We start from the raw sequence: 72,089 nt of genomic DNA, 5'->3' as shown, positions 1-72,089 counted from the left end.
TTTCTGTATCTGTGCTTCTATGAGGAGGGCCATTAATTACACAGGTATGGACTGGAAAGGAATATCCTTTGTGGTCTTTTTTCAACAGCAAAGAACTCCAGTGCCTTCACACACTTCATTCTCCATGGTGGACTGAGACACATATCCTTCACACAAATTATGAGAGGCAGCATGACCCAGTGGTTTTGGCATAGGCCTGGCAGTCAGAAGGATCTCAGTTCTTATCCCAGCTCTGCCATTTGTCTGCCGAGTGACCTCGGGCAAATCACTTAACTTCCCTGTGCCTCAGTTACCTCATCTGTAAAATGGGGATTAAACCTGTGAGCCCCATGTAAGACATGGACTGTGTCCAACCTGACTAGCTTGTATCTACCCCATTCTTAGGACAGTGCCTGACACATAGTCAGCACTTAACTAATTCAATAAAAAAATTTAAAAAACAAATTATTGAGGTCTTCACAACTGACCTAGTAATTTAGAAGTCAAATCTATTGACTTGAAAATGGGAGTGGAGGTAGAGTAAGATTTTGGAAGGAGGTTGGGAGGTCACAAATGCTATCCAGATATATCTAACTGTCCTTCCAATTTCAAAATGACACCACTGAAGGTGAATTCCTACCCACGCATGCCAATCTGGGTAAAAAGTTCCAAGGGTATCCAGCATTCCACCCCACTCATTAGGCTTGTAAAAATTGTCTTTTTCAACATTGCTATTTTTAAATCTATCTCTTGGTCTTTTGTTGTTCCCAATTCATCTGTTCAAGAAGAAAAACCCTCTCCAGATACACCAGGCTGACCTGTCTGGCAGATCAAACAGACAGATCAGCTAGTGTAATTGTTCCCTAAGAGCTTATATCAAGTGGCATGAGACTGTGTTTCACTATGTCTTGAAAATGCTTGCTCTGCCCACTTTGATTGGGTTTGTTCCACTTCAGCTCATTATTCAGCGGCCGGTTGGTTAGTAGTAGCAAGTAGTAGTAGTAGCAGCAGCAGCAGGAGTAGTAGCAACAGAAGTAGCAGTAAAAGTAGGATTATTATGATTGTTATATTTGTTAAGCGCTTACTATGTGCCAACCACTGTCCCAAGTGCAGGGGTAGATACAAGGTAATGGTAATCAGGTTGTGCCACCTGGGCCTCACAGTCTTAATCGCCATTTTACCGATGAGGTCACTGAGGCATAGAGAAGTTAAGTGACTTGCCAAAGGTCACACAGCAGACAAACAGCAGAGGTGGGATTAGAACCCATGTCTTCAGACTTGCAAGCCTGTGCTCTTTCCACTAATCCACAAATAGTAGGAGTATTTAATGAGCACACATTTGGTATAGTCTATTGCACTAGGCACTTGGCAAGTGTAGAATAAAGGAGTAACGCACTCCCTGCCCACAAGGAATATTCTTTTATCATCCATTATCCTCACAGGTCCCACCAAGTAAAGCTGTATTATGATATGCATTTTCTCAGACCTGGCTGGCTTACTGCATCCTAAGACCTCACTGGCTATCGTGTTTTCCCAGACTGAGCCCTCCCTTTCCCTCTGCTCCCTTCCCCTCCCCATTCCCCCTACTCCCTCCCTCTGCTCCCTTCCCCTCCCCATTCCCCCTACTCCCTCCCTCTGCTCTACCCCCTTCCCCTCCCCACAGCATTTGTGCATATTTGTATATATTATTTATTACTCTATTTTATTAATGATGTGTATATAATTATGATTCTATTTGTCCATTTTGTTGGTACTGATGCCTGACTACTTGTTTTGTTTTGCTGTCTGTCTCCCCCTTTTAGATTGTGAACCCGCTGTTGGGCAGGGATTGTCTCTATCTGTTGCCGAATTGTATGCTCCAAGTGCTCAGTACAGTGCTCTGCACAAAGTAAGTGCTCAATAAATATGATTGAATGAGTGAATGAATGAATGAATGAGAAGGGTGAGAAGCCATGATAATTCTGTAGTCAGCTGACTAGCTTTTCTATTTTGAAGATAATGATACATTGCTGCCTTTGAAATCCTGTGTAATTCCCTCAACAAGCCTGGTGAATATGTCAATCAGTTGCATTTAACAGTGCTATTGTGTGCAAGGCAGTGTTGTAAGCACTTAGGAGAGTACAATATAACAGGATTGGAAGATCCTTTGCCTGACCAAACTAGCTCACAATCTAGAATAGAAGATAGACATTAATATAAATACATAATTAAATTATGGATATGTATGTAAGTGCTATGGAGATGAGGGAGGGGTGTAAAAAGCCTGTGAATCCTAGTGTAAGGGCAAGTGAAACATTTACTCAAGCTACAAGATGAACAAAAGGAAGATCAAAAGATGAATTTACCTTGTTGACTAAATCTAGATAACTAAACACAGAGAGAGGAGAGTTATTTTTTCCATGTCAAATCTGCTGCCTTACACATGGTCACGGTTAGCAGTCTCCCCTCTAAATTATAAAAATAAGATCTATTTGAAATATTCTCGGACAAGTAATGAAGCTATTAGCTGGCTGCTTAAATAAATGGAAAAAAATGAAATGTCTTTTTCATGGAAGAGCCATCTATCTTAAAGCAGAACATATTCGATTGTAGAAAAAAGCCATAAATTTATAAATTGCTATTATACAAATTATTTGAAATCCTCCTAGGGATCTAAGAGATAAAAGTTATGTATTTCTTTCCCATAACGTAATTTGTCATCTTTCTGGATTGCCTTAAGAAAACAAACATATTTATATTTTTTTCTGAAAACACTAATATAAAGATATAAATATAAATTGACATTAAAAAACCTTCATATTCTACTTTTGATAGAAGCACTGGGCTGAGAAGGCCATCAAAACAACTATATTCCTTTTAGCAGACTTGTATTTGGAGATATGGAACTGATGGTTATTTTTCCTGCTACTGCAGGATTGCTAGTAATTAATTGTGGCATTTGTTTAGCACTTACTGTGTGACAAGCCTTGCACACAAGCACTGTGGAGGAAACAAGGGAATCAGTTGGAACACAGTTCCTGACCCAGACAGAGCTCATTTTCTAATGGGGAGGGAGAACAAGTAGAAAGATCCTTAGCTACTCCTACATTTTAGTGGATTACCACCTCTCACATCCCCGAATTACTTCCTTTTGTCTAGCTCAGGCCTCACGTGTGGTAGTATAAGCCTGTTTTCCTTCCCTAAGTGGAAGAATAATACAGATATTTAGCTTCCTCAAAAAAAGTTCTCTAGCATGCTACTCTTCTGCCCTAAACTGGTAAACTCTTTGTAGGGCAGTCCTGCCCCTCATCATAGCACCTAGGATTGGGTTGTGTCCCCAGAGGGTTCCTAGATATTGGTTGGTGAGTGAACCTTAGGTCAGGTAGACCATAAAGTTGATAACTGGCACATCGGGAAATATCGGGATGCAATAAACAGCCGATTGTTTGGGAAAATCAATACATTATTTATGATTGAGGCCATCCTTTCTCAAACTTGAAGAAACATAATAAACTCAACAAATCTTAAACTGTGAGTTATAAAATTTCACTGGAAAGAGCTCTATCCATGTATATAGAGAATTGCTACACTGTGTTGTATCATGTCATCATGATTTGTTTTCTACAGGGACAGCCTTAGATTGACAATCTGATACTGATGAACTCTGTCATGGATCAGGTCCATTTCTCTGGGGAGAATGAGTGGGAGTGGACTGTTTGCCTAGATTGTAGCTCTTGGTTTCCATCTGTTGTTGAGAATGTGAAACTACAAAGTGATTCATCTGAATGAGTCTCCTCTGACAGTCCCCAGTAGGAAGCTGTCTATTACAGTCTTCTTCTAGACTGTTATCTCATCCTCTAGACTGTAAGCTCAATTGGGCAGGGAATGTGTCTGTTTATTGTTATATTATACTCTTTATTGTTATATTATACTCTCCCAAACACTGAGTCCTCTTTCAAGGAGGGAGAGTCAAACAGAGGCATACCCATTCCATTCCTAGCTTGGCTAGTGTCTAGCAAGTGGAAGGCAATCTGCTACAAGTCAAAACTCACCCATGCTGGGCAGCAGAGGCATGGGGGAGAGTCGACGGAGAGACTCAAGTTTACTACACGGAAGGAGGCAATGGTAAACCACTTCCACATTTTTACCAAGAAAACTCTATGGATACACGACCAGAATGATTGCAGATGGAAAGCAGGGTGTTCTGGGAACGATGTGTCCATGGTGTCGCTATGGGTTGGAAACAACTCGATGGTGTAAGACAAGACAAGCACTTAGTGCAGTGCTCTGCACACACTAAGAGCTCAATAAATAAGATTGAAATGAAGTGAATTGAACTTCCTCCCACTGGCCTGGAGACCACCCTCCTGGTGTTTCTCTGCCTTCCTTTGAACACTTGAAATGACTGAGGGCTTCATGTTGCTTCCACTGAATTCATGGTAACGTAAGGTTATCAGGTGGCAATATGGCAGTGCCATGGCCTGTGACCTTGGTGACACCTTCTGAAGGTGAGATCGAGGGGACCAGAATATTGCTTCTTCTATCCACTTGTTAAACAGTACCATGAACCCGTCTTAATGATAATAACAATAATTAATAATAACAATTAGGGTATTTGTTAAGTACTTACTATGTGCCAGGCATTGTACTATGCGCTGGGTGAATACAAGCAAATCAGGTTGGACACAGTCTGTGTCCCATGTGGGGCTCACAGTCTCTATCCCCATTTTAAAGTTGAGGTAACTGAGGCACAGAGAAGGGAAGTGACTTGCCGAAGGTCACACAGATGACAAGTGGCAGAGCTGGGATGAGAACCCATGACCTTCTGACTCCCAGGCCCAAGTTCTGTCCACTATGCCATGCTGCTTCCCCTCTTCAACTTTCACCACTCCAAGATTTGGAAATTGAAGTGAACAAGATCAACAATGAATAATTCCTGTCAAGGAATGGCACTGGAATAGATGGTTGAGTGAAATGATAAAACATGGGAAATTTCAAAAAAAATGAAAAGGCCAAAGGATTTCAAGGAAATGGCATTAGCAGGCAGTTTTATGTCTTAGAACTCACACACCTCTCTAAAACATCATTGCTACAGCCAAACTTGAGGCTTTTACACTGAAATAGTAAAAATCACAAAAGCAAAATGAAGGGGTAGAAAATGATTGTAAAATCCTATCAGGTCCCAGGTCTCAGTTCATTAGTAATAGTTTCCACAACAGCTTCTTATTTCGGCTGAGATATATTATGGCTGCTTTATAGAACTTTTAAGAGATTGAGCTTTTTAATGAAATGAGAGAATTTGGATTCATTAGGCAAAAGCAGAAATTACCTGTTTATTCACTTCAAAATCATGCTTTTCTTGGCTTTACAATTTCATTTAATGAAGTGCAATCCCACTGACTCGTCAATGAAATAGGGACATTTGGGCCATAGGAGATTTGTCCTGCTGCTATATCCAACATGTCAAAAGCTTATGATGACATACGGGAGCAAGCACTTTCTGCAATGCAATGGACACTTTATATCCTAAGAAAAATAGATTAGTGATTTCAGTTCAGTTTCAAGTAATAAATTTTTTCAGCACTATTTTAGTTAATTCTGGTCTGGGGATTTGGACCAATACAAGAAGTCCAAGATGGATGATTCCCCTAAATATCCATCCTTTTGGGCTGTATCAGCAGTCATTTTTCAATTAAATAAGTTAGTGAGTCCAAAACTCCTTTTGGGTTAGGTGAGGAAGAGGGCAATTTAAAACCAAAGACTCTAAATCTAACCTTGATGGCTTTAAACTGTAATGGGCTTCATAAAGAATGATTCAATCCCCCCACCCTGCCACATCCAGGAATGCATAAATAAAAATAAAATTAATAATAATAATAGTATCTAAGTACTTACTATGTGCCAAGTACTGTTACAAATGCTGGGGTAAATACAAGTTAATCAGGACAGACACAGTTCTGGTTCCACATGGGTCTCACAGTCTAATTTGGAAGGAGAACAGGTAATGAATCCCCATTTTGCAGATGAGGAAACTGAAGCACAGAGAAGTTAAGTGTCTTTCCCAAGGTCACACTCATACATACATCATACATCACCCCTGCCCATATAAATTATAATAATGATAGGATTTATAAGCACCCACGCGGGGCTAAGTATTGGGACAGGTATAAGATCATTAGTAGTATTAGTAATATTACTGTTGTTGTTACTGTACTTACTGTATGCCAAGCACCATACTAGGTATTGGAGTAGATATAAGGTAATCAAATTAGACACAGTCCCCGTCTCACATGGGGCTCAGAGTATGAGTAGGAGGGAGTAGGATTTAATCCCCAATTACAAATGAGGAAATGGAGGCACTGAGAAGTTAAGTGACTTGTCCAAGATCACACAGCAGATAATTGGCAAACCTGAGATTTGAACTCTTTTCACTAGGCCATATTACTTAATAATAATTGTAGTATTTGTTAAGTGCTTACTATGTGGCGGGCACTGTACTAAATACTGGGTTAGATACAAGATAATCGGATTGGAGTTCCAAACCCACATGGGGCTCACAATCTTAATCCCCATTTTACAGATGAGATTAACTGAGACACAGAGAAGTGAAGTGACTTGCCCAAGGTCAAACAGCAGACAAGTGGCAGAGCTGGGATTATAACCCAGGTCCTTCTGATTCCTAAACCCATGCTCTATCCACTAGGCCACACCCATTTTACAGTTTGCCCAGCAGGTGGTGCTGCATATAAAAGATTGGGTTCTTTCAGAGAAAATTCTTCCAGGACTCAATGGTCTTCCAGGCCCAAGCAGGGCTCTACTCTAGCCATGGGTGAGGTGATATCCGTGGGATAGCAGGCACCCCTGCGAATTGCTGCCGGTCAGATGTACTATTAATGATAATAATAATAACTGTGGTATTCGTTAAGTGCTTATTATGTACCAGGCACTGTACTGAGCCCTGGGGTAGTTACAAGATAATCAGGTTGGACAAAGTCCCTGTCCCACATAGGTCTCACAGTCTTAATCCCCATTTTATAGTTGAGGTAACTGAGGCATAGAGTAGTTAAGTTACTTGCCCAAGGTCACACAGCAGACAAATGGTGGAGCTGGGGTTAGAATTCTTCTGAATTCCAGGCCCAGGCTCCATCCTCTAGACCACCCTGTGGAAGCCTGCTGAGATTGTCCAAAATAATGACGATGTTGGTATTTGTTAAGCGCTTACTATGTGCTAAGCACTGTTCTAAGCACTGGGGTAGATACAAGGTCATCAGGTTGTCCCACATGGGGCTCACGGTCTTAATCCCCATTTTACAGATGAAGTAACTGAGGCCCAGAGAAGTGAAGTGACTTGCCCACAGTCACACAGCTGACAAGTGGCAGAACTGGGATTAGAACCCATGACCTCTGACTCCCAAGCCTGGGCTCTTTCCACTGAGAGGGACGCCCCCACCCCGGCAACCCACTCCACCCTTGCCTCAGCACCACTATGTTCTCCTCACAGATCTCTCTGTACATAGGCTCTGAGTCTGGTCCATGCAACTCAGCAGAAGGATTGGCAGTGGAGACAGGGTAGGAGCTGAAAAGAAGAGTGGGCCCTGATACTGTGAGGTGCCATATGGGGGCAGTGCCTCCCCAATCATTCAATCTCTAGGAAGCCCATGACCCTCTGCCACCCCAGGACAGCCTTGAAACTGACCCCACCCCTCCACCCCCAATGTCTATGGATCCCAAAAGAAATAACACATTTGGATCATCTCTCTGCAGGTGCAGAGAGCAACGAGCCAATGGCCCATTTCCCGGCTCTTCTCTGTGAGTGCTGTTATTAGCCAGGCAGCTGGCAAATGTGGAAATCAGACTGCAGCCCTAATCATCAGTGAGTTTCCTCTAAAGGAGATGCAGTGCTTCTCGGTGCTAGCCAATGCACTAAAAACAGTGAGAATTTATTTGATTCATCTAAACTCTGATTATTCCACAGTTCACAATGTTTTGCTTGGACTTTCTTCCCAGCCATTATTTCATTAGTAGCACCATGCCAGTGTTTATTTTAACCCCAAATAAATGTCTTAGCTGAACCAGAAGTTTCCCCATGGATTAGAAAAATCATCTGTGACTCAGGTTATTCATGGAGATGGATTGTCTGTGAATAGTAGAGCCTTAAAATAGAGTTCAGGATATCAGAGGGGCAGAAATCCTAAACAGGCTCCTCACCCAGTTGGTTGTAGAGGTTTGACATCAAGTTTGAATTTGTATTCCGTATTTCATCCTAGGAAATGAATTTGGAGATTTATTTTGCCCCTACGGTGAAGGCAACAATTTACAGTACATACTTTCAGGATTCTTGTGAAACAGCAGGGTTCAAGGTTTAAGGCACCACTAGGAGGATGAAGAGGAAAAGGAAACCCATCGAAGTCCCAAGTGAAGGAGACTTCATGCTCCCCCTGACAAGATTCTGGAAGTGAAATTTCAGTCCCAATTTTTCACCGAGAAATGAAATAAAGGACCATTTGTCCTAGAAATGAGAGCCGATTAATAAAATAATGCAGTTTAGATTTGCATTTAAAGTGCCTGTGATGCCAGCCTTCATCTTATATTCTTCAATTCCTTTTGGAAATAATGTTCTAAACAATGCAATTCTGGAGCCTCTCCCACACTTTCTCACTGAGCATTCTTAGGCACACAGTAACAGCTCACCTCCTCAAAGAGGCCTTCCCAGACTGAGCTCCCCCCTTTTTCCCTCTTCTCCCTCTACCCCCCCTTCACCTCTCCACAGCTAAACCCTCTTCTCCCCCCTTTCCCTCTCCTCCTCCCCCCTCCCGTCCCACCCCCTCAGCACTGTACTCGTCCACTCAACTGTATATATCTTCATCACCCTATTTATTTTGTTTAATGAGATGTACATCACCCTGATTCTATTTATTTGCCATTGTTTTTATGAGATGTTCTTCCCCTTGACTTTATTTATTGCCATTGTTCTTGTCTGCATGTCTCCCCCAATTAGACTGTAAGCCCGTCAAAGGGCAGGGACTGTCTCTGTTGCCAATTTGTACATTCCAAGTGCTTAGTACAGTGCTCTGCACATAGTAAGCGCTCAATAAATACTATTGATCAATTGACAAAACATGCTGTAGAAGCGGTTTTGCCTTAGCCTTCATTTGTTTTTCTTTTAAGAGTATTGGCTTCTTAATTGAGGGAACACACAACTATACTCACATGCATTCTTAACCTGCCTTGTTTAGTCTGTCTCTTCAATGTGCAAGGCTCTCTGTGTCTCTCTCAGAGTCTCTGTCATTCTGTGTCAAATATTCTGTGTGTTCAACTCTCTCTCTTACTCTTTCTATGTCTCTGCCAGTCTGTTTCTGTCTCTATCTCTCTGTATCTGTTTCAGGCTGTCTTTTACTCTCTCACTTCTCTATTTCTTTATTTCTGTCTCTTTCTGTGCCACTCTCTGTCTCTTTTTCCCTCTCTAGCTTTTCCTACATCTTCTTTGTCCTGTCTTCTTAATTAAAATGGTTGATGGAAAAGGATTGAGGAGTCAGTGCTTTGTCTGCACTTCATGAACTTTGTTCTTGCCTAGCTGTCTATGCCCGGCCAGAATACTGGAGAAATTTCTTCACTCTCTCACTCACTTTACCTCTCTCTTTCTGTCTCTGTCTCTCTGTCTCCTTCTCTCTCCCTCTCCCACCTTCCAGCTAGCTTTTCTCCCAAAGGAGGCTTCCCCAGGCTCGAGGTGCAGAACAAATCTGCAGGAAGGCAGGAGTTAATTTTCTCCACTTCAGGTCCAAGTACTAGATGCTAAATTTGATCTGCTTCTAATGGGAAAAGGATGGAAAGAAATCAAAAGAAACAGCAAATAAACAAGCTAATAAAAACAAATTTCTGTGACAGGCATGCCCATTTCCATTGTGCAAACTACCTTCTCATTACTCCTGGCAAAATAATAGTGTTAGGTGTGAATGTTAATAAATTCTTAATTATTGACTAAAGCTGAACAAGGACAAGCAAATCTTCCTAGACACAATGAGCTTGAACTCCTCAAAGTGTTGATTCTTAAAATATATTAGTGAATAATGTTTTCCTTACTCTTTTGGATGTCTGAGTCTTAAAACAGCTAAAAGCAATCAATGGGCTTAATTAATAATATGCATTCAAAAAGTAAAATCAATCACATACAAGTTACTAAATGCAACCTAGTTGATAATAAAGGCCAACTGAGTAATTTACAAATGAAAACGAAAAGCTATCCAGTAATTACAGACAAGCTTTAGTCCTGGCATGCAAATGTAACATTAATTGCATTTCTAATCCAGGCTCTTACACTTGTTTGCTGTGTAACCTTGGGCAAATCACTTATTTTTCTGTGAAGCAGCATTGCCAAGATGATAGAGCATGGGCCTAGGGGTCAGAAGGGCTTGGATTCTAATCCCGGCTCTGCATCTTGTCTGCTGTGTGACCTTGGACAAATCACTTCACTTCTCTGTGCCTCAGTTACTTCTTCAGTAAAATGGAAATTAAGACTGTGAGCCCCATATGGTATAGGAAGTGTGTCCAACCCAATTACTTTGTTCTACCCCAGTGCTTAGTACAGTGTCTGGCACAGAGTGTCTAACAAATATCACAATTATTAATATCATTATTATTATTATTGTTGCTTCATCTGTAAAATGGGGATTGTGAACCCCATGTGGGACATCGACTGTGTCCAACCTGATTAGCCTGTATCTACCCCATTGCTTATCACAGTACCTGGTACATAGTAAGTACTCAACAAATACCACAAAAAAAAATTGTGTCTTGAACATAAAATTCATACAGACATGCACACATGAAGACTTTAACATTCTTGCCAAACACACAGATCTCTGAAAACTTATTTCTGATCATGGCCAGAGAAATGCTGTCAAATAGTAAAGACCACTGTCCACTCCCTGCTCTCAAGAGTGGGGCCACTCCCTGCTCTCAAGAGTGGTTTACTATACTCTTTTAGTCCATGCATGAGTCTGATTAGCTGTTTTCTCTAACCCTTGCAGAAGTAAATAGAACTGATGCACAAAGTGCCGCTCTGCTGATAATAATCTCACTTACTTAGCCAGAAAGTATCTCAGCTGTCCTAGACAACTAGAATGTCACCCATTAGAATTTTCTTTTTTTTTGTGTTTTTTAATCATTTTTGTTAAGCATTGGTTATATACAAGGAACACAGTAGATGAAAGCTATTCAGGTTGGACACAGTTCAGGTCCCACATGGGGCCCACATTCTTAATCCCCATTTTACAGATGAGGTAACTGAGACACAGAGAAGTTAAGTTTCTGGTCCAAGGTCCCACAGCAGACAGTGCCAGAATGAGGATTAGAACCCAAGTCCTTCTGACTTCCAGAACCATGTGCTATCCTTTAGGCCACACTGCTTCTCATGTTCAAACGTTAATAGGTCAAATAATGATAATTGTAAATGAAGTATTTGTTAAGCACTTACTCTGTCCCAAGCACTATGCTAAGCTCTGCAGAAGATACAAGATAATCAGGTGGGATTTTGTCCCTGTTTTGCACAGGTTTCATTCCAATCTTTCCCAGCAGGTCCATTCCAAATTTAACCCTGAGTTTCTGTAGGGCTCTCTAAGAGTCCAGTGGAGTGACTTCCCAAAGCAGGAGGGACATTTGACCTTGGCAAGGCAATAACATCACATACACTGGCAGAATCTAAATGGAACCTGGCCAGAGCACAAACTCTGGGAAATTTAAATTTCAGGGAATTTGAAATATGCTATTATCAGTATGAATTACTGACGCCTTCTTACTACAGAGATTCCCCTTTATTTGGTTGTCTTTATGAATATTCAGTAAAGTTAAGGGCCTATCCCAGCATTCTAGGGAGTCCTCTGGTAGCAATGACAATGGCAACACTATAGAGTGGAATTTTCTCAGAGCCTCAGTTTACTCCCCAGTATAAATTGGATTTCCCAGAAGGAACCGTAACAATCTCAGACTGCTAAGGGAAGATACCATTAAGTTCATGCTGCTGAGCCCCATGTGGGACAACCTGATTACCTTGTATCTACCCCAGTACTTAGAACAGTGCTTGGCACATAGTAAGTGCTTAACAAATACCATAATTATTATTATTATTATTCATACACTGCTTCAATGCTCTAAATGGCCCATACATTGGGGTAGATACAAATTGATCAGGTTCAATACAGTCCCTGTCCCAGATGGGGCTCACAGTCTAAATAGGAGAAAGAACAGGTATCAAATCCCTATTTTGCAGATGAAAATACTTGAATGCAAAAATATATTTATTGTCCCATTCTTCCCCTCCCTCCAGCTTTGTGTGATGGGGTGGCCAAATGGTTGTGGAGATGGACTGCTCTGGGTCCGAATCTCAACCCTGTCAAATTCTTGTCAAAGGTTAGGTAGGGTGGTCTAGTGGAAAGAGCATGGAACTGAGAGTCAGGAGACCCAAGTTATAGACCTAGAAGTGTCACAGAACCCCTATGTGACCTTGGTGCTTAGTACAGTACTTTGCAAAAAGTGCTCAATAAATATGATTGAAAGATTGAATAAATGAACAAATAACTAGTTTCCCCATCTGTAAGGTAGGGATAAACTAGACTGTGAGCCTGATGTGGGAAAGGGTCTGAGTCCAGTCTAATTATTTTCTTTCTACTTTGGCAAAAGCATTTTATTATTTTCATTTGCAAATCTATGAATAGGAAACAGAAGGCCACCCAAAGGAATGGATACACTGGTTTCACAGTTTGCCTCTGAGAATTCATTCTAGTCTGTTTTATCTAGGAAAACATCCCAACTTTGCAGCTCATTACTCCTACCTCCCTGGAAACAGAAGCGAATAGACTCCATCCTAAATTTTTACCATTTAATTTTTTTTTTAGGAAATAGGAGAGGAAAATCCTATTTGTTCCTTATTTCTGGTAAAGAGAAGCTAAGTTTTGACAAATGTAAAGAGTAAAGTCAATCTCTAAGTATGAATGAAACATCATCCCTTAATCAGAACATAATTGCTAGTTGTAATGAAATTGGACATTGTACTCATCAGTCTAAACTTACACATCATGTTTACATACAAGACAAAGTAAGTCATTTCACATTTAAATGAGAAAAGATAAGCAGCATGGCTTAGTGGAAAGAGCATGGGCTTGGGAGTCAGAGGTTATGGGTTCTAATTCCGGCTCTCTCACTTGTCTGGTGTGTGACCTTGGGCAAGTCATTTCACTTCTATGTGCATCAGTTAGCTCATCTGTAAAATGGGGATTAAGACTGTGAGCCCCACATGGAATGACCTGATTAGCTCGTATCTACCCCAGTGCTTAGAACAGTTAATACTCAGCTCAGTTAATAGCACATACTCAGTGCTTAACAAATGCCATTATTATTAGTAGTATTTAGCTACATCACTGAGGATATGAGCAAAAGTGGGGATTTACCTAGACTGGGAACCCCAAATAGGGGCAGAGAATGTGTACCTAACCTGATTATCTTGTCTCTACCCCAGTGCTTAACTCGTTGCTTGTCACCTAGTAAGCAGTTAACATGACTATTATTAGAACATATCTGCATTGACATACAGTTACGCTTTTCTCCGTCTGTGCTTTCAAGCACTGCTAGAGAAAACATTTTGGCCCTGAAACACCCTGGAAGGCAGGCTGGCAAATGAGCTAACCACACAGGGCTCATTAGCAGCCTTGTGCTGTGGCCTGTGAAACTGATCTGAATGTGGAGCTTCCAGGCAGGCGGATCTGGTTCAGGGCATTTGGCACCAGAGAAGATACGAGCCCCAGGATCCAGGACAAGAACCCAGAACTAGAACCTATTCCCACTCCCACATGGCTGGTTGAGGTGGCAGCCGCTTGAATGGCCGAGTCTGAGCTGGGTTTCCTAAATAATCATTACTCAGCTGAATAATAAATAATAATAATTGAGGTATTTGTTAAACAATTACTGTGTGCCAGGCACTGTATTAAGCTGTGGGCTCAATAGTAGCTAATCAGGTTGGACACAGTTCCTGTCCCACATGGGGCTCACAGTTTCAATCCCCTTTTTACACTTGAGGTGCCTGAGGCACAGAGACGTGAAATGACTTGCCCAAGGTCACATAGCAGACAAGTGGAAGAGTCAGAATTAGAACTCATGACCTTCTGACTCCCAGTCCTGTGCTTTATCCACTACGGGTTGTTAGTTGAGCATTTTGGAGAGCTGTACTCTTGCAAGCACTAGACTCTTCATTAATTTAGGAAGAGAGAAAGAGGGAGAAAGCAGAAGAAAGAAAGAAAATGATGAAGAGGGGCTGTCTTTCATGTGTGAAGATGATGCTACTCTTGTGAGATTTCATCCATGTGTGACAATATGGCACAAGAGCCTGTTACACAAGGAAGCAGCATGGGCTAATGGAGAGAGTACCAGCCCGGGAGTCAGAGGACCTGGGTTTTAAACCTGACCTTGCCACTTGCTTGCTGTGTGACCTTAAGTCACTTAAATTCTCTATCCTTCAGTTTCCTCATTTGTAAAATAAGGATTAAATACCTGCTTTCCCTCCTACTTAGACTGTGAGGCCAATTAAGGAAAGGGACTGTGTCCAACCTGATTAACTGTAATCTGCCCCATAGTAAGTGCATTACAAATATCATAAAAATTAACCACTACCATCTTTATTAAGCACAATTACAAACTCTTCCATGCTGGGCAGACATAAATGTTAGGCATAAGTCACGACCCTCTGAATTGATTGGATGAAACAGGGAAACAGGTTTGCTTAGAGAAAAGAGCACAGGTCTGGGAGTCAGAGGACCTGGGTTCTAATCCCAGCTCCACCACTTTGATGTGTAACCATGGCCAAGTCACTTAACCTCTCTGTGCCTCAGTTACCTCATCTGTAAAATGGAGATTAAGACTGTGAGCCCCATCTGGGACACTGACTGTGTCCAACCTGATTATCTTTTCTCTACCCCAACTGCTTAGTACAGTGCTTAGAAGAAAATAATGCTTAACCCATTCAATAAAAGGAAAGGAGCTGGGAGAAAAGCTTTTGGATGGGATGTCAATCCCTCACTTGGTCACATCAGGGAAAGAACAACCCATTATGGGAGAAGGATTTGGCACAGTGGGAAGGGCTACGTAAGTGGAAGCAAACCCCAGAAATGTGCGCCAAATGTTTTTCACATCTGAAGGGAATAGACATGGGAAGGAAGTATTCTCCAGCAAGACTGAGGATCAGCAGGGTGACCTACAAGGGAAGGATCTGTGGATATATGTCCACAGAAGAACTGCCAGAGAAAATACTGCCATATTTTCAAGGGAGTAGTTACCCCTGAGTGCAAAGTAGGAATGAGTTGCTGATCAGGGTGAGGTGACTGTTCCTAGTCCTAGTTCAAAATTCTGTTGTAAAACTACTGTCACTGTTGAAACCTTTAACAAAGTAAATCCCGGGGTCCCATTTGTAACCCGCGTGGGCCAGAGCAAGCTTTATATGTGATCTACCAACTGGAAGACTCATTAACCCCATAGGAGTGGGGAATTAAGCATTCTTCCAAACCTCTACAGCCAAGCCCTCAGGAGGCAGGATGGGTTAGTCGAACCCCAAATGCTTCATGTCCCTCATGGGGGTTCAAAATCTCAGAGTCACATGATGGTGCCAGCAAACTACTGGGTCAGTTTTGGGGCACAGTAGCATAGAACCCCTAGAGAATCTCTGATGTGATCACTGGAATAAATGTTTGGCTTCATATGTGATTATTATCATTTCAAACTGTAAATGAAACACTGGTTAAATAGGCAGTGGAGCAGTATTTAAAATGGACTTCACATGTGGTAGAGGACGAAATACTTATCAGAAGGTGAAAACTAAATATAGTGTCATTGTTTGACTTCTCAGTCAAAGGTCAAAATGGTTTGATTATTGTGTGGCTGATCATAATGAAGACAGAGAGCTACTACGCAACAGTATGGCAGGAAACTGTAGGTGGGTCAGTTCTATCATTTTTAATTTGGGCTGAAGGTTTTTGCCTTGTCAATGCTAGTCTGCCAGCATACCAAAAGTTGCACTGACTTTCATGATTAGTCTGTCTGGTTTTTTACCTAGCCACACATCATTAGACCCATGTGCTGCTGAAGAAGCAGAAATAAGCTTTATTTTTATCTTAATCTTCTTTATTTTTGACCTTGGAGAAGGATTTACCTCTGGCGTACTGATATGTTAACCTTGGTTAATAGAGCTTTCCACCAACTAACCTGAAACTCTTCTCTTCCATGTATATTTTCAGGATTCTTAGACTATGAGCCCCATGTGGAACAGGGACTGTGTCTGTCCTGATTATATCTATTAATCAATCACTCAAAGGTATTTACTGAGTACTTACTTTATGCAGAGCACTGTACTAAGTTTTGGGGAGACTACAACACAGTTGGTAGACATGTGCTTTGCCCACAATGAACTTATAGTCTAGAGGTATCTACCCCAGAAACATAGCACAGTGTTGAACCACAGTAAGCACTTAATGAATGTCACAATTATTAAACAGACACTGACAAATACTGGTGAGTAAAGACTGTCCCTTGGACTTGAGAGAGAACTGAAATCTGTACCCTTTGAGAATCTGGTATTTACCCCATCCTTGGCCCCACAGCACCAAGGTACATATTTGTCAATTATTTATTCATATTAATGTTTGCCTTCCCCTCTAGACTGTAAGTTCATTGTGGGAAGAGAACTTATCTACCAACTCTGTTTTATCATACTTTCTAAAGCACTTAGGACAGTGCTCTGCAAACCGTAAGTACAATTAATTGATTGTTCTATTGAAGGGGAAGACATGTTCAGCAGTATGGAGATATTACCAAATAAGCATCCAGACTCAAGCTGGCCTTTAATATCAGACCTGAAGTTTCAATATGGGCAATTCTTGGATGAGAGAGTTAAGGATGGTACATCCTTCAGTGTTAGGATGGATGAAGCAGTGTAGCTTAGTTGGAAAGAGTATGGGCTTGGGAGTCAGAGATCATGGGTTGTAATCCCAGCTCTGCCACTTGTCAACTGTGTGACTTTGGGCAAGTCTCTTCACTTCTCTGTGCCTCAGTTACCTCATCTATAAATGGGGATTAAGACTGTGAGCCCCACATGGGATAACCTGATAACCTTGTAACCACCCCCCACGCTTAGAACTGTGCTTGGCATATAGTAAGTCCTTAACAAATACCATTATTATTATTATTATCATTATTATTGTTATGTCCAAATTGGCAACCATCACATAATTCCTTAGATTCCTGTTGTCCCTCTTTTTTAATGGTATTTTTTAAGCATTTACTATGCACCAGGTACTATACTAAGCACTAGGGCAGGTTCAAGCTACTAAGGTTGGACACAGTGCATGTCCCACATGGGGCTCACCATCTTAATCCTCATTTTGCAGATGAGGTAACTGTGGTATAGAGAAGTAAAATGACTTGCCTAAGGTCACACAGCAGACAAGTGGCAGTAATGGGATTAGAACACAGGTCCTTCTGACTTACAGGTTTATGCTTTATCTACTAGGCCATGCTGTTTCTCAGAATCAGAACACTGGGCTGGATGGACCTCCTGGTGACCCAACATTCCTATTGTTTATGATCCCATGGTCTTATTTTAGGTTGATCATGTTTAAATTGACTAGGATTGGATCAATTTGGCACCCTTATCACTAGAGATAGGAAAAGTGAAGTGTCCATCCAAGTCAATCACAACACTTGAGCAGGTCCTGCTACTGATACTGGGTTTTAGTTTTGGACAGATTTTGTCATCAATATCTACACATTACATCCAGTATGTAAAGGCAGGGTATTTTCAGTAACGAGGAGCTGAAATACGTTTAGCTTACAAGCATCCACCTGAGTCAAAGAAAATTACTTTTGATAGGTTGATCCTGCAGTAAATGGATGGCCATAAAATTTACCAAAAGAGAATTATAAAAGTTGATCACTAAAGATGGGGTGGCTAGGAAAAGGCATTGAGGAGCCCATCGAGAGCCAATAGGAAGACACCTTTAAGCCATAAACAATCTCATTACTGGGCAAACCAATGCCCCATTAGGTCAGTATCCCATCCGAGAAGATCACTGAAGGTATTGTGTGGTGGTTTCCCTCTTGGACATCCATCCCCTTGTTAGGGATGGACCATCTAACATCTGTAAGTTCTTTTTTCTCCATCCCCAACTTTCCCTCTAGTCACCTATTATAAACCACTCATTCATTAATTTATCTAAACTCTTGTTCTTACTGAGTGTGAGCTTGTACAAACAGGGATTCACAACTTTTCAGAACACACAGGCACCACATGCACACATGCACGCAAGAACATATGCCTTCCAATCCATCAATCTCCTTTTCAGAGACATACCTTACTTCTGTGACCCACTCTCGAACCTGAGACATTCTTGAGGCCACTTCTTTGGGAATACATTTCCTAGCCTGGGTCATGCTTCCTCACAACTTCCCCATCTTGATATACATTTCCCCTCCTCAATCCAGCTTCCATTACCCATTGTCCACCATGCACCCCACATTTCCAGAATAGAATCCTCTGAGATACCTGTTTTGATCTCCTCTTTCCCGACAAAATAATAAATTTATTGGAAGTAACCTTACTAGGATCAGACATCACCCACTTCTCTGGGGCTTCTGCCACATGAAATGTCAAAGACCAAAATAAATCTTTCTTGGGACCTCTCTCTCTATGATCCTCTCAAATCCCCAACAAGAATCATTCATGAACAGTAACAGCCTTACCTCTTTTTCGCAAGATCCCCATTTCTCTTTGTCTTGTGGCAATTGCCTCCTATGACCCCAACTTTGAAAATCATCAGGTTATAATGTCAGCTCCCATTTGCAGAACAAAACGTGTTTCTGCTGAACAAACCAAAATGGGAATGATGAACAGAACAAGGTATTATCAGAAAGTACTTTTTGCACCAACAATTCAAGGCACTTGGCCTGTAGGTTAATATACCTGGATAAAATTCTATTAAAAGAACTATAAAAATCCACTCTTTAAAGATGACACTTTTTATAACTTCATTTATTACACTTATATACTAGTGAGTTTTAAAACATTTATACAAAATACCTAATATCCCACTGTTTCTTACTATTACAGCATGCCTTTAAGAATTTTAATACTTTAAAAATGCCAGGCACAAAAATTACGCTAATATTCTCTATTCTCAGGTTTTTTGTATTGTTTATGAATAGAATAAGCACCTGTGTATCATTTACTTATCTATTCAATTGCTTTAGATTTTTTCTTTTATATCTAAACTCTCATTCTCTTTGGCATTTAAAACTAATTTGTCTCCTTCAACAGACTGTGAGCTCTGTCCTTCTCTACTGCCCAAGTGTCTCGCCCAGTGTTCTGCAGGCAGTAGGTGCTCAATAAATGCTGTTGTTATTGTGCTTGATAGCTTAGAAATGTACATTCAACTCACATGTCCTAAAAATGCAGCACAGTTGGTGAACGTGTGATTTCTGTTTTCAAAGAATCTATCATGCCTCGTACTTTCCTTTGTTCATTCATTCATTCATTCAATCCAATTTATTGATAGCTTACTGTATGCAGATCACTGTACTAAGCACTTAGTGTAGCTAGAAAGATGAAACCAAGCAATGGCATCATTATACCAGTCTTCAACTGCTTTTCTGAAGAGGTTTGGCTCCAAGCCTCCTGGACCAACTGTGAACAAGGAATTGGTCTTAAACTGGAGGAAAGGGGAGTGGGCTGTTGCATGTCTTCCAGGAGACATTTCCTAATTCATTTTTCTTCTCCTCACAGTATGTAGTCCCAACTATCACCTCAGCCCTCACAGGCAGTCACAGAACTTGTGTAAATATTTATTTTCATACTTTCCTATTTAAGCACTTATTTATTCACCTATCTGTTTTTCCATTCTCCTCTTTCTCCAACCTATAAAGTATTTTACATTATTCTGTCTTGTTAAATTTTATGCTGTGTGACTTCTCACTGTTGGCTTTAAACTACTCAGTTACCTTGCTCCCTTGTCTCTCACCTTGCTACTCTCTTAACTATAACCCAGACTGCACACTGCACTCCACTAATGCTAACCTTCTCACTGTACCTCTATCTAATATATCTCACCACCAACCTCTTACCCACATCCTGCCTCTGGCCTAGAACACCTTCTCTCCTCATAACCAGGAGACAATTACTCTTCCCCACTTTAAAGCCTTATTGAAAGCACTTTGCCTCCAAGAGACCTTACCTGAGTACTCCATTTTGTCCTTTTCTTCAACTCCCTTCTATTCCACCCTGACTTGCTCCTTTTATTCATGCCCCCTCACAGCCCCACAGCACTTATATACATATCTGTAATTTATTTATTTATGTCTGTCTCTCCCTCTAGATTGTAAGTTTGTTGTAGGCAGGGAATGTGTCTGTTTTATTGCTACAGTATACTCTCCCAAGCTCTTAATACAGTGCTCTGCACACAGTAAGCACTCAATAAATTTGTTGATTGACAAGGATTGTTACTTTCATCAGAATCATCCTCTCCCAAGTGCTTAGAATAATAAACAGCATATGGAATGAGGTCAATTAGATTAAAACTTCTCCAAGCTGAGAACCAGCCTTGCTTTGCACTAGTATTGTGCCCATGGAGTCCCTGGGCCATGTCATTTGGAAAGGGCATGGGCTCATGTTGCTCCCAGCTTTTTATCAGGGTAATAGACATATTGCTTAGAGATGAGGTGGGGCAGGTGTTGTCCATGCCCTAGAATTATCTCAGGGTAGTGATCTAGCAAGAGGAAAGAAAGCAGGTGGAGCATGGGTTGAGAACTCAGCCTCAGTCATCTCATGACCTCAGAGGAGAGAAATGAGCCCCAGTAACTATTGGCAGAGAAGATGCTGGAATGATCTAAGCCCTAAAACCATTACTCTTCAATATAAGATAGACCCTAGGGTTTGTTAAAGTTGTGGCATTTTAAGGTGATATAACTTTTTTCATCTACCTTGCCACTGACCTCTATCCCACATCCTGCCTCTGGCCTGTAATGCCCTCCCTCTTCATATCCAACAGACAGTAACTCTCCCCACTTCAAAGTCTTATAAAAGCATGTCTCCTCCAAGAGATCTTTCCTGACTGATCCATTATTTTCTCTTCTCCCACTCCCTACTGTGTTGCTCTTGCACTTGGATCTGTACCCTTTATTCACTCCTCCCTCAGCCCCACAGCACTTATGTACATATCCATAATTTATTTATTTATATTAATGTCTATTACCCGTCTAGAGTGTAAGCTGACTGTGGACAGGGAATGTGTTACCAACTCTGTTTTGTTGTACTCTCCAAAGGGTTAGTATAGTACTCACCATACAGTAAGTGCTCAATTAATAAGATTGATTGATTGATTGATTGATTGATTGATTGACTTCCAGTAATAGCTCATGGGATTGTTTACCAGGCAATAATCAAGAACAGACATAATATTCTTTGAGGACATAACTATTCCATTTATTTGTTTATTCATTATTTTTTCATGTTTCCAACTCATTATAATAGTGAGAGGCAACATGGCCCAGTGGAAAGAACATGGGACTGAGAGTCAGAAGATTTGGGTTACAACCCAGGCTCTGCCACTGAACTGCTGTGTGACCTTGGGAAAGTCTTTATATCTCTCCAAGCACTGGTTTCCTTTCTCTACAAACTGGAAATCTCTTCCAATCTCTTAGAGTGTGAACCTGTGTGTGTTAGAGATTCTTCTGATTATCTACCACTATCCCAGCACTTATTACATACCAAAAGCTTTATCAAGGTCCTAACTAATAAACTAAGTGTGTCTAAACTTTCCTTCTACTTTTCCCATCCATAACATTTGATGACAAGATCCATGGAAACTCATCAACTGTAATAATAATAAATAAATAATAATGGCATTTGCTAAGCACTTACTGTGTGCCAAGCACTGTTCTAAGTGCTGGGGGGGCAGGGTAGAAGGTAATCAGGTTGTCCACATGGGGTTCACAGTTTTAATCCCCATTTTACAGATGAGGTAACTGAGGCACAGAGAAGTTAAGTGACTTGCACAAAGTCACACAGCTGACAAGCGGCGGAGCCGGGATTAGAACCCATGACCTCTGACTCCTAAGCCCAGCTCTTTCCACTGAGCCACGCTGCCTCTCTGTAATACCTTAACCTTTGGATATTGCTTTTATTTTTCCAAAGCACTTTCATATTAATAATCTCATTTTAACATTCCTGTGTGGTTGGGATAGATGGATATTATTATCTTCATTTTATAGATGAGAAAACTGAGGGCCAAACCATTTAAATAATTTACCTTACACAGATGGCCAAAGGCAGACTTCAGACCTCCTGACTTCCAAAAGAAAGAAAGGAAGAAAAAACAGAGAAAAGAAGAAGAATGGAAAGAAGGAAGGAAGGGTGATGAATAAATAAATTTAGATCTTCATAACTATCAAATGTTTGTTTATCCAGTCCAAAGGTCTTAAAGATCCAGTCAAAGATCTTAAAACATCTTTGACCAGTGATTTTTATCACAGAAATTAATTGTTGAGAGCCCTGAAGATTAATATTTCTAATAATTTTCCAGATAAATGAAAAAGATAGGAAACCTGTCCATCTGAAAACCATTTAAAAATGTTTTGTCATATAATTTAACCTGTGATCAGGGAGATACGAAGATTTTTGCAAGTTCATGAGGACCAGCGTAGTCCAATTAGGATGGAATAAGGTTTTATACCAAGATGTGAGATCTATGGTAATTTTGATCAACTATGACAATCCATGAGAAATCATCCATCTCTTTCGAGATATTCTCCTGAGGACCTGAAATGATGTGGTACAGTCCCTTTGTATGGTCTTTCTAGAGCATTTCACTCTCCATAAAGCTCAGAGATCTTTGCTGACTCTATTTTCTGATAAATCTCCAATCCTAATGATGCAGAAAACAATAACCAATAGCTTGGTGACTGCAATTAAATTTGTATTATGACTTCTGTAATAATTGCATTGAGAACTTTCAGGTGTCTTCTACTAGGGTTGCAAGCTTTCAAAGAGTCCTACCACACTTTAAAATTTGATTGGAAACTATTTGAAACAGATTTATTTTAAAATTGGTTTTTGGCTTTTAATTTATGATTGACTCCCCAAAAATTATTTGGTTTGTCCCAAAGGCCAGTCTGCACTATTACAACTTAAAAATGGTATTAATTTTTAAGATAAGATTTTACAGGCTATTAGTCCATAATGTGGATGAGGAGCTTTGGGGACTTAAGAAGATTAAAATGGTTGAGTTATTAATGTTTAAAAATTGGTTGGAATGTATGTGCAGTCATTTTTTCATAACATTTTTAATAGACACATAACATCATGACAGGTTCATTTTAGTCATTTCATCTGAGTCATCTCCCTGTTAGTCATATCTCATCTAGTGATAATTATGAATTTTGGAAATTGCTTAAATATATTTTCATGATTAACTAACTATAGCACTTCACTTCCAATCTGCTTATATCAAAAATTTACCCCAGAGGAATAGGTGTTTGTATGAATGTTTTTCCCACCCAAGTCCTGGCTTTGGTGGTTTATTCTTTAAGTAAATCAAATCAAGAAGATTAAAATAAAAGCACAGATAGGCCCTTCCCTCTTGACTCCTGCATGTCAAAATAAAGGTTCTGTTTAGTGTGTTTGATGTTCTCGAAACCATAGCGATCTTTGGACTTTAATATAGATGGGATATCACATTCGCCCCATATTGCCAGCTATCACAGTCTTGTGACTTCTAGTTTGGGAGATAAAATTGAACTCTAGTGAACTTTAGTCCTCTATTCAACTAGGAGACCAAACCTGACCTTGGGTTTGGAGTTTGTTTCAGGATTGAAATATCTTTCCAAAAGTATATAAAACATTTTGGCTATCAAATAGTTCATGCTGGCTAGCATCTGGAACATAATGTTCTTAACAGCAACACCCTGAGCAGCAGTATTCATTAGTGGCAGAAGTGAGGGAATGTCTTGCTAGTACACATTCCTAAAGTGGTGAAATAATGGAGATGGCGGGAAGTAGAAAAGTGAAGGATGGAGTGATAGGTACTCTTTTTTAACCATCATTTAGAACCTACCTAACATTTCCCATAATAATAATAATAATAATGGTACTAGTTAAGCTCTTACTATGAGCCAAGCACTGTTCTAAGCACTGGGGCAGATACAAGGTTATCAGGTTGTCCCGGGGGGCTCACATTCTTAGTCTCCATTTTACAGATGAGGTAACTGAGGCACAGAGAAGTTTAGTGACTTTCCCAAAGTCACATAGTAGATAAGCGGCAGAGCCGGCATTCGAACCCACGACTTCTGACTCCCAAACCCGTGTTCTTTCCACTAAGCCGTGCTGCTTCCCATCTGTCAAGGATAAGCTTCAAAGTCAGACAAAGGATAGGGGATGGTTCTCTAATGGATAGTGCCCAAGAAGGGTAATCAGAAGACCCGTCATCTAATTTCATCTCTGCCATTTGCCTGCTGTGTGACCTTGGGCAAGTCACTTAACATTTCTGTGTTCTAGTTTCCTTTTCTGAAAAATGGAGATTAAAACACCTGCCTTTCCTCTCCAGTAGAGGAAGCCCCACATGAGCCCCAGGTGGACTAGTAACTCTGATCTGATTCCCTTGGTTCTACCCCAGTGCTCAGTATAGTTCTTGGCAACGAATAAGCGCTTAACTATTATTATCATGAGGGGAAGGAGTGGGATTTGCTGATATGAGAAAAAAGTCTAATTTCCCATGAAGCTATATTTCTATTTTAGGGAAGAACTGAATATTCCCAAAACCACATTAACTATGTAAACATTTTAATGCACTGCAGGAGCATTGAAATGAAATGAACAGTAATTAATATGGTACTATGGTTCCCAGGTTTCTCCTATAATCTCTGTTGTAGAATGTTGAGAACAATATGCCTTCTAAGTTTTGATTGCTGCATATGGTGGTGAAGAATCGATAAGATGGTAGTTCAGAACTCAGTGGTTGACTATGGCCAGACTGTCCATTTCAAAAGGCACATTAACTTAAGTATTTAATAATAAAATAACTGTGGTATTTGTTAAGCATTTAACTATATGCTAAGCATTGTTCTGAGCACTGGGGTAGCTCCAGGATAATCAGATTAGACACACTTCCTGGTACACATAGGTTTCATAGTCTAATGGGGAGGGACAACAGGTATTTATTCACAGTTTTGCAGATGAGGAAATAGGTTCCTCAGCAGGTAACTGGCAGAGGTAGGATTAGAACCTAAATTTTATGATTTATCCCATGCTCTTTCAACTAGGTGACACTGTTTACACTAGTAATTGTGGTATTAGTTAAGTGCTATCTAGGTGCCAAACACTGTGCTAAGCACTGGGTTAAATATAATCAGATCAGACACAGTCCCTGTCCCACATGGCACTCACAGTCTGAAGGTGGGGAGGGAGAGCTGAGTATTCAATCCCCATTTATAGATGAAGAAACTAATACACAGAGATGACACAGCAGGGAAGTGGCAGAACCAGGATTAGAACCTTGGTCTCCTGACTCCCAGTCCCAAGCTTACACCCCATTAACCTTCTAAGCCATTAAGCAGCTCCCCTCAACTTTAGACTTTGTCCTGTGTTTTCCACAACATTTGACTCTATGGTAGGCTGCCCTCATGCCAATCTTTGTTGCAGATTCTTGCCATATCTGGTGATCTCATCTTCTCCCTTAGGTCCAATTATTCCTTGCATGAATGATGCTTCACTATACATTTCCACCCACATTCTCTCCCCCGCAGTCCCATCTCAAATCTACTACTATCTATGAGACATTTTCAATTGGATGGCTCACTTTCTTCCAAAGTAGAAAATGATTAAGGTGAAATTTCTCATCTTTCCCCAGATGACCTTCCAAACTTCAGGAAGCATACTTCAGATTAATTTTTGTCTCTCTGCACTCATCTTCTCTCCCTACAACCACCATATCATCAAATTTTTATGCTCCTTTCTTTGGATGTATATGAAGTAATTATGTAAACAACAGTCACCTATCAACCAACATCTATAATAATTAGAAAAATAAGAAGAAGAATTATATTTGTTAACCCTTACTTTTTGCCAAGTAGAAAGGAGAACAGGTATTTTCTCCTGTTCCGAGAAAATATCTGAGCCAGGGTTAGAACCCCGATATCCTAACTCCTAGACTTGTGCTCTTTCCAGCAATCCATGCATCAAGTCTCATTCTGCAGGTCCTTAAGCTCAGGTCTATTTTCTGTGTGGGCAAAAAGGTGTTGAAAACTCAAATGTAGAAGGAATTTATATTCCACAGATCTTTGCCCCAGACCAGGAGCACTTACCTTACAAGTCCTCTAAATTTGGTAGAAAATAGATTGTTTTATGTTAGCCCCAGCTGAAGTATTACTTTTCCTAGGTAAAGAAACACAAGGTGATATTGGAGAGGACCAAATGTTTTGAAACATATTTAAAATCTCATATAGGCACCACCCACAATGACTTTAAAAATCTTCTGGGGTTGTACATAGCAGGTAAACACATGGGGACTCAATATATTGATTTGTCTCATTTACACACCAAGGAGTGGCATTAATAATTGAATTGATCTACAGTTGAAAGCAATGGAAATTGCCCTGTGCCCCGTTCAGCTTGATTATTTGTATGCTAGGGATACTTAGGAAGAAGAGTTCTTAGCAGATTGAAATCTGGGGTTCTTGAAATTTTATTATGCTGTCCATCTAAGGTTTTCAGGAAAATCTAAGAACTGAGATTTTATTATTACTTTATATTGAGAGAGATAGAAGAGGCATAGAGTCAGGTTGTGACAAGGCGGATGTTCTAGATATATTCTGAAAATTGTAGTGATAGAAACTCAATAACTTCTTTTAACAAAGCTAGTTTTGAATGGCCTAAGACCTCTGGGAAGTGCAGGGAAATAGAAGTTTACTGGAATATATGATCAGTCAGAGAGATTTGCCTGCAAAGAAGATATGAGCTCAGACTAGTTCCTTGGGACATAAATACCACTGCTATATGTATTCACAGAACTTGTCAGTGTCAATGGAAAGCTGCCTTATGGAAGTGCTGCCAGGGAAGGAAAGCATCTAAAATGTTAAAGGGTTATAAATGCTTCTACAGCCCCAGATGTCCAAGATGTCCCTGTCAAGATTCCCTAGGGAAAGGAGAAAGAGCAGGACATAGGAAATAAGGCAGAAAAGGAATGTAGAGTGAATCACTTATTTAGAAAGAAGAAGAATGAGGAAAGCTAGATCATTCTAAGACAAGGAAATTCCTGATTAAGAATAACTGTGGTACTTCTTATGTGCTTACTACCTGCAAAGCACTGTACTACTCACTGGGGTAAATACAAGATAATCAGGTCTGACACACTCTCTGTCTCTCAAGGGAATCTCAGTCTAAGGGGGATAGAGAACAGGTATTGAACCCCCATTTTACAAAGGGGAAGCTGAAGAACAAAGAAGTTAAGTGAGTTGCCCAAGGCCATAAAACAGGCAAGTGGTAGAGCTGGGATTAGAACTCAAGTCCTCTGGTTATATTAACAGGATTATATTAACAACACGATAGAAAAGGGGGCAAGGAAGTACAGGAGAAGTCAAGGGCAGAATGTGGGTGAGCAGAGAGGGAGGCTAAGGTCTCAGCCTTAGAAGGGAAACTATTCAAATCTATTAGGTGTGTTGGGGCCCACTTGGGTGGGAGCAAAATAAAGAATACATACCTCCAAGTGAGGCTGAGCAGAGAAGACTGATTCAAGGAATGGTTTTCTTAAGCAGAGACTTCAGAGAGATCAGGAAGCCAAGAGGTAGATTTAAAAACAGCAATGCAAGTTTAGAGGGCAGCGTGGTGCAGTGGAAAAGAGCACAGGCTTTGGAGTCAGGGCTCATGAGTTCGAATCCCAGCTCTGCCACTTGTCAGCTGTGTGACTGTGGGCAAGTCACTTAACTTCTCTGTGCCTCAGTTCCCTCATCTGTAAAATGAGGATTAAGACTGTGAGCCCCACTTGGAACAACCTGATTCCCCTGTGTTTGCCCCAGCGCTTAGAACAGTGCTCTGCACATAGTAAGCGCTTAACAAATACCAACATTATTATTATTATTAAGTTTTCAGCGATAAAGGCACCAGGGTGACAAAAGACAATCCTTACATCCTTCTAGATTGTAAACTCATTTTGCCCAGGGATCACGTCTGCCAACTCTGTTGCATTGCACTCACCCAAGCACTTAGCACAGTATTCTGCACATAGTAAGTGCTCAATACATACCATTGTATTTGGTTTGGTATTTAGATAGGACTTATCAGTCACACCCAGTGACACACTTAGGATTTTGCTACCGATAGCATATTTCTTTAAAATATGAAGAAGTAATCTTATGCATAGTATGTATTTATTTGTACAATAAACATATAAACACATTTGCACAGATATATTTCTTTTCGAAGAAAATCCATATGAAGAAGAGAAAGTGAATAATAATCTACCTTGAAAAAGTATCTGACAAATCTGGTTCAATTCTCTAAAAATATTCATCATCGCTATTTATTACAATTTATTCAATTTGCACATTTTCATTAGCTTTTAGAGAGACAGAAATCACAATTAAGACCTGACTCAGGTAGTTATTGCAAGTAGTTTTACGTTCTTAGTCTGGGCCCAGAGGAACAATTGTCCACAAAACAAAACCATTTTGTCAGCCAGCATGTTTAGCAGAGACATAAGACGAGAATACAAATGAAGTTGCAAATCAGAGTTAAGGTTTGTTGGGAAAACCTGAATCCCGATTTCTGCACAATCCTGTCTCCAGACAGCATTTTCTGTTTTCTTTATCAAGTAGCTTTTCTCCCTCTTTGCTGTTTAAAGTAATAAGCATTAAATTCTCATTGCTCTTATTGGGTTTTCTGATGAATGGGTAAAGTTAGGTTGACTAACATAATGTCAACATATAGTCTTTTATGACTGAAATGAACAGAAATGAAAACTGGAAATGATTCGTATCATCTTCCTCATCCCCTCCCTGTGCCCAGATGTTGCCTATATTTTTAAGAGTTCCACCCACTCCTGTTAGGCCTTTATCACATTCTTTGAGAGGCCATTTTGCAGTCTATTAGTCACAGTCCATTTCATTCCACTGCTCAAAGTTAGAAATACCCAGTCCTTTGAACCTCCCAACCACTTGTTTCCTCCTTGATTTAGATTTCCCATCAGGACATTAGGGCTGTGGGTACTCTTCTAGAGTACAGGGCCAAATGCTCCAACTCAGGAATTTTTAATTTTCCAATCTGACAGATTTTGTTCATTTCAAAGCACACTTCAGAGCAATACCCTGGTGGGTGTAGCTTACATCTACCTCAGGCAGAACCCCTACCTCTTCTGACTTAGTAAGTGCTCAATAAATATTATTGTTCGACTGATTGGCTCTGAACATATTCCCCTCCCACAACCTTGCCTGTGTGCAGGGCACTGTACCAAGCGCTATGGAGAGTACAACACAACACTGCACCAGACATATTCCCTGACTACAATGAGTTTATAGTCTAGAGGAAAGCATTGTTTCATGTCTTGTCAGCCTTTTGCCCAATTCCTACTGCTCTTTTCCTCTGATGCAGGCTATGACAACTGAGATTTTGCAATCTAGGCTGCCACTTGGCTCCCCCTATCTGTCATGACTTTTTAAGAAGCGGCGAGAAGCAGCGTGGCGCAGTGGAAAGAGCACGGGCTTTGGAGTCAGGGCTCATGAGTTCGAATCCCAGCTCTGCCAGTTGTCGGCTGTGTGACTGTGGGCAAGTCACTTAACTTCTCTGTGCCTCAGTTCCCTCATCTGTAAAATGGGGATTAAGACTGTGAGCCCCACGTGGGACAACCTGATTCCCCTGTGTTTACCCCAGCGCTTAGAACAGTGCTCTGCACATAGTAAGTGCTTAACAAATACCAATATTATTATTATTATTATTATTAAGTCATGTCCTGCAGGCTGGAGTGCTTTTGTTTGTTTGTTTGTCTTAATGGTATTTGTTAAGCACTTACTATGGGCCAGACACTGTACTAAGCATAGAGTAGATACAAGCTGCTCAGGTTGGACACACTCCATGTCCTGTGTGAGATTCACAGGCTTAATCCCCATTTTAGAGTTAGGAAACTGAGGCACAGAGAGGTTAAGTAACTTCACCAAGGTCACACAACAGATAAGTGGCAGAGCTGGGATTAGAAACCAGGTCCTCTGACTTCCAGACCTATGCTCTTTCCCCTAGGCCACCCTGTTCCCTTTGTCCCAACCACAATGGAAAATACCCTCAGTGCCTCCACATCTGTTTCAAAATAATATTTTCTGTTCTTCAAGAGTTCTTCCTTGGCTGAATTTAAGAGGAATAGAAAGAAATCTGTGTGATCAAGAGAAAATTTTTCACCATGTGACAAGATCAACATTTGAGTAGATGAGTAGGTAATTCTATTTCTGAAGGTCTATAAAATTGAGATTAAGACCAATAGCAAGGTCATAAACTGGGTCACCTCAATTGTCCATCCAGTCTAAAATTCCATCTCTGGCAGTGACGGTAGGATATCTGAAGGAACTGAGTGGTCATGACGTTTCTTAACATCCATGCTCATGGTTTTGACTGCATTGTCTAACATCTCTTCTATATCACCCCACCATCTGAACATTGACAGACAGTGAGTCCCATCTTCCTGCCATCTGAGGGGTGCCCACATACCCTGAGGAGCAGAGCAGAACAGAGGTTCAGAGACATAAAGGTTGATGGGGAAGGAGTGGATGGCCCTGTCTGAGCAGTGAGGAGCCTGAAAATCTGCTCCTTCGGTCACAATGTTCTGTTCCTCTACTTACATTTATTGTTGTTTTTGCCGTTGTATGTTCTTCTTCTTTCAGTATTTCTATTTTTCCTTATGTGGCCATAACCAAACTTTCCCCAACTTCATTCTTAAATTTTGTGATCATCTGCGGCTCACCTAGAGCAAATACTTCATGATAACCAGGACACAGGGAACAAAACTGAAAACAGAGTCTGGCTGGTGTGGGACAAATGCATCAGCACTATAAGAATTTATCTTTACTTGAAAACAATTCAGGAAGGTGCCTCCTTCTTGCATCAGAATTTTTAGCCATATTAACCCCTATAAATAATCAATCATTTTATTGAGTGCTTACTATGTGCAGGGCACTGTACTAAGTGGCTGGGAGAGTGTATAAGAGACCCACCCCTACCCACAACGAGTTATAGTTCCACCTTCTCAGTAGCATTTCCTTCTGAAATAAAAGACGGGTAGACACACACAAGTCTCTCTCTCTCACACACATAGATATAGATATATATGTATGTATTTAGACTTGAATTTACAGTTCTGCAGAAAGAGGCATTTCTACCTTCTTCTTTCACATTCAACTGATGTTAAAATAGATGGGCAAAATATTTCCAGTTGAAAGCCCAAGGCCCCAGGAGCTGAGTCTGTGACCCACATCATTAACAGAATGATTTTGGTAACTTCTTGGCTTAGGGATGGGATGCTTTAGTCATTCATAGTTATCTCCTCACTAATTGGAAAATTAAGCAGCTTCTTCAGGCTCTTGCTGTGAACCAGAGTTCACTGGAATTGTTTACATGAAAGAAAACAATAAAAGACGGGTCAGTAGGAGTTTGAGAGTTGCCAGCCTCTTGTTTCATTGAAATGGTTCTCTGATTTGCCTGCAGATAAAAATAGTTTCACAGTGATGAATATTTTCTTAATTTCCTTTCATCATCAATAGATCTAGACTGGGAGTTTCAAAATGTTATTTAAGCTACAGAACTTCCTAAGTGACTTTAACATTCTGTTTCTCAATAAGGGCATTGGTATGTTCCTGGACTTTTTTTCGCATTACAATTTTACTCTACAATTTGAAAAAATTGAGGTCATGATGCTGAATTGCAAAGAATGCATTTAATTTTTCTTTTAGTGATATCAATCAATCAATCGTATTTATTGAGCTCTTACTGTGTGGATCACTCTACTAAACAGCATGGCTCAGTGAAAAGAGTGAGGGCTTAGGAGTCAGAGGTCATGGGTTCTAATCCCAATTCTGCCACTTGTCAGCTTTGTGACTGTGGGCAAGTCACTTAACTTCTCGGTGCCTCCGTTACCTCATCTGTAAAATGGAGATTAAGATTGTGAGCCTCATGTGGGACACCCTGATTACCCTGTATCTCCTCCAGCACTTAGAAGAGTCCTCTGCACATAGTAAGCACTTAACAAATACCAACATTATTATTATTATCATTATTATTATTATTATTATTAAATACTGGGAAGACTACAATAAAAGAGTTGGTAGACACATTCCCTCCGAACAATGAGTTTACAGTCTTGGAAAGGATATGATTATGCTTTTAAGGGTATGTTTTATGGCCAGTGGATATTCCGAGCTTTATTGGGCCATATTTTTAGGTAGCTGAAGTGTGAATTTAAGGACCAACCCCTTCAGACTCTGTTTGTAATTTTATAGATGGAATATAATGATCCCAGCATGGCTCAGTGGAAAGAGCCCGGGCTTGGGAGTCAGAGGTCATGGATTCGAACCCCAGATCTGCCACTTGTCAGCTGTGTGACTGTGGGCAAGTCACTGCACTTCTCTGGGCCTCAGTTACCTCATCTGTAAAATGGGGATTAACTGTGAGCCTCACGTGGGACAACCTGATTACCCTGTATCTACCCCAGCACTTAGAACAGTGCTCTGCACATAGTAAGTGCTTAACAAATACCAACATTATTATTATTATTATTGTTATCCCAGTTTGGAATTTGCAGGCACCTGTTTATACTCCAAGACCTCAAGGCTAAAACACTTCTAAAGCATCTATACTATTCCATCCAGAACTACGTATGAACTTGCTGGTAATGAACTTGAGGAACTGGCCTTTAAAACTCTATAACCATTTGCATCAAAATGCCATTGAAATTCAGTCAGTCAGTCAGTCGTATTTATTGAGTGCTTTCTGTGTGGGGAGCAGTGTACTGAACTCTCAAGAGAGTACAATAAAATAACAAACTGACACATCCCCTACCCACAATGAGCTTACAGACCAGAGGGGGAAGCAGACATTAACATAAATAAATAATTACAGATTTGTGGGGTTGTGCAGTGGGTTGAATAAAGGGAGCAAGTCAGGGTAATGTAAAAAGGAGTGGGAGTTGATAAAATGTTAAAGACAATTCATTCCCTGAATACATCAGGAGGCTGTACAAATTGGGAATTCAGCCCTGGGATTGCTCAGCTCTCCAAAATGCTGGGTTTACAGTCCTGACAAATCCCATAACAAAGGAAACTTTTCTTATAGAACTCACACCTGACTGGTGCCTTGCACATGTACACAAGCCTTTCTTCCATTATCACAATTACAATCTATCCAAACAGGTATGCATTGTCAACAGAACATTCCTTAATTCCCTATACGATAACTGTAAACTCTTTGAGGGCAAGCATTGTGTCTATTCACTCTCTTGAACTCTTCCAAGAGTTTAGTACAGTTCTCTGCACAAAGTAAGCACTTAATAAGGTCCACTGATTGATATATGAAAGGTCCTCTCCAAATTGTGTAGTAAAAATGCAGATTATGGAAAAAGTGAATGTTCTCTATTAGTCAGTAAAGACTGCCTCTGAACTGAGTTCTGAACCCATCAGCAACGATGAGTCCTTGAGATACTCCTTTAGACCTCAAGGCTGAGTTCCATTTGATCCTTGTCAAGTGATCTGGATAAATCAGAAAGCATGGCCTCTGGTGGAAATCAAACCACAATATATTTCTTACAGTTGTGGTAGTGGTGAGCAGATTTCACTGGCTCCAAAACAAACTAGAAAAGACTGGAGACGACCCCGAAAGAGTGAAACTAATTTTGAATGCTGCATTTGGTCAAATTGAATTTGTGCACATTTAGTTCTGCCACTCTTGTGAACCTAAGAATTTTACATGTGGCTCTCTCTCCTCTTTATTGTGACTTTTGTTCTATAAAAGTGCTTGACTTTGGCCTCTTTCAGGCCATCAATGGGCTCGCTTTCATTTCCTGCTTGAACACATCTAAAACTGGATTTTCTTCCTCTTCTGAACTTCCATCATCTTAATCCCTCTGTAATGGTCCCTGCTCTCTCTCAACAAATGTCAACTTCTGTTCCCCTTCAAAGTTAGGCAGTCCTCAGTTCGTCCCTGCCCAGCTGCTTTTCTAGAACAAACCTTCCCTTCCAGACATTCCCCCAGATCAACCCCTAACTACAATCTCTTCATCCATCAACCACTTACAAATTTGACCAATTCCCACAATGACACTGGGCTTCAAACAGCCTCACCATCTGGCAGTGTCAAGCTGCCTCCTCCCTCCTTCCAGATGAGAAAAACCTTTGAAATTGATCTTACTCCAGAAAGGTTTTCAGCACTGAGGCCTCAGTCTGCACGCTGTAAGTTTGGACTTATTGTTTCCTGGGCTTCCATGCTTCCCCATAGAACTTATGTACATATCCATAATTTATTTATTTATATCAATGTCTGTCTCTCCCTCTAAACTGTAACCTCATTGTGAGTAGGGAACATGACTTCCAAGTCATTATATTGTATTCTCCCAAGTGCTCATTACAGTGCTCTGCACACAGCAAGCACTCAGTAAATATGACTGATTGATTGATAGTATCTTGTAGGTGGTAGGGCCATCAGGTAACAGGAGAGTTGGGCTTGTAGAGCCTATGAAGAGATGTCTCTGAATAATTACTTGGGAGTGGGAAAGATTCAACCCTCTCTCATACCCTCTTCATGGATTTTGCAAATCCAGCTTCCAGATGAGGCCCTTTGAAGACAGTGCCAGGAAGAGGTCAGCTGTTGTCAGCCTAAATAACCCCTGGACATGCCTATACAAACCTGCACCAACCTTCCTCAAGACGGATGCATGCATGACTGCACAGGTCTGGGCATAAGGTGGCTTGGATCATCCTTTGCTAATCTATGCTGAGAAGACTCCCCTCCTCTCCCAACTAGAGACTGGAGCAATTCTAGAAAATTGTATCATCACTGGGGTAGGCTCCAAAAGTGAGACTAGTCACGAGATGCCTGGGATACTCCAAGTCACAATACAGGTCAAGGCTCCATGCTGTATGATGGTTCAGTGAAAAGCCTGCTACAGTCACTGAGTGGGGGAGTGGGGAGAAGGAGGCTGCTCTCTCTTTAGGTGAATGTGGCGGGAATATTACTGCTCCCTTCTAGCAGTACAGGAAAGGTCTAGAGCCAAGAGCACCTCCCCCTGCCCTCATCCACATTTAGAAGGACAAAATGCAGTAGAGCCTCTAAGCAAATCAGACTTGTGAAGTGTGTACGCATGTGGGGGAATATCCCAGAATTCCCCCTCTTTAGAGCTGTCCATAGGCAGTGGAATAATTTCCTTCCTCAGTGATTCCATCCAGTCCTTCCAGAAATTTTGTCAGTCATTCAGTCAGTCAGTCAGTCAGTTGATTGTATTTGTTGAGCACTTCTGTGTGCAGAGCATTGTACTAAATGCTTGGTAGAGTACAATATAACAATTGACACATTCCCTGCCTACAGTGACCTTACAGTCTATAGGGGGAGAGAATCATTAATGTAAATAAATAAATTACAGATATGTACATAAGTGCTGTGGAACTGGGATGGGGGATAAATAAAGGGAGCAAGTCAGGGTGACAAAGTGCTGTCCAGCTCTGTCTATGAACAAAAGGGGCCAGGAGAAGGATGTGTGTTGATAACATTTACTATCACCACATCGACAAAAGTCAACAAATGCAAATCCAATTGAAAAATCAGAGTTCATATTATGCCTTAGGTAGGTAAATCCCTTACAAAATGAAATCCATTGTCTTTCTTTGCTTAGCTGATAATCAATAACCATTTCAGGTTGAAGGATTGCATCAACTAAATGGGATTAAGCCATTCTGTTTTATCAAAATATCCACTTATGTGCTGAGAGAATTAGAAAAGGAATTCCTTAGCTGGAGTTCGCCAGGCAGGTGAGTGGAAAAGGAATAAATGTCCTAATCACAGGAATGGAAGATTGCACACTCAACAGTGAAGTTGCCATGGTGAAGGCCCACTAGGTTACCGTTTAGATTGCCACACCCCACACCGCACCTCAGTTTCTGCATCACTGAAAGAAGACCATCTTCCAATAGATCCCTTTGTCCCTTCTGTCTGCAGGTGAGGCTAATGATGATGGTATTTGTTAAGTGCTTAGTATGTGCCAAGCACTGTTGTAAGTGCTGTGGAAGATACAAGGTCATCAGGTTGTCCAATGTGGGGCTCACAGTCTCAATCCCCATTTTACAGATGAGGTACCTGAGGCACAGAGAAGTGACTTACCCAAAGTCACACAGCTGATAAGTAGCGAAGCTGGGCTTAGAATCCACAACCTCTGACTCCCAAACCCGTGCTCTTTCCACAAAGCCACTCTGCTTCTCTAATCCAGAGATGGGAGGTGGGGGTCCCTTCTCTGTTCAAAAGTCACAGATTAATCAGGGACAAACACATTTTCTCTCAGGCTAGCCACAATTCCAGGGATGGAGGGCTTCAACTATGAGCACCTTTCATCTCCACAAGAATCACACACTCTGCCTCCCAAAGTCAGATGCTGGTTTGCATAGCCACGTCTGAGAATCCAGTTTCTTATATGGGTTTGTCTGGGTATATATCAGACAGTTTCCTGTTAAATGAATACTTTCTTCTGCTTGCTATTTGCTATCATGTTCAGTTCACTGTGAAATTGAAAAGTCAAAGCATAAAGAAGAAAGCTTTTAATACTCAAGAATTTCAGATTGCTGGTAAGGAATTTTGCATACCAGGTACTCTATTGACATTTTTGACAACACTAGGCAAATAGTTTGCAAAACTCAATCGACCTGTGAAAACTCTATTCAGCTGACAAAATACACCATCCTTTCCCCAAATTAACCACTGCCTCTGTCTCCCCTTCTGGCCGTCTTCACCATTTTCTATTTACTGTACCTATTTCCCTGTGCTAGCAGAACTTAAGCAGAAGAACATAAGAGAAAATATACACAGAATTTTTCTCAAACACAGATTACCATGAAATGTTTTTAAAAAGAGGAACTAGGAAAGAAGGGCCCTCAGCTTGATTTTCAATAGGTCCATCCTAATTTTTCTTTTTTTTTCACTTGGTTAACTCATCCAGTTAACTACAAGCCTTAGTTATTTGTAATTTTAGGTCATTTAGACCAACTCCCAGAAAAAATATCAAGTAATGCTATAATAATTATGGTGTTTATTAAATGCTTACTATTTTCCAAAGCACTGTACGAAGCCCTGGGGTAGATGTAGGATATAGGATATTCAGACTAAACACAGAATCTATCCCACATAAAGCTCTTACTGGCTAAAAGGGAGGGAGATGATGTATCATCTCCATTTTATAGATGAGGAAACTAGGTTCTGAGAGTGTAAATGACTTGCCTAAGGTCACACAGAAGGTTGGTGGCAGAACTGAGATTAAAACCCCAGTTTTCTCATTTTAGTATTTCCCACCACTGACCTCTTGCTCCCCCTTCTGACTGGAACTCTGGCAGACTACTGCTCTCCCCATCTTCAGGGCCCTTCCAAAATCACATCTGGTCCAGGAATCCTTCCTGATTAATCTCTCATCTCCAATGAATTCATGACATTAATTCTGTGTCATAGACAGAGATCTTCCTTTTTGGCAAATTCCCCAAGAGTTATCATTTTAAATTAATTGGGAAGCATCATGGACTAATAGAAAGAGTACAGGCCTGGGAATCAGAGGACCTAGGTATAATTCCAGCTCTTCCACTTGCCCACTGATGTGTGACCTTGGGCAAGTCACTTAACTTCTCTGTGCCTCAGTTTCCTCATCTGAAAAGAGGGAATTCAATGCCTGATCTCCCTCCTACTTAGACTATGAGCCCAACCTGGGACAGAGACTGTGCCCAACCTGGTTAATTTTTATCTTCCCCAGCACTTAGAAGAATGCTTGACACATAGTAAGTGCTCAACAAATACCATTATTATTATTATTGTTATCGACTAATAAATTAATCCTGACTCACATTCCTATGCTCTTTCTACTAGGCCACAATGCCTTCATTATTTACTGTCACCTTTCTTCTGGAACAAGAGGCCCAGAAATAACATACATATGCCAAAACGTGTTCTAAAGCAAAATGGATGCAGTGTGCATTCTCATCTTAAAAAGGTAAGAATGCGGTATAGTGTTTGAACAACTTAGAATGAAAGCTCAAACTCCTTCCAACAGTATTTCATTATAAGAGAGCAGAATAATTCTTAATTTTACCTCTCCACAAAGGACAGGAAGACTTCAGAACGATTCATTCATCATTGAAACTGGGATGTAAAAAAGTTATTTATTCTGTGACAGTAAAACTGCCTCAGTTTCTGTAGAAATTTTGGAGTATATTGTTTTTCTTAATGCATCATCCAAAGCTCTTCTGGGCTGTTTCTGTAGAGTAATGTTTTAATTCTCAACCATATTATCAAAAGCTCTTTGCAAAGGTCATCAAACAAACAAACAAAGCCATTTGTCAGAAAAGAAGGTCTCCAACACCATGGACAAGAAGAAATAGTGCCAACTGTTGGGAAAGCCACACATGTACATTCATCTAAAGATATTATGGATTGGAGCAATCATGTCATTCTTTAAAAGAAAAAAGTGGTAAACCAAATACTGTTTTCTGAGGAGAAAGAGGGCTGAAAAAAAATGACAAAAGAATTAAGAGGTGCATTTGAATAGAAAAAAAAATCAAGTTCTGATTTGTTTTTTATTCCTTCCTGACTTATCTTTTTTGTGTAAATATCACTTAGAGGGAGCTGACTTAGAAATAGCTGCTCCACTGACAGAGAACACAACTACATAGTGTTACATCCCAATAGAGTCAATTAGGGATAAGGAGGCTCGTGACTCAGCTTTACCGATAGAATAAACCACGATATTCAGCATCACGGTAAGGAAACATTTAGTACCATTCAGAAAAAAATATTAACAGTAAACGATCCTCCTTCTACTAAGCCTTCAACCCAGGGGCATTGTGATCTCTGACACTTTTAAGTCCCCAACCCAGGGACATCGAGAATTTCTTACCGCAGGATGATAAATCCCGTTCAGTATGCAGGGCCTTAATGGACTGGACAAGCACGGGAGTCCCTCTGCCAAGGGGTCTTCTGTCCTGTCTGTCTGCACAGTCCTTTCTGAAAACAGCCAACAGCTGCAATGGGTGTTTCCCCACAGCTTTTATACTATGTTTGTTGACCACTATATTGAGCTGCTTCCTCATAAATGGCCCTAATCTACCATTTATAACCTCATTGTCTTCTTCTTTTAGAAGTCATCTCCAGAACCCCTGTGTCAACATTTAGGTCTTAGCTTGGTGCCTTTCAGTCTGGCTCACCTGTGATCATAGGAAGCGATATACTTAAAGGCATTAAGTGATGGCAAGTGATTTCTATCAACAGAGAAAGGTGGAATGATTCTTCCAAGAAGAAATCTTAGTTCTGTGAAAATTTTCCAATGTGGTTTGCACTGGCAGCCAAAAGAAAAGGTATATCCGAATTCAAAACACTCTCGGAAGAGTGAACCATGTAACAGTGAACAACTCGTGATTGAAAGCCCTAATTCGATGGCCTAAACCCCAACCAGCAGATATGTTCAGCGTTCAGTAGTTAATTTAATTCTTGAAGATGATTCATAAACAAAAACACAAACAAGTATAATACTGGAAAAACCCAATTCCTAGAGATGCCCAGATCCTGCTTCTGGCCCCTCTTTGCAGGTATTTTATGTCCTCCCCACCCTTGAAAAGTTGAGACTGTATGAGCAGCCTCTACTAGCAATTTCCTCAAAACTTGTCCAGGTGTACAAAAAAATTATTAGGGTAAATGAATTGCCTACAAATTGAAATGTGCCTATCATACAATCTATCCTCATGCTGTTTTCATGGCACAGTCTCCAATTTTACCCCACCTGTTGTGTTTTCTTGACTTTTTCTCCCCAATTCTTCTTACTCAATTCCTAGCAGTAACTTCAACCTAGATCTTTTAGTCCCCAAATGTTCAGTGGAGATGGAGAAAGCATACAGAACTGGGAAAAGAGCTACTATGAGCCACTGAGACTATTGTGGACCTTATTTAAAATTACTGTCAGTTAATTACATGGGTGGCTTCTTCAGTGTCTTCCAGATTCAAGCTTAAAGTAGGTTCATATTGCATCTGCAAAGTTCTCCAAATAGCCTGAGTTTCTTGACTCCTGTGAGCTAATTGCTAAAGATGAAAAGGATGAAACCTTATCATATCTTTCCATTCTTGAAGTTTCCCAGCTTATACAAAGAATGTGAGTGGTCTTCAGTGTACAGCGGAGAGGAAGTAGAAAGAGACTGCTAACCTAGAACCTGATTTGGAAGATTTGCAACCATCCTTCTATAACCTGTAGGTCTAACAAATGGCCTCAAGCCCTTTCTACTTTCTGTGAATGCCAGTTATGCCTCATCCTGGCTGAATTTGCCTAGTGTGGGAGTTTGGGGAAAGATACTACTAATAAATAATAATAATAATAATTGTGGTATTTGTTAAGCACTTACTATGTGCCAGGCACTATTCTAAGTGATGGGGTAGATTTTAGGTAATCAAGTTGGCTACAGTCTTTTTCCCACATACAATTCACAGTCTTAATCCCCATTTTATAGATGAGGGAACAGAGCCCCAGAGAAGTGAAGTGACTTGCTCAAGGTCACACAGCAGACAAGTGATAGAGCCGGAATTAGAACCCAGGTCAATCTGATTCCCAGGCCCATGCCCTATTCACTAGGCCAGGCTGCTTCTAGATGGCCAGGCAATGTACCAATTAGACTACCAAATTGTCTTCAGGGTTCCAGTGGCAGGCTCTAAGGTGGACACAGCATTCCTGTGTCTACCAATTCTAGTGTACTCTCCCCAAGTACTGAGTACAGGACTCAAGAACTGGTAAATACTCAGTAAATACCAATCAATCTATCAAGCATATATACTGAGCGCTTTCTGCATGCAGAGCAGCACGGCCTAGTAGCTCCTCAGGCCCCCTGTTCCTCCCCTTCCCCCATCCCGCACCCCCAACGATCTGGCCACCTACTTCATCACAAAAATTAACACAATCAGGTCTGAGCTCCCCAAAGTCACCCCTCTCCCTTTTGCCTCCCCCCCACAACCCTCTCCCCTACTTTCCCATCTTTCCCTGCAGTATCCTCAGAGGAGATCTCCCTCCTCGCAAGTGCCACCCCCTCCACCTGTGTTTCGGACCCCAGTCCCGCTCACCTTATAAAAAACATCACTCCTTCCTTCCTCCCCTCCTTAACTTCTATCTTTAACCACTCACTCTCCAGTGGCTTCTTCCCATCTGCCTTCAAACATGCCCACGTCTCCCCCATCCTAAAAAACCCTCTCTCTACCCCACTTCCCCTTCCAGTTATCGCCCTATCTCCCTACTACCCTTCCTTTCCAAGCTCCTAGAATGAGTCATCTACTCTCGCTGCCTAGAATTCCTGAACTCCAATTCTCTTCTGGACCCCCTCCAATCTGGCTTCCGTCCTCTCCACTCTACCGAGACTGCTCTCTCAAAGATCACCCATGACCTCCTTCTTGCCAAATCCAATGGCTCCTACTCTATCCTAATCCTCCTTGACCTCTTAGCTGCCTTTGACACTGTAGACCATCCCCTTCTCCTCCACACCTTATCTCACCTTGGCTTCATGGACTCCGTCCTCTTCTGGTTCTCCTCTTATCTTTCTGGCCATTCATTCTCGGTCTCCTTCGCAAGCTCCTCCTCCCTCTCCCATCCTCTAACTGTAGGAGTTCCTCAAGGGTCAGTTCTTGGCCCTCTTCTGTTCTCCATCTACACTCACTCCCTTGGTGAACTCATTCGCTCTCACAGCTTCAACTATCATCTCTATGCAGATGACACACAAATCTACATCTCTGCCCCTGTCCTCTCCCTCTCCCTTCAGGCTCACATCTCTTCCTGCCTCCAGGATGTCTCTACCTGGATGTTTGCCCACCACCTAAAACTCAACATGTTCAAAACTGAGCTCCTTATCTTTCCTCCCAAGCCCTGTTCTCTTCCTGACTTCCCTATCACTGTGGATGGTACGACCATCCTTCCCGTCTCTCAAACCCGCAACCTTGCTGTCATCCTTGACTCAGCTCTCTCATTCACCCCACAAATCCAATCCTTCACCAAGACCTGCCAGTCTCACCTTTATAATATTGCCAAGATCCACCCTTTCCTCTCCACCCAAACTGCTATCTTACTGCTACAGGCTGTCATAATATCCTGGCTGGATTATTGTGTCAGCCTTCTCTCTGATCTCCCTTCCTCCTGTCTCTCCCCGCTCCAGTCTATTCTTCATTCTGCTGCCCAGCTCATCTTCCTGCAGAAACGCTCTGGGCATGTCACTCCCCTTCTTAAAAACCTCCAGTGGTTGCCTATCAACCTCCGCACGAAGCAAAAACTTATCACTCTAGGCTTCAAGGCTCTCCATCACCTTGGCCCCCATATCTCTCCTCCTCCCTTCTCTCTTTCCACTGCCCACCCCACACGCTCCGCTCCTCTGCCGCCCATCTCCTCACCATCCCCCATTCTCGCCTATCCCACCGTCGACCCCTGGGCCAATCCTCCCGCTGTCCTGGAATGCCCTCCCTCCTCACCTCCACCAAACTAACTCTCTTCCCCTCTTCAAAGCCCTACTGAGAGCTCACCTCCTCCAAGAAGCCTTCCCAGACTGAGATCCCCCTTTTCCCTCTGCTCCTTCTGCTCCCTCTCTGCCTCCCCCTTCACTTCCCCTCAGCTCAGCCCCCTTTTCCCCCTCTTTCCCTCTGCCCCTCCCCCTCCCTTCCCCTCCCCTCAGCACTGTGCTCGTCCACTCATTTGTATATATTTTTATTACCCTATTTATTTTGTTAATGAGATGTACATCCCCTTGATTCTATTTATTGCTATCGTTTTTGTCTGTCTGCCTCCCCCGATTAGACTGTAAGCCTATCATTGGGCAGGGATTGTCTCTATCTGTTGCTGAATTGTACATTCCAAGCACTTAGTACAGTGCTCTGCACATAGTAGGTGCTCAATAAATACTAATGAATGAATGAATGAATGAATGAATGATAAAGCATGGGTCTGGAAATAAGAAAGACCTGAGTTCTAATCCCTACCTGCCACTTGTCTACTGTTAGATCTGGAGAAAGTCACTTCACATCTCTGGACCTCAGTTCCCTCATCTGTAAAATGGGGACTAAGACTGTGAAGCATATGTGGGACAGGGACTCTGTCCAAATTGATTACCTTTGATCTACCCCACTGCTTAGTACAGTGCATGGCACATAGCAAGCATTTAACAAATGCATTACAAACAAATAGTGCTGTACTGAGTGCTTGGGAGAGTATAGTATAACAGAGTTGGTAGACACTTTCTCTGCCCGCAACCACTGATTGATTGATTGATTGATCGATTGATTCCCTAAACACCAGGTTTTTCTTTTTGGGGTAATCTGTGTAGATATTATTTAGAAGTGAATGTTGTTGGAACCTGAAAAGATTTTGTTCAAAAGTGGATTTTTTTTCATAGAAATGTTCTTGAACCCTCACATTTGGCCTTCCTTGTTAAGTAGTAAAGGAGTTACAGCAAGGTGGACAATGGCATAGCAGTGTGGTTTCATGGACAGAGCAACACTACTTGCCTGCTGTGTGGCCTTGGACAAATCACTTAACTTCTCTGTGCTTCAGTTACCTCAACTGTAAAATGGGGATTAAGGCTGTGAGCCTCACATGGGACATGGACTGTGTCCATATTTATTACCTAATGTCTACCCCAGCGCTTAGAACAGGGCCTGGCACATAGTAAGCACTTAAGAAATACCATATAAAAAAATCAGCAGTCTGCTACATATATCTCCTATGCATCATCCATTCATCCATCCATTAATGGTATTTACTGAGCACTTACTGAATGCAGAGCACTATACTAAGTGCTTGGAGAGTGCAGTACAATGAAGGAAGAAAGAAGACCTAGATAAATGAGTAGAGGGTTTCCTTGTTGACTCTAAAAAAAAAGATCTCCTGAATTCTAAGTTTTGTTGGTGTAGGTCTCCGTGGACCATGAATGACACACAACTCAGAATAGACTTGTCTTGAACTAGCAGGGCTAAGGTTCATGTTGGTTTCTCATCTATATAAACTAATTCCTTTGAAAAGTAGGTTAAAGCTATGGAGCGGTATTCACTGAACCTACTAGGAATTACTTCTTTTGTTTCAATATGTTGTTGAGGTAATTGGGGTTTAATTATTAGAAGGATATGATTTGTTTTAAGTCCATTTAATCCCCAGCTAATGTGCATTTTCTTATCTCGAGAGGATATAGATTGGGAGTGGGGGGAATAGACTATTTTCTTGTTCTCATGAAAAACAAAATGGGGTGATTTTAAAAGCAAATGAGAAAGACCCAATTTGGCTAGATCTTCTAGCCAATGAGTGTGGATCGCAAGTGAGCTTAGGCCAAAAGAGCCTCAAGCAGTCACTGAATTTTGCTACCTTATAGTGGTTGGCTCTCAAGCAAGTGGGGTGGGGGGGAATGTAAAGAAATACACAACAAAAGAGTCTTGGAAACAGAGACTTTATAACTGTGGTAGCTAACTCCAGAACAAGCTAGAGGCCTACAAATTGAACATGCTATGAAGATACTGTCCTAATGCAGCCTGGGGCTGAAACAGGCATCTCACTCAATTTGTGTTCCAGTTTCAGCAGAGGCAACATTCTATAATCTATCAAATGAAGAAACCTTTAAATGAAGACCAGAGGATCCAAGCTCACTGCAGCTGGTTGATGAATGAAGAGGGGGGATGATGCAAGACAGACAAGCAACATAGGTTAGGCCCTCACAGACTCTACTAGAAAGCAGAAATCTAAGTTGAAGTCAAGTAATATATTCATTCATTATTTAGGCGACAGATGACCTGCAGCATTATGCAAAAACAGCAGGTAACTCCTGAGACAGATAAATCCATTGATATCAATCAGTGGTAGTGGTATTTAGAGAAGCAGCGTGGCTCAGTGGAAAGAGCCCGGGCTTGGGAGTCAGATGTCATGGGTTCGAATCCCTGCTCTTCCACTTGTCAGCTGTGTGACTGTAGGCAAGTCACTTAACTTCTCTGTGCCTCAGTTACCTCCTCTGTCAAATGGGGATTAAGACTGTGAACCTCACGTGGGACAACCTGATCACCCTGTATCTACCCCAGCGCTTAGAACAGTGCTCTGCACATAGTAAGCACTTAACAAATACCAACATTATTATTTATTGAACACCTACTCCATTCAGAGCACTATACTAAGCACTTGGGAGAGTACAGTACGACAGAGTTGATAGATATGTTTCCTGCCCACAGGGAGTTTATAGTCTGGACAATATGGGGTCCACGTTATTTTTGTAGAAAATTGCTTACCATTTCTAAATTTTGCCTGTCCCCCTTTTTTCTGGCAGTTGCGTTGAGTGGCACAGATAGGAGAGTTGTAGGATTTAACTACCCTGGAATTCTGAGACAACCCAAATTCAGGGTCCCAAATGCTTAGGGATTTCAACTGAGCAAGCTCCCTCCCTACAGTGGAAGTCCAATCTTTCAAAATGAGCAAGAGCAGCTGGAGACCAATGAAACAGAGCAGTCACAATTCTGGACATTAGTTGTGGCTTTTTACAAAGTGACCAGAATCAACCTATAAAAATACAGGATTTAAGATTTCTCTGGCTACAAACAATGAAACAGGCTGCAGACTCATTAAGGAAAAGGATTTGAGTTAATGGTGGGTGTCAATTTACCCAACAACTACATCTCCGCTCCCTCGCAGAGCCATCAACCTGGCTGGGGGCTGAAGTAATGGAGATTTAGGAAGAGATTGGACTTTTTATCCCATCTGATTCTGCATGTGCAGCCCAGAAAATTTCTGGGGAGCTGTTAGATGGCATATGAATATATCCTTTCGCATCCTCATACTTCAGCAACCCAGCAGCTGTCTACTTCATTCACCCATAGGCTGGCACCATGCTCAGTCCCTTGCTTACCCAGAAGTAGCACTCTCTGAACAAGCAGCGGTAACTGTGACTGTGAAGGACAATAATAGATTACGTTCACTGGGAACTTTCAAATCAATTAATCAATCAGTCAATGGATACAGAGCACTAACTATATGCAGAGCACTGAATTAAGTGCTTGGGAGAGCACAATACAACGGAATTAGCAGGCACATTCCCTGTCCATAACAAGCCTACAGTCTATCAATCAATCAATCCATCAATAATAATTGTTGAGCACTTACTGTTTGCAGAGCACTGTACTTAGAGCTTGGAAGAATTTAACAGAGTAGGTAGGCAATTCCCTGCCCAAAATGAGCTTATGGTCTAGAGGGAGCTTACAGCTTAGAAAGGGAGACGGACATTAATAGAAATAAGTAATTTATAACATATAATTTAAAAATAGGTATGAAAATATGGTGAAGTTGAGGGTGGGGTGAATATCAACTGCCTAAAGGCCACAGATCCAAGTGCAGAGAAAATGCAGAAAGGGCAGCCAACTGGGAAGAGAGGGCTTAATTGGGGAGAGCAGGAGACTTGCCTCCTGATCCAGTCTGTCTGATCTTGAGCAACTTCAGATTTTTCTTGACCTTGGTTTTGTCATCTGTAAAGAGAAGATAAAAATGTTTGTTGGCAAATGTTCCTAGGGTTTTGTGATCCACAGATTAAAGGTTCTATGCAAATTTAAAGTGCCAGTCATCCAGAGGCCTCAGAGGACAGGCTCCACCTGGAAGAATTCTCACCCAGATCAATGGATTGAGGGTGTGAAGAAACACTATAGAATTCAGCCCACTGTGATACACAAGTGGCTGAATATGGGCATATTTACTCCCCAGATTCTCCATCTGTAACAAAGGAGATAATAATTCTTGCAGCTGACCTTGGTGCAGCAGAAACATGGCACATGGCAAGCTTAGGGCTTGGTGATCAGAGAAGAGTGAATGCTGAAAAACAGTGTTTCCTCCTCTGAGAGAGAGACAACATTAGACAAAAGTGAAGACTAGTCCCAAACAATGCAATAACAAGAAATCTTCTCAAGATGGGGGTTTTTTTTGAAGTCCTGAAATTGGCCACGCTTCCTTTCATGAACTAATAAAATTATTGGATTGGCTCATCTTTATCTGCATGGTGAGATGTGACACCAAAAGCCATATAGCAAAGTTAGCTTTCTTTAGATCAGTGAAGCATATTGTGGGATTATAGCACCCTCTATCTTGCCCCTCTGCCAACTTGCAGTAGTCCTGCATGCCCAATTTTAGTGCAAAGAAGTTGAAGTGAAATTTGACTGCACTTTCTGCTCTGCTCTTTAAGTTCCTTTTTTGTAGCCTCGTAATCTAAATACAGCTAATAAAACATTAAAAGATTATGTCAATTTTTCTGCTTGTTGTTTTCTTTTATATAGGCTTCTTTTCAGTCAATGGTATTTATCGAGCACTTAGTGTGTGGAGAGCACTCTACTTAAAATGCTTGGGAGTGTGCAATACAACAGTTAGTAGACATGTTCCCTGGCCTCAAGGAACTTTCAATTCTGCAGAGACAGACATTAAAATAAATCACAGGTATGTATCTAAGTGCAGTGGGCCTGAGGGTAGGGTGAATATCAAGTGCCTCAAGGGTAGAGATCCAACTTCATAGGTGATACAGAAGGAGAGAGAGTAGGGGAAATAAGGGTTATTCAGGGAAGGACTTTTGGGCGAGATGTGATTTTAATAAGGTTTTGAAAGTGGGAAGAGAGGTATTCATTCATTCAATAGTATTTATTGAGTGCTTACTATGTGCAAAGCACTGTACTAAGTGCTTGGAATGTACAAATCAGTAACAGTGACAGTCCCTGCCCTTTGATGGGCTTACAGTCTAATCGGGGGAGACAGACAAGAACAATGGCAATAAATAGAATCAAGGGGAAGAACATCTCATTAAAACAATAGCAAATAAATAGAATCAAGGTGATGTACATCTCATTAACAAAATAAATAGGGTAATGAAGATATATACAGTTGAGTGGATGAGTACAGTGCTGAGAGGATGGGACGGGAGAGGGGGAGGAGCAGAGGGAAAGGGGGGAGAAGAGGTTTTAGCTGCGGAAAGGTGAAGGGGGGGGAGAGGGAGCAGAGGGAAAAGGGGAGCTCAGTCTGGGAAAGCCTCTTGGAGGAGGTGAGCTTTAAGTAGGGTTTTGAAGAGGGGAAGAGAATTAGTTTGACAGAGGTGAGGAGGGAGGGTGTTCCAGGACCTCAGGAGGATGTGGCCCAGGGGTCAATGGCGGGATAGGCGAGAACGGGGGACGGTGAGGAGGTGGGGTGGAGCGTGCAGGGTAGGAAGTAGAAAGAGAGAAGGGAGAAGAGGTAGGAAGGGGCAAGGTGATTTGGTGTATATAAACGGGGATGGAATTCTAGACAGATGATGCACATGGGAAATGGGTTGGCAACAAGATAGATGAGACTGAGACACAATGAGAAAGCTAGCTGCAGAAGAGCAAAGTATGTGGGCTGGGCTGTAGTAGGAAATCAGTGAAGTAAGGTTGGCTACGGCGAGCTGATTGAGTACTTTAAAGCCAATGATATGGAGTTTCTGTTTGATGAAGTGGTGGATGGGCAACCAATGTAGGTTCTTGAGGAGTGGGGAAATGTGGACTGAATTTTTTTTAGAAAAATGATCTGGGCAGTTGAGTGAAATATGGACTGGAGGAAAGGAGGTGGAAAGGAGGTCAGCTAGAAGGCTGATGTAGTTGTCTAGACAAGACACAAGAGCTTGGATCAGCATAGTAGCAGTTTGGATAGAAAGTAAAGGGTAGATTTAACAATGCTGTCAAAGTGGAACCTACAGGATTTGGTGACTGATTGGCTATGTGTAGTGAATGAGAAATGAATTGAGGATAATCCCAAGGTACTGGGCTTGTGAGTCAGGGAGTATAGTGGTGTTGTGTACAATAATTGGAAAGATGGTGGAGGACAGGGTTTGGGAGGTAAGATGAGGAGTTCTGTTTTGGACATACTGAGCTTGAGGTGTCAGTTGGTCATCCAAGTAGAGATGTCCTAAAGTCAAGAGGAAATGTGAGACTGCAGAGAAAGAGAGAGGTCAGGGTTGGAGCTGTAGATTTGTGAATCATGCACATAGAGGTAGCAATTGAAGCTATGGCAAAAGACGAGTTTTCCATAGGAGTGAGTATAGATGGAAAATAGAAGGGGGCCCAGCAATGAGCCTTGATGGACTCCCACTGTTCAGGGTGAGAGGCAAAGGAGGAGTCTGTGAAAAAGACTAAGAAAGAATGGTCAGAGTGATAAGAGGAGAACCAGGAGGAGTCATTGTCAGTGAAGCCAAGACAAGGTTACATGTTTCAAGGACTTTTTCCTCTCTCTTTTTGCATTGGTTTCACTCTTCTGATCTTGGTTTATCACTGTCTCTTTATTCTTAGCCTTTTTTTTTATTCTAGGAACAGGGTTCTGGAATCTCTGTCAGTGAGGGAGATAAAAAGTTGAAAAGCACACAATTGGTGCTCAATAAATGTCAACAGTTCAGAGCAAACACTTGGCTAAGGAGATGGGAGTAACTGAAAAAAATCTACCCACCATGGATATCAGCAAATAGTTGTTCAAAGCCCTTTCTTTTCCACATTTGATCAGCAAATAGCTGTTCAAAGGCCTTTCTTTTCCATCTTCCAAACAGCAGTCACCAGAATCTACATTATTTAGGGATTTCCCCCTTCCTCTGGTTTTCTTTCCCTAGGCTTTCTTTCTTGCTCTTCCTCTGACACTTCCTCTCCTTTCCTCCTCCTACCTGTGGGTGGCCAGCAAGGTTGGATCCTCTTCCCTTCTCATTCTATCCCCACTGCCTTAGACCGCAGATGGTCCTTCAGATACCCACTACCTACCCTCACTTTGTTTTCAGACTCTGACCTGGACTGTCCACAGTTTCAAAATACTTTTTTTCTGTAGAAATACTTCACCAACATACAAGCTTACTTTTAGTTACATCTTTCTACTATTTGACACTTTGTTTCTTGATCAGAGGTTACACAAGGGTGGCCATTATCCTGGTGTTACACAAAAGTGTAACCATTGACTGTGGGACCATCAGTCAATCAAGCTATGGCATTTTTTGAATGCTTACAGTGTGCAAAGCCCTGTACTAAGCACAAACGACTTGGTAGACATGACTCCAGCCATCAAAGATCTTACAATCTGGTGGGGGAAACAGACCTTAAAATAAATTACAGATAGAAGCATCTCTATCATTATGGTGAGCAAAGCTGTTTTGTTTCTTTGAAAACAGAGGCTGCCTCTGGGTATTCAAGGTACAGTTCTTTAAATCACAAGGCTAAGTTCCCATCCTGTTCTCCTTGAATCCTATCAACATTAAAGAAACTCATTCAGCATTTGTCAGCCAACAAGCTAGAAAAAAAGTAATTTTATCAGTGTGAAATAAGAAAACTCATGTATTCAAGTGATGGAGATGATTAACACTGTTATGTATAGGACCTTAAGCTTACATAGGTGCTCAAAGCTTATCCCAGAAATTCTATTCATTTTCTCATCTCTCACCCTCTGCCATAAACATTTTAATCATCCAAGGTCACCCCAGGCCAGTTGCTGAGTTGGAAGCAGTATTTGGCTTAATTCAAATGACAATGATAAAGCTTGCCAATTTGCATATTGGCAGTTCCTCTTGTAAACTTATCCCTAGACAGTCAGATCTTTATGGGCAGGGAACATGTTCAGAAGTTCTCTTGTATTCTACTCTCACAAGGACTAGAACAGTGCTCTGCACATAGTAAGTACTAAATAAATATCACTGACTGATTGATTAATTGAATCCCAAGATTCAAACTTTGTATTTCCTTCCTCCTTATTTACCTTCTATCGTAGTGGAGTGGACTGTTGGCATGTATTTTTTATGTTAAGATGATCCCTCTACACAGGGTATTCCAGACTGGTCCATCTGTGTCTCATGAGATAAGTGCTGTAAGATTTGACAGCCATGACCTAATAAGAAGTCACACTTTCCTAAGAGAACTTCATCGCCTCTAGCCTGGATTGCATAATATACCCCTTGCCCTCTCCACCTTCCACTAGCCATCCCTGCTCTCCCTTCCTCTGTCTTAACTATTACAATATTTCAATATTCCAGCCTAGTGTTATTCTCCATTGACCCTGCTGGTTGCCTGATGAAATGTCACCAACTGAGAAGCTGCCATTAATGGTCTATCTCCCCAGCTTGTGGATTTTGAAATGCCCACTTCCATATGATAAATATTCCGATAATTTTCAAGAGATTCTGAAACAAAACTAAAGAAAATCAATCAATCATACATTTATTGAGTGCATACTGTATGCAGAGTGCTGTACTAAGTACGTGGTAGACTAAAATATAACAGAGTTGGTATATATATGATCCCTGCCCACAATGAGTTTACAGTCTAGAGGGGGCGATACCACTCAGAATAAAAGAGGGAACTGTGGGTGCTAGGAGAGGCTATATGAGTATTTTTTCTACCCACCGTATTTTAATGGTGAGCTGCTCTTTGAAGTATTTACAAATCTTTCACAGCCTTTTATTAAACTGTTGGGTAGGGCATGATCACTTCCTACAGTTCTCTGCGGGGTAATGTGACTGGACAGCAGACAAGTTAGGATTCTAATACAAAGTTAGCAAACCATTTTCGCAATAAGTGCTGTGAATTTGATCGACCCAAAAAGTGACCAAGCCAGCAAGATTTTTCTCACTCTATGGATTTAAATATTTTGGCCATTTTATTGGGTAAATCAATCCTGCTTCTCCCTATTTTTTTTCTGGTTGCTAAGCAACCACTGCACTATTATGGCAAACACTCTTGAAAGGACTGAAGCACCAAAATGTCTTTGTTGGTTTATCTATTTTAATGGAAATGATCCAAGACCAAAATAAACTATTTCCCGGTGACAGCCAGTGATGTAAAATAACTTGGGACTGAGTCATGTGACATGTGATGTCCAGTGAACCCAACTCAGCTTTTAGATATTGCACAGAAAGCACACCAGCTTTCTACTACACTTGAGTATTCACATAGCCACTATTGGCATGACCACTGGAGAGAACTTAACCCTGGAGGCTCATGTGAAGAAATAAAGGTGAAATCAGGTCTGGGTTGAAAAGTCTCTGTAGCACAAGATTAGAAATGAATGATCCTAACTGTATTCTTCAGTGAGCAGAGCAACCAGTCAAGCTACACAGGTTGTCATAAAATGTTCTGAAGTTTTCTAGTTCCACTCAGGTATGACTCAGGGAGGGAGACTGAAAAATTATGAGAACAATATCCTCTTCTCCTTGAGGTGATATTTTCTTTGACCTTTTTAGAATATTGATGACTGATTGAAAAGACCCACCTATTTGTGCATGGCCTTCTCATACTGGAGAAAATATCAGATTATTATACTTATCAGCAACAAAAATATTCATATAAATTCAGTATAATATTAGTTTAATTCTCATGTTGTAATAATAATAATAGTAATGGTATTTGTTAAGAGCTTGCTTACTATGTGCCAGGCACTGTACAAAGCACTGGGGTGAATACCAGCAAATTAGGTTGGACACAGTTCTTGTCCACATGGATAACAATCTCAACCCCCATTTTACAGATGAGGTAATCGAGGTACAGAGAATTGAAGTTACTTGCACAAGGTCAACCAGTAGACAAGTGGTGGAGCCATGATTAGAAGTCATGTCCTTCTGACTCCCACGCCTGTGCTCTATCCACTACACCAAAGAGCATTATTCAAAACCATTGATGATGAAAGTTAGGCTTTTCTCTTTCTGACTGGTTGTAGTGCCAGAGAATTTCAGTTAATTTTCCACTCATTCTTCAATGGTGATTGTTTCCTGTAAACTGTATTTGAAATAGAAAGCACTATGGCAGAGACTCTGTGCTGAAATATTCTGGTACTCTTATTGTATTTATCATTGTCTTTGACTTTTGTATGTGGTTCTTCTATTTTTGTTATTTCTTCCTATTCTATATACCCATCATCCACTCCTTTCCATCCTCTTATTCTTAAATTGTGTGACTCTTGGTGGCCAGGGACCATGTCTAATTCTTACGTCAGTATTTTTTTTCCAGGACTAAGTACAGAGCTTGGCACACAGTAGATGCTCAATAAAAACAATTGAATCAATGAAAAAAGATAATTCATTTGAAGTCTTTTCTGTTCTGTTGTATTCTGAAATTGCCCACTATTAACCTGCAGCTATTTTGAGAACTGTGTTTCCAAATTTTAAGTTCCTAACTTTTCCCTTTACTTTAGACAATAGACAAATGGCTAATGAATCACATTTCCATCAGAAAACTTCTTGATTTCAATGGAAAAAATGGGGCTTTTAAAGAATCAGGATTGGAAAGAGCCTGGCCCAAACCCCAAGCATTTCCCAAGCAGACAGTTCTGCAGAGATTTGATAGAGTGCAAAGCACTATAGCTGTTTTGCACCTTTAACATAAATCAAGATGCCATTCATTCATTCTTTATTCTGCTAGAAATACTTTTCATGGATGCCCTGGGCTCAGCGAAGGATCAGCATACATTGAGTTTTTCCAAAAATATTTGAACATTGCTCATTTCTAAAACTTAACAGGAGGCATTCTGGTAATTGCTTGATCCAATTTATTTGATCTTAATGATCCCTGGCACCTCAAATTTAGTCACTATTGCTAAACATGTGCTAAACATAGTCACTCTCACCCTGTGGGAACTCTGATGTAGTTTAAAAATTTCAGAGACTTTGGTTTCCCCAGAGTTTGAGTTTGAGTTGTATAGTATGTATAGTTGGGAAGCAGCGTGGCTCAGTGGAAAAGAGCCTGGGCTTTGGAGTCAGAGGTCATGAGTTCGACTCCCAGCTCTGCCACTTGTCAGCTGTGTGACTGTGGGCGAGTCACTTCACTTCTCTCTGCCTCAGTTCCCTCATCTGTAAAATGGGGATTAACTGTGAGCCCCACGTGGGACAACCTGATTCCCCTATGTCTACCCCAGCGCTTAGAACAGTGCTCTGCACATAGTAAGCGCTTAACAAATACCAACATTATTATTATTAGTATGTAAACTTAGAGCAAAATGTGTTTGTTCGTTGGATGGTTGACTTCCTCGATTAATAGAATCCAGTCCTTCTGATATTTTGGATGGTCGGTGACACCTTCATGTGGCCTTCTTTAAACTCCAGGAGAGATTTTGTTCTCAGATATTTACAGACACTCCACGCTCTGTGGAAAACTCAAGAACTGAAAGACTGCGGATTTCCCTGAATCTCACGCCATCTAGAGGCCATTTCAGTTCCAGATTAAGAAAGGAAGTGGGTCAAGAGGAACACAGGCCTGGGAAATAGACTGGCTATCCTACCCAGTCAGATAGACCCCAGAAAGACTGGGTCAGCTCCTGGGCCAATGCAGAGCTTTGCTCTGAGGTAAGCCTAGAGTCGCCCAAAGAATCCTGGGGTCAACCATCAGTCATGCTGTTGGTCCAGGAGAAAGACCACTGCTCTGGAAATGAAGAGCTCTGTGTTTCAAACCTGCTTCTGCCTGTAGCTGACTAACATGGGCGAAAATTACCCAAGCATTTTTCTGCACCTCTTCCTGCCTACTCTCGCATGCATCTTATTGGATCCCATTCCTAGCAGCACAGCAAGGAACAGCAGATCACAACTCCTGCTGGATGTTTGTGTGTGTGTATGTGTATGTGTGTCTGAGTTGAGAGGAGGATAGGGCTGAAGGTGAAGGGTTGAGACTGCAGAAGTCCAGCTTCTAAAAAAGGTTGAAACCTCTTTTCATAGTAAGCGCTTAACAAATACCATTATTATTATTTTTGCTATGTGGCATGAGTTTTAGATCTGGAGAAGCAGTGTGGGCACTGGAAAGGGAACAGGTCTGAGAGTCAGAGGAGCTGGTTCTTGTGCTGGCTCTGACGCTTGTCTTCTGGGTGACCTTGGGCACATCACTTTACTGCTCTGGGCCTCATTTTCCTCATCCGTAAAATGGCGATTCAATACTCTTCTTCCCTCCTTCTGAAACCATGAGTTACATGTGAGACAGGGACTATGCCTGACCTGATTAACTTGTATCGATCCCTGCACTTAATATTCATTCATTCATTCCTTCATCAAATCATATTTATTGAGTGCTTACTTTGTGCACAGCACTATTCTAAGCACCTGGGAAAGTATAATGCAACAGTAAACATATATGCTGCCTACAACGAGCTTGGCAGAGGCAGAGACAGAGACATCAGTACAAATAAATTAATTCCAGATATGTACATAAGTATTGTGGGGCTGGAAAGGGAGCAAGCAAAAAGGGAGCAGGTTAGGGCAACGCAGAAGGGAGTGGGAGATGAGTAAAGTGGGGGCTTCATCTGGGAAGGCTTCTTGGAGGAGATATCTTTTCAGTAAGGCTTTGAAGGCAGGGAGAATAATGGTATGTCAGATTTGAGGAGGGAGGGCGTTACAGGCCAGAGGCAGTACTTGGCCCATAGTAAGTGCTTAACAAATATTATTATCACTGTTCATCATCATCATCATCATCATTGTCGTCCTAATTATATGTTGTCTTGTATGAGGTCAAAAGTCCATGGAAGGGGTCCATCATAGAAAGGTTAGTGTGACTGTGGAAACCAGTGTCAGGCTGGGACCTGCTGTCTGGGTCAAAGATCTGGCAACCAGAACTTTTGAAAACAGGTAGGGAGGAAATGGCAACCACTGAGGTAGTGAGAGTTGAAGTACAAAGAACACAGTTCAATTTTCCTGCACGTGGTGGCTTGGACCCAGCACCAAGGAGTCAGAGGACGGGCTGGCCTCTCTAACACTACAGATGTCCACTCATAGGGCTGGCTGAGGGGTTCAGGATCACAGGCTTTGCAGAGCTGACCTCAGTCACACCACCTCGTGCCCTCGGAAAAGCCCGCCGCTCAAACAGCAGAGATCACATCCACTAACAAGGGTAGGGCCGCAGGCTTGAGACTGAAGTTAATACATTTCTATTCATTATTTCCTGGGAATATGTGTGTGTTTGCAGGGTGGCCGGGGAAGGGGGCGGGTAGAGGACGCTGGACAGGGTTAGAGACAGCTGGAAGCTCCACGGAACACCCTGGAGGAAGGGCTGGAGTGGTCTTCACTGAGGTGCCGAGGAATGACGAATCACGCGTGTCTTGGGATGGCACTCGGCAGGCAGGCGATGAATTGCAGAGCAGGCCGGTGAGGGGGCAGCAGGCGATGAATTCCAGAGCAGACCGGTGAGGGGGGGACTGTAGTCGAGGATGGAAAAGAAGGGGCGGCAAAGAGGGGAAGGCAAAATAGGAAGGTGGGGAGACCCAGGAGGAAACCAGTAGTATCCCTTTGCCCTCCTGCCCCACACTGCCACTGTCCCCCCTGCATGGGTGCTCCCATTGAGAATCAGGGGGCACCTCGTGGCAGTGCTGCTTTAGGTGTCAGAACCTCCAGCCCCATCTCCTCGAACCCAATTTCCCTGCGCCCCCTCACCGGACCGTCCCCGCTTCCCCCCTGCAATGAGGAGCTGCAGGGACAGTTGTCAGGCCAGCGACGAGGACCCGATCACACGCCTCGTCCTTCACTAGCCGGGGACGCTCTATCTTCCACCTGTAACTACTTATTCTTCTTCCTGGACACAGGAAGGCCGATGATACTTTCCTGGTGAAGGGAACAAATATCCTCCCAACAAATTCTCAAGTGGAAAAGCTTCAGCAGGTGACTGTACCTGATGAACGCTCCCCTGTCCCCAGGTCCATTCAAGATGAGAATGCGAGACTGCGGCATCCGGGATGATTTTCTTCCCCACTCCCTCCTACCTCCGTTCAGGCACCGTTCAGGCATGTACAAATAATACCTTTCTATTCAGTATTTCTTGGGAATGTGTGTGTGTTTGCAGGCTGGAAGGGGAAGGGGTCGTTGGAGAAGGTGAGACAGCTGGAGGCTTCAAGGAACACCCTGGCGGGGGCGGGGGGAGGGAGGGGGCCTGGAGCGATCTTGGCCGAGGTGTCGAGGAACGATGAATCAGGTGAGATGTGTCCTGGGATGGCTGTCGGCAAGCAGGCGACAAATTCCAGAGCAGGCAGGTGAGGAGGGCGCTGTAGTCGAGGATGGATAAGAAGGGGCGGCAAAGAGGGGAAGGCAAAATAGGGAAGTGGGAAGACCCAGGAGGAAACCGGTAGTTTCCCTTTTCCCTCCTGCCCCGCACTGCTACTGTCCCCTCCGCAAGAGTGCTCCCATTGAGCATCAGGGGGCAACTAGTGGCAATGCTGCTTAGGGGTTGGGACCTCCAGCCGCACCTCCTCGAACCCAGTTTCCCTGCTCCCCCTCACCGGCTGTCCCCGCTTCCCCCCTGCAATATGGAGCTGCGGGGACAGCTGTCAGGACAGCGATGCAGACACGATCACCCGCCTCGTCCTTCACTAGCCGGGGACGCTCTGTCTTCCACCTGTAACTTCATATCCTTCTTTCTGGACACAGGAAGGCTGATGATACTCTCCTGGAGAAGGGAACAAATATCCTCCCCGCAAATTCTGAAGTGGAAAAGCCTCAGCAGGTGACCGTACCTGGTAAATGCTCCCCCATCCCCAGGTCCATTCAGAGGATAACACGAGAGTGTGGCATTAGGGATGATCTTCTTTCCCACCCCCTTGTACCTCCATTCAGGCATGTAGAAATAATGCATTTCTATTCATCAGTCCCTGGGAATGTGTGTGTGTGTGTGTGTGTGTGTGTGTGTGTGTGTGTGTGTGTGTGTGTTTGCAGGGTGGACAGGGCAGGGGGTGCTCCTTTCCCACTCCCTCGTACCTCCTTTCAGGCACCGCCAGTGACCTGCTCTACTGTCCCCAGGGGAGATCGCTTACCGCTGCTCCACGTCGGGGCCTGGTGTTTGCTGCCCCGGGTGGGGAAGACCGCGCCCAATATGATAATCTCCCACCTGTCCTGTGGATTGAATCTCTAGACACAATTCTACTTGGGCAGTGTTAAAGAAAGAGAGGTCATGCTTTTCTCAACAAAGACCAAGTGGTTGCAAATTAAGCAAATGCGGTGCTCTCACTGTGATGACATTAGGTGCCAGCGTTTCCCATGGAATAAATAGATAGGACTGTTGGGTCACAGTCATCTTGCTCGCTCAAAGCCATGAGGCTAAAATTGGCCAAAACACAGAGATAAACTTTCCCATCTTTTTCCTTCCAAATGCAGAATCTAGAGAGAATGATTTTTACCACAAAATTCCCACATATCTCTATTCAATGGTAAGGAGAATTATATGTGATTATTATATGTCAGTGGTGCCTCGTTTCATATGTCAACTTTTAATGATTAATTTTAATTTTAAACTATTTCATTGAGTTTGGGGTTTCCTATGGGTTTTTTACATTTTATTTATTATTTGTTTATTTTAACTATTTTATTAGCTTTGGAAAGTGTCGGGATTTCATGAGGGCAGGTGACTGTGCATGATTGGAAATGAATCAGATGAAAGTATTCTCCCATTGAACATTGAATGGGGGAGGAAAAATTCAGTTTGTGACAGTTAAAGATGATTAGGAAAGAAGGGAAAAGATTTACCTCTGGTTTGTGCCATTTAAAGAATGAGCTGAAATCGCTACGATGCTATGCGATTTTGCAGTCCCCTTAGTCTCTATACATCTTCTCTTCCGTCCCCCTCCCAGCCATAAAGAAGGGGGCCCTCCTTGAAGGCCCAAAGTGGAGATCTTCTTAAGAGGCTGCAGGGGCCGACACTAGGCTTTTACAGGAAACAAAGCCCTCTTTTCCCCCTCCCACAGTCTGGGCCATCAAGACAGGAGGGGGGTGACAGGGACCGCGGACAGTTGCCTGATTTCCACGTGTCCTCTCTTCTTCTGCGGGTGATGAACAAGCATTCCCAGAGCCTTCCTATACCGAGGCTGGCGCTGCAGAAAGATAAGACGTATCGTCAAATGCTCTATCGTGTGGAGACACAAGGAGCTAGCTTTTAGAATCACCAGTTACAATTGGCCCGCATTTTTTGTAATTTTGTCTCCTGCACAAAAGCCTAGTTAACATTAATTGCCCTGACCAGAGGAGCTGGATCTCGGTCATGGGCCCGACCTTTCCCTGCAGGGTACAACTGGAGAGAAGAGAGAAAAATAATGGAATTGACACAATTACAACGGTTTTTCTAAGTTATTTCTGTTTCCCAGTATCTAGAACCAAGTGTCTTCTACTGAAAACAATAGCCCCGTGTGTGCCCAAATACAGTTTGGAGAGTCCCAACTATCCGTTTCTTTCTCCTTGGGCTGTTGAGAGGTCAGAGCTCTAAAATCGACGGTTCCTGCATCAGCAGAACAGGCAGGAGAGTCTTTAAGACACAAGATGGTATCAGAGGGGGACCCCCGGTCTACTGGCCCACCCAATCCAGGGGATTTGAGGGAGAAGTCAATTGTGCTAATGCCCGCAAACTGAGTTATACATTTATCTTCACTAAAAACCAACTCCACTGGGCTCTTCAGCAAGCTGAGAAGCAAGAGCCAAGATCTGGGCTTCCTTAGACTTCTAGATTCCCTAGCCATTACACAGAGGCAGGCCGAGCCAGGGAAATGCAAAAACCGCGGTGGAATTAGATGGAAAAAGACCAGCTTTCTCCGTGTTTCCATGGGGGATCAGAGGTGACAAGTATTGCCCAGATTTGTTCAGCCAAAATCACTGTCTGTGCAGGGCTGGATTTCATGGAGCAAAACCTTAGAGCGTGTAATGTTTTTCTGAGTTACAATAAAATCTTCACCACGTTAGCAGTTCAAACATGACCATGCTTTTCAGGCACAGCTGGGATGTGCAATACGTCAGGGAATCATTAATATCTGTTGAGTGATTACTCTGTGCGGAACACTCGACTGTGCATTTGGAAGAGCATAATACCATAGAGCTGGGAGACATGGTCCCTGCCCAAAATCAGCTTACAGTCCAGAGAGGGAAACAGACATTGAAATACATAACTCTACTACAATTCCCAACGTCCCCCACGACCCGGCCTCTCGCACCCTCCTCTCATACCTCTTTTGCTGTCCCGGGGGCCCTGGGCCTTGATGCCGTTCGTCCCCCACAGGTAGTGTGAGAGGATAAAGGTGAAATCTCTTTCAGAGGTTTTGGGGGCAATTAGCTCGGAGACTTTTGTGTGTTGTACCACAAATTGGCTCAAGTAGTCAGGCCTTGAAGCCCAAGAAGAGAATTACGAAGAATTTCCTCCTCAAATATTTTCTTTGTCCTCTCAATGAGTTGGGCCTTAAAGACCCACAGGACAGTTACCAAGTGCATATGGCATGAAGCAAATTTCTCCTTTACCTCTTTAATCATTTCCTCTGCTCTCTTGAGTCACTGGGTAGTAAAAACCCTCAAGAGAATGAAGGGGAAATATTGCCTGAAGCAAGGCTCTCTTTTTCCACTTAAACTATCCTCTCTTCTCACTTGGGGCATTAGGTTCTGAAGGTCTACTGGAAAAATAAATGGGAGATACTGCATAAAGCACATCTCTCATCTTTCATCTCATACATTCTCTCTGCTCTCTCGAGGACTTAGGCCATAGAGAACCAAGAGAGAACTAAGTAGCTATTGCATGAAGCAGGTTTCTCCTTTTCTGACAAAAATATTCTCCGCCCACTTGAGGCTATAGGTTGTGAACACCCAGGTGTCCTTTTAAAGGGAGATTCTGCTGGAAGCTCGGCTCTTCTTTTTCACCTTAGACATTCTCTCTGCTCTCTCAAGGGGTTAGATCTGACAGACTCAAAAGACACTTAATAAGGAGATATTGCATGAAGCAAGTCTCTCCTTCCCATCTTCAAACATCTACTAAGAAAGAGATACTGCATGAAGCAAGGCTCTACTTTTCATTCTCAAATAGTCTCTTTGCTCACTCAAGTAGTTGGGCTTTCTAGACCCAAGAGAGAATTAAGAAGATACTGCATGAACCAAATCTCTGCTTTCCATCTTCAAATATTCTCAGTGCTCACTCAAGGAGTTAGACAATTAAGGAAAAGAACTTGCATGAAGCAGGTTTCTGCTTTTAGGTTCCAACATTCATTCTGCTGTCTCAGGGAGTTTGGCCCTAAACCCCCAGCCCCAAGAAGGAGAGAGAATGCATCAAGCAAATCTCTCCTTTTTCATTTCAAACATTTTCTCTGCTCTCTCAAGGAGTTAGGCCTGAAAAGCCCAAGATAGAATTAATAAGGAGATACTGCAGGAAGCAAATCTCTCCTTTTTATCTTCCCACATACTCTCTGCTCGGTCAAAGAGTTAGATCTTAATAGGCCCAAGAGAGTTAAGGAGGAGATATTGCATGAAGCAAGTCTCTTCCCATCTTCAAACATTTCCTCTGCTCTCTTGTCCTTAGGAATCAATTAACACACTGATATTGCATGAAGCAAAATTCTCCAAAAATTCTCCTCCATCGTTCTCTCCGATCTCTCAAGGAATTAGGCCTTAGAGACCCAAGAGAAAATTAAGAAGGAGATACTCCATGAAGTCAATCTCTACTTTTCATCCTCAATTATGCTCTCTCCTCGTTCAAGGAGTTAGGCATTAAAGACCCAGGAGACAATTGTGGAGGGAGATATTGCATGAAACAAATCTTTCCTTCTTCACCTTAAACATTCTCTCTACTTTCTCAAGGACTTAGTACTTAAAGGCCCAAGAGAGAATTATAAAGGAGATACCACACGAAACAAATGTCATCTCTACTTGTTATCTTCAAATATACTCTCCATTCAGTCCAATAATTTGTTCTTAAGGGCCCAAGAGGGAACTACGGAGATATTGCATAAAGCATGTTTCTCCTTTTCATTTTAAAATGTTCCCCTGCTCTCTCAGGGAGATTGGCTTTTAAAGACTTAGAAGACAGAATGAAGAAGATATGGCATGAAGCAAATTTATCCTTCATCTCTTCAATCCTTTTCTCAGCAAACTTGAAGCAGGGCATCACGAAGACCCGGAAGAGAATGAAAGGGAGCCATTGCCTGAAACAAAGCTCTTCTTTTCCCCCTAAAGTAGTCTCCCTGCTTACTTGAGGCACTATGTCGTGAGTGGCAGTGGGAAATATTGCATGAAGCAAATCTCTCCCACCTCCAACATTCTCTCTGTTCTCTCAAGGAGTTGGGCTTTAAAGACCCAAGAGAGAATTAAGTAGATATGGCAGGAAGCAGGTATCTCTTTTTCCACCTATAATACTGTCTCTGCTCACAAGAGGTATTAGGTGGTGAAGACTTGGGTGAGGTATTGCATGAGGCAAATCTCTCCTTTTCCACCTCAGGGAACTGGGTCTTAAAGACCTAAGGGAAATGTAAGTAGATACTGCATAAAGCAAGGATCTCCTTTTCCACCTATAATGTTGTCTCTGCTCAATTGACGCATTAGGTCATGAAGACCTGGGTGAGATTGAAATGGGAGCTATTGCACGAGGCAAATCTCTCCGTTTTCACCTCAAACATTCTCTCTGCTCTCTCAAGGAGTTGAGCCTTAAAGACCCAAGAGAGAATTAAGTAGATATTGCATGAAGCAGGTACCTCCTTTAACATTATAATAGTGTCTCTGCTCAGTAGAGGCATTAGGTCATGAAGACCGGGGTAGGATTTAAAAGGGAAACACTGCATGAAGCAGATCTCTCCTTTTTCACCTCAAATAATCCCTCTGCTCTCTAGAGGAGTTGGGCATTAAAGATTCAAAAGATACTTAAGAGGATACTACATGAAGCTGGTATCTCTTCTTCCACCATAATTTGTCTCTGCTCACTTGAGACATTAGGTCATGAAGACCTACCTGGGTGAGATATTACATGAAGCAAATCTCTCCTTTTTCACCCCAAACATTCCCTCTGTTCTCTCAAGGAGTTGGGCCTTAAAGACCCAAGAAATAATTAAGTAGATAGTGCATGAAGCAAGGAACTCCTTTTCCATCTATATTATTGTCTCGGCACCCTTGAGGAAGTAGGTCTTCAAGACCTGGGTGAAATATTGCATAAAGCAAATCTCCCCTTTTTCACCTCAAATATTCTCTCCGCTCCCTCAAGGAGGTGAGCCTTAAAGGCCCAAGAGAGAATTAAGTAGATTTTTTCATGTAGCAAGAATCTCCATTTCTACCTATAATATCGTCTCTGGCTCATTTGAGGCATTTGGTCGTGAAGACCTGGGTGAGATACTGCATGAAGCAAATCTCTCCTTTTTCACCTCAAACATTCTCTCTGCTCTCTCAAGGTGTTGGGCCTTAAAGACCCAAGAGAGAATTAAGTAGACATTGCATGAAGCAAGTATTCTCTTTTCTACCTATACTATCATCTCTTGCTCATTTGAGGCATTTGGTCGTGAAGACCTGGGTGAAATACTGCATGAAGCAAATCTCTCCTTTTTCACCACAAACGTTCCCTCTGTTCTCTCAAGGTGTCGGCCTTAAAGACCCAAGAGAGAATTAAGTAGAGATTACATGAAGCAAGGAACACCTTTTCCACCCATGCTACTGTGTCTGCTCTCTTGAGACATTAGGTCATGAAGATCTGGGTGAGATATTGCATGAAGCAAATCTCTCTCTGCTCTCTCAAAGTGTTGGGCCTTAAAGACCCAAGAGAGAATTAAGTACATATTGCATGAGGCAAGTATTCCATTTTCGACCTATAATATCACCTCTGCTCATTTGAGGCATTTGGTCGTGAAGACCTGGGTGAGATACTGCATGAAGCAAATCTCCCCTTTTTCACCTCAAACATTCTCTCTGCTCTCTCAAGAAGATGGGCCTTAGAGACCCAAGAGAGAATTAAGTAGATATTGCATGAAGCAAGTATCTCTTTTTCCAACTACAATATCATCTTTGCTCATTTGGGGCATTAGGTCATGAAGACCTTGGTGAGATATTGCATGAAGCAAATCTCTCCTTTTTCACCTCAAACATTCTCTCTGTTCTCTCAAGGAGTTGGGCCTTAAAGGCCCAAGAGAGAATTATGTGGAGATTGCATGAAGCAAGAATCTCCTTTGCCACCTCTAAAGTCATCTCTGCTTACTTGAGGCATTTGGTCATGAAGACCTGGGTGAGATACTGCGTGAAGCAAATCTCTCCTTTTTCACCTCAAACATTCTCTCTGCTCTCTCAAGGAGTTAGGTCTTCAAGACCCAAGAGAGAATTAAGGAGATATTAGATGAAGCAACTATCTCTTTCTCCACCTACATTATTAAATCTGCTCATTTGCGGCATTCGGTCATGAAGACCTTGGTGAGATGTTGCATGAAGCAAATGTCTCCTTTTTTACCTCAATCATTCTCTCTGCTCTCTCAAGGAGTTGGGCCTTAAAGACCCAAGAGAGAATTAAGTAGATATTGCATGAAGCAAGTATCTCCTTTTCCACCTACAATATCATCCCTGCTCATTTGAGGCATTAGGTCATGAAGACCTTGGTGAGATATTGCATGAAGCAAATCTCTCCTTTTTCACCTCAAACATTCTCTCTGCTCTCTCAAGGAGTTGGGCCTTACAGACCCAAGAGAGAATTAAGTAGAGATTGCATGAAGCAAGTATCGTCTCGACCTCCTTGAGGCATTAGGTCATGAAGATCTGGGTGAGCGATTGCGTGAAGCAATTCTCTCCTTTTTCACCTCAAACCTTCTCTCTGCTTTCCCAAGGAGTTGGGCCTTATCGACCTAGGAGAAAATTAACAAGGAGATGTCGCGTGAAGCAAATTCCTCCTAGTTATCCTCAAACTTGCTCTGAGCTCGGGCAAGGCATTAGATCTTTATGGCCCAAAGGGGAATTAACAAGAAGATACTCCATGAAGCAAGTCACTACTTTTCATTTGCAAACATTCTCTGTGCTCTCTCTGGGATTTTGGCTTTAAAGACTCCAGAGACAATTAAGAAGGAGATCTTACATGAAGCAAATCTCTATGTTTCATGCTCAAATATTCTTTCTGCTATCTCAAGGAGTTAGGCCTTAAAGAGCCAGGAGAGAATTAAGGAGGAGCTATTGCATGAAGCAATTCTCTACTTTTCATCCTCAAATATTTTCACTCTTCATTCATGGAGATAGGCCTTAAAGACCCCCAGACCAATTTAGGAGGAGAAAGTGCATGAAGAAGATTACTCCTTGCCCTTATCCAACATTCAATCGGTTGTCCTTGGACTTAATCAGAAGGATAGATATTGCATGAAGCAAATCTCTCCTTTGCAACCTCAAACATTCTCTCTCAAAGAGTTAGGCCTCAAAGACACTAGACAGAATTAATAAGGAGATATTACAGGAAGCAAATGTCTACTTTTCATCCTCAATTATCATCTCTGCTCCTTCAACAAGGTAGGACCTTAAGACCTAAGATGGAATTAGGGAGGAGATGTTGCATGAATCAGGTCTTCTCTGTTCAACTTCAAACATTTCCTCTGCTCTCTCAAGGGGGTTGTCCTTAGAGAACCCTGAGGGAATAAAGAAGGTGATAATGGCATGAAGCAAAGTTCTCCTTTTTAACCTCCAAACATTCTCTCTGATCTCTCGAAGAGTTAGGCCTTAAAGACCCAAGAGAAAATTGAGAAGGAGATGCTGCATGAAGCAAATTTCTACTTTGCACCCCCAAATATTCTCTCTCCTCATTCATGGAGTTGTGGCTTAAAGACACAAAAGAGAATTAAGGAGGAGAGATACTGCATGAAGCACATCTCTCTTTTTTTCACCTCAGTCATTTCTCGGCTCTCTCTAGGAGTTAGGCCTTAAAGGCCCAGGGGAGATTGAAGGAGGAGATATTGCATGAACAAGAATTCTCTTTTCATTTTCAAACTTTCACTATGCTCTCTTAAGGGATTTGGCTTTAAAGACCCTTGAGAGACGTTCAGAAGAGATATATGGTGTGAAGCAAATCTTTCCTTATTTACCTCATTCTCTTTGCTCTTATAAAGAGTTAAGCCTTAAAGGCCTAAGAGAGAATTAAGAAAGAGTTATTGCATGAAGCAAATCTCTCCTTTTCATCTTCAATCAGACTCTCTGCTCTGTCACAGAGTTATGCCTGAAGACCCAAGAGAAAATTAAGGAGAAGATATTGTATGAAGCAGATTTCTCCTTTTCATTTTCAAGGATTCACCCTGCTCTCTCAGGAAATTTGGCCTTAGACGCAGGAGACTATTGTGAAGAAGATATGGCACGAAACAGATGTCTCATTTACCTCTTCAAACATTTTCTCTGATCACTTGAGGAATTGCTTCATAAAGACCAAGGGGAGAAGGAAGGGGAGATATTGCCTGAAGCAAAGCTCTTCTTTTCCACCCAAAATAGTCTCAGTGCTCCCCACTGCCATTACGTTGTGAAGATCAGTGGGAGATACTGCATGAAGCAAATCTCTCCTCTTTCACCTCAAACATTCTATCTGCTCTCTCAAGGTGTTGGGCCTTAAAGACCAAAGAGAGAGTCAAGTAGATACGGCATGAAGCAAGTATCTCTTTTTCCACCTACAATATCATCTCTGCTCATTTGAGGTATTAGGAAAGGGAGGACCTGGGTGAGATATTGCATGAAGCAAATCTCTCCTTTTTCACCTCAAACATTCCCTCTGCTCTCTCAAGCTGTTGGGCCTTAAAGACCCATTAAGAGAATTAAGTAGATATTGCATGAAGCAAGTATCTCTTTTTCCACCTACATTATCATCTCTGCTCATTTGAGGCACTTGGTCATGAAGACCTGTGTGAGATATTGCATGAAGCAAATCTCTCCTTTTTCACCTCAATCTTTGTCTCTGCTCTCTCAGGGGTTTGGGCCTTAATGACCCCAGAGAGATTTAAGTAGATACTGCATGAAGCAAGAATCTCCTTTGCCACCTATCATTACTGTCTCTGCTTTCTTGAGGCATTAGGACGTGAAGACCTGGGGGAGATACTGCATGAAGCAAATCTCTCCTTTTTCACCTCAAACACTCAGTCTGCTCTCTGAAGGAGTGGGGCCTTAATGACCCAAGAGAGAATTCAGTAGATATTGCATGAAGCAAGGAACTCCTTTTCCACCTACAATATCATCTCTGCTTATTTGAGGCATTCGGTCATGAAGACCTTGGTGAGATATTGCATGAAGCAAATCTCTCTTTTTTCACCTCAAACATTCTCTCTGCTCTCTCAAGGAGTTGGGCCTTAAAGACCCAAGAGAGAATTAAGTAGAGATTGCATGAAGCAAGTATCTCTTTCTCCACCTACAATATCATCTCTGCTCATTTGAGGCATTAGGTCATGAAGACCTTGGTGAGATATTGCATGAAACTAATCTCTCCTTTTTCACCTCAAACATTCTCTCTGTTCCCTCAAGGAGTTGAGCCTTAAAGGCCCAAGAGAGAATTATGTAGTGATTGCATGAAGCAAGAATCTTCTTTGCCACCTCTAATGTTACCTCTGCTTATTTGAGGCATTTGGTCGTGAAGACCTGGGTGAGATACTGCATGAAGCAAATCTCTCCTTTTTCACCTCGAACATTCTCTCTGATCTCTCAAGCAGTTAGGCCTTCAAGACCCAAGAGAGAATTAAGTAGAGATTAGATGAAGCAAGTATCTCTTTCTCCACCTGCAATATCAAATCTGCTCATTTGCAGCATTCGGTCATGAGGACCTTGCTGAGATATTGCATGAAGCAAATCTCTCCTTTTTTACCTCAAACATTCTCTCTGCTCTCTCAACGAGTTGGGCCTTAAAGACCTAAGAGAGAATTAAATAGATATTGCATGAAGCAAGTATCCCCTTTTCCACCTACAATATCATCTCTGCTCATTTGAGGCATTAGGTCATGAAGACCTCGGTGAGATATTGCATGAGGCAGATCTCCCCTTTTTCACTTCAAACATTCTCTCTGCTCTCTCAAGGAGTTGGGCCTTAAAGACCTAAGAGAGAATTAAATAGATATTGCATGAAGCAAGTACCTCCGTTTCCACCTACAGTATCATCTCTGCTCATTGGAGGCATTAGGTCATGAAGACCTTGGTGAGATATTGCATGAAGCAGATCTCTCCTTTTTCACCTCAAACATTCTCTCTGCTCTCTCAAGGAGTTAGGCCTTAGAGACCCGAGAGAGAACTAAGTAGATATTGCATGAAGCTAGTATCTCTTTTTCCACCTACAGTATCACCTCTGCTCATCTGAGGCATATGGTCGTGAAGACTTGGGTTAGATATTGCATGGAGCAAATCTCTTTTTCATTTGAAATATTCTCCCTGCTCTCTCAAGCTATTGGGCCGTAAAGGTCCAATAAGACAATTAGTAGATAGCAGGTATCTCCTTTTCCACCTATAATATTGTCTCTGCTCTATTGAGGCATTAGATCGTGAAGATCTGGGTTAGATACTGCATAAAGCAAATCTCTCCTTTTTCACCTCTAACATTCTCTCTGCTATCTCCAGGAGTGGGGTACTTAAAGACCCAAGAGAGAATTAAGTAGATATTGCATGAAGCAAGTATCTCCTGTCCCAGCTACAATATCATCTCTGCTCATCTGAGGCATTAGGTCATGAAGACCTTGGTGAGATAATGCATGAAGCAAATCTCTCCTTTTTCACCTTAAACATTCTCTCTGCTCTCTCAAGGAGTTGGGCCTTAAAGACCCAAGAGAGAATTAAGTAGAGATTGCATGAAGCAAGTATCTCTTTCTCCACCTACAGTATCATCTCTGCTCATCTGAGGCATTAGGTCATGAAGACCTTGGTGAGATGTTGCATGAAGCAAATCTCTCCTTTTTCACCTCAGTTTTTCCTCTGCTATCTCCAGGAATGGGGGACTTTAAGACCTAAGAGAGAATTAAGTAGATATTGCATGAAGCAAGCTTTTCCTTTTCCTCCTGTAATATTGTCTCTGCTCACTTGAGGCATTAGGTCGTGAAGACATGGGTGAGATACTGCATGAAGCAAATCTCTCCTTTTTCACCTCAAACATTCTCTTTGCTCTCTCAAGGGGTTAGGCCTTAAAGACCCAACAGAGGATTATGGAGTAGACATTGCATGAAGCAAGTCTCTCCTATTCCCATCAAACATTCTCAGAGCTCCCTCAAAGGGGTTTGGCCATAAAGACCCAGGAGAGAATACAGAAGGTGACACGCCATGAAGCAATTACCTCCTTCTTTCACACTTCAAATATTCTGGCAGCAAAATGTAGTTGATTTTATATGAAATTTGAAGATAAGCTTTTTCTCCCCTGCCTCAAGTCTTAAAGCTTGCACAATTGGCTGTGGTGGAAACTTTAGGAAATTTCTCCTCTTTAACCTCAGAAATTAATGTTTTCTTCCACCTTGTTGCCGGTCATAAAGATCGGGGTGGAACTCTTACAAGCTCCGGGGAGATTGGGTGTACCCTGAAAGAGTTTCTCTTTATCCATCTCTTGCACTTTTCCTCAACTTGATCCTCAGTTTCTTGCTTCAGGTTTCCACGATCTTTTCCAGTGAAGATCTGAGCCATTTGCATTCTTTTCATTTTGGTTCCAGTCCTTTCCTGGGAAGAGAAAAACGCTTCATCATCATCTCCAGACCCCGGTGATCCGGACTTATCCTGGCACTCTGTCCATTTTACCCTATTCATGTTCAGGTAGCGTATCGAAATCCTGAGTTGATGTGAACGGCCTGATTCATTCTGGCATTGTGGGATTACTGGCCTTCATCCTCAGAAAGGTAAAGGAACTAGGAGACAAAATATCACTACGCGGGTCTAATTCCCACAGGCAGCATGTTACGGTGAAGTTCCAGGCATAAATAGCCCAGTTTGCCTTCAACCAAGACTTCTATCCTAAAAGTCATTTTGTAAAAAGCCTTTCAAATGGCGAGCTGACCAAATTTAACTTACAATGGACTCTATTAAGGGACAGGCATTTCAGTTTCAAAGGAAAATTGAAAAAATAAATCCCCCTACCACACCCTGAAAAGTTACGTTTCTGAATATTTCCCAGAGCCGTCATTTTAATTGGTCACCAGTTCCTCCAGGGCAGGAAATGTATCTTTAACTTCCACTGTGCTCTCCATACCAATGAGCACAGCACGCTACAGAACGGGGGTGCCCAATCAGTACGGCTGTGTTGAAGATAAAATGAAATTGGAGCATTCCCCCAATTTCCTTTCCATTTAGACCAAGTGAATCCAGCCACCCCTCATGTTACCTCCTCCACTACCTGTCCCCTCTCTCTTACCTTGGGTTCACCTGGCATCTCTCCATCTGGCCCACCTCGCCTACCCACGGCTGACATCTCCACTTCCCTTGTCAATGGCAGGCGATGTGGGTAGTTCAGGTTTCTGAAAAAAAACCAAACTGGGTTTGAGAGCAGAGCCACTCCTTCACTTTCCTAGACTAAAGCAGGTGGAGAGCCCTACTCCAAATCCGTTTCAAATAAGCGTTATTATACGATTGCCACTGTGTCACAAGTTATTTGCTTTCCCCTCGTCTGATCAAAATCCTCACAACAGTCACCCAAACCAATAGTCATGGGAGAGAACTCTTGAAAATCACAGCGGTTTATGCTACGGAACTCTATCGGAGCCTTGATTCTATTTAGTTGCCATTGTTTTTACGAGATGTTCTTCCCCTTGACGCTGTTTAGTGCCATTGTTCTTGTCTGTCCGTCTCCCCCGATTAGACTGTAAGCCCGTCAAACGGCAGGGACTGTCTCTATCTGTTGCCGACTTGTTCATCCCAAGCGCTTAGTACAGTGCTCTGCACATAGTAAGCGCTCAATAAATACTATTGAATGAATGAATGAATGAGTTTACGGGGATATAAAGTAAATTTCCTTTGGAAATTTACACTAAGGCTCCTTTTGACCTAATGTTAATGTCCTATTTAATTATTTTCTACCAAACTCCATTCTGTCTGTCCTCTATGAAATTACTGGCCAAGATATTTAGGCTGATTACATCTCCTCTCTTTCCCTGACTCAAGTTTTAAAGTGCAAAAGCAATACTTACTCAAGTTCTTTCCGCTGAAAATGGATTGAGTAAATATTATGTGAGGAAATTGTTAGTTCATTTTCTTCTCCAATGTCTTAGATTAGTAAGTCTGAGACAAAGATACCGCAGGTAAAACGTGCTAATGGCTAGGAACTGGGCTTTTATAAAGATTCATTTGGTTAGAACGATATAAGGATTTCCTCCCACACCAGAAACAATTTGAGATACTCATTTTTTTCTTTTGTCAGGCAGTCAGTTCCTCGTCTCCTCTCCATATGTTTTGGTGTCCTCAATTCTCCTGGATTTCCCCTCCGATCTGCTTCCTCCTGGGGGTCCTGCGCTGTCTCCCCGGATTCCCCTCAGGGTACTTCCTCAGGCACCTGAGTGATAGAACTGGGTGAAACAAAGTCATAGCATGATTTCCCACCTATGAGTTTGCCTTGAAAAGAATTTCAACACATTCACAAGGTTTTCCAGGTGGTACCCAAAACGCTATTGCAAAAATAAACCTAATTTTGCCTCTCTCATTGTCACTAAGCTTACATTTTTAATTAAACTCTCTCTCCTACCTTCAAGGGCAGGTGCCCACCCTCTTCCAGAGTCCTTCCTCTTACGTCCATTTTTTCCTTGAAATCGGGTTTCTTTGCCATATCCTCCCCTGGGCCGTGGTGCCAAGGAAGAGTCAATCGTGTCTGAGATGTCTGTCTGCAGGCTGGTGAATTCCAGAGGAAGCTGGACCATATGGAGAGTTCTGGGGATCGTGGCCTAGAACATGGGGGACTGTTTGACTAGGAGTATTGTTGTGGAGGTGGTGGGGAGGGATAAGGAAGGGGATGGAGAAAAACAGATTAAGAGTTAGGGAGGTGAGGCGACGACATTGGCTCAATAGAAAGAGGAAAAGAGGGGAGAAACAGAAGACCCCCGCCATTGATTCCCCTCCTCCCTTTCCTCCCACCACTGCCACCGTCCCCCCTGCATTGTGGCTCTCACCGAGACCTAGGGGGCACCGAGTGGCAGTGCCAACAGGATAAACGTCGAAATTTCCACCCCAGTTTCCCCAGT

General features: G+C 42.0%; 1 long non-coding RNA gene across 1 annotated transcript; it reads right to left on the bottom strand.

Moving 5' to 3' along the window:
- Nucleotides 1-58,968: 58,968 nt before the first annotated feature.
- Nucleotides 58,969-70,632, bottom strand: LOC120638658. Its single transcript, XR_005660497.1, has 3 exons — nt 70,274-70,632; nt 60,175-69,585; nt 58,969-59,054 (listed from the first exon to the last, which is right to left on the bottom strand). It is a non-coding gene; the product is annotated as an uncharacterized LOC120638658 (long non-coding RNA).
- Between the last annotated feature and the right edge of the window lie 1,457 nt (nt 70,633-72,089).

This window comes from Ornithorhynchus anatinus, chromosome 10 (genome assembly GCF_004115215.2).
Source record: "Ornithorhynchus anatinus isolate Pmale09 chromosome 10, mOrnAna1.pri.v4, whole genome shotgun sequence".
Classification (NCBI taxonomy): domain Eukaryota; kingdom Metazoa; phylum Chordata; class Mammalia; order Monotremata; family Ornithorhynchidae; genus Ornithorhynchus; species Ornithorhynchus anatinus.
Note: the sequence above shows the minus strand (reverse complement) of the source record. Positions and strands in the feature narration are given on the sequence as shown.